Source organism: Dipodomys merriami, unplaced genomic scaffold, assembly GCF_024711535.1.
Source record: "Dipodomys merriami isolate MVZ:Mamm:240054 unplaced genomic scaffold, mDipMer1.0.p SCAF_1615, whole genome shotgun sequence".
NCBI lineage: Eukaryota > Metazoa > Chordata > Mammalia > Rodentia > Heteromyidae > Dipodomys > Dipodomys merriami.
In genome coordinates, this window is record NW_027202955.1 from 14,870 (window position 1) to 86,958 (window position 72,089).

At 38.6% G+C, this 72,089-nt stretch overlaps 1 pseudogene; it reads left to right on the forward strand.

Moving 5' to 3' along the window:
* Nucleotides 1-17,540: 17,540 nt before the first annotated feature.
* On the forward strand, nt 17,541-17,640 carry LOC138828696 (U6 spliceosomal RNA; annotated as a pseudogene).
* Nucleotides 17,641-72,089: the final 54,449 nt, after the last annotated feature.

Below are 72,089 nucleotides of genomic sequence, written 5' to 3' on the forward strand. Positions count from 1 at the left end.
CCTTGGCTTTGTTTGCTGAAGGGACATTCACGAGCAAAGTGACCAGGTTGTTTACAATTAAAGCAAGTATGTGAGCTGGGGACTGAACCTTGAAAGGGCTTGGTAAAGGCAGCACCTATGGCGGTAGCCGATCCCTTTTGAGGGAGTGGCTTCCAAGCATAAAGGCCAGCATTTTGAATTTGTGCCAAAAGTCCGGCAGGAAAGCGCGCCTGTTTAACATTGGTATCAAAGGGCACATTACCCAAAAGTTTAGTATAGGTCCAGGTTTTTGAAGATGTTTTAGCCAAATTTTTTTGCGCGGTCTCTCTACATTGTTCCTTAAAGTCCACATTCCATAAAACAAAATCACCCCCACTAAGGGTGGCACGGGCCAGAAACTTCCAATCATTAGGGGTGAGCCAGCACGCACTTTGGTTTTCTAACAAGGCTAACGTATAAGGGGCAGTCAGGCCATATTGGGCACATGCATTTTTAAGCTTTTCAACAAACGGAAGCCTAAGCCTCTTATACTCTTGTTGGCCTTTTCCCTGGGTGGGTTGTTCCCCTTCATCCCCAGTATCCTGTTCCTCATCCTCCTTTTCCTCTTCTTCTGATTCATCCTCCCCACCCTCTGAGGTCCTATCTGTCTGGCTCCAAGTTACTGGAAAGGCGAGAACTGATTGATGGCCTGATCTAGCCTTAATTTTATCAGGCGTTTTTGCCTTATCGGCCAAGGCCAGTATGCGGAGTTCATAATCAAGGGACCACAGTTCTTTTAAAAGTTGAAGGTGTTCTCACTTATGTTGAAGAGTCTCGCATAAAGGTGCCAGGTTAGCTAAAGGACTGGAAGAAAAAAATCTGGATCTGGAGGGGCAGTGGGCCCTTGAAAGGCCAGGTCACAAAAGGGAGGGATTTTCAATAAATTGACCAGCAGTCATATCTAATACAACTGATGGGCAAGCCGTGGGGGGCCGAGAGGCATTTTGGAGAACCTCCTCTCCTGCTTTTACAAGTTTTAAAATTCCACTATCAAATAGAGACCATTTCAAAACTTCATTAATCAAATTCCAATAGGAAAAGGGGTAGCAGGAACCTTTTCCGGACCAAAGGTTTCATAATAATCTTTTAAACAATCTCCTACTCTTTGCCATCTTTTTGCATCTATGATTCCTACAAGTCCTCTATGAATGAGAAAAATAATTCTAAATCCTTTTTCTTAACCCACGTTTCCCATGTCTTGAGGGCCTCCTTGAGGTCTGACAGAAATAGATCATGTGATGATGTTGCTTGTCCCATAGTGGGTCACTCACCATGGGGCATCCCCACTCTCCTCCTGGATCTGTCTCTCGGCGGGGTCTGTCGCGATCTCATGATCTCGGACTGTACTTGGCCAAGTTTTCCCGGAGGATGGCGTTCCTTCCTTAGTCAGAGGCTCATGCCCCACGTTGGGCGCCAGTTGTCCCTACCTGCAGGACTTCAACCAGGGCAATGAACCTAAGTGAGAAGGAGTGAAGGGACAAGAGACACGAAGAAGGACAGCAAGACAAGGATTCTGATCAAGCTGCCAAATTTTATTTTTCACACAGGGGTATTTATATGCTTAGAATAAGGAAGCTTTTTCATTGGCCGTAGCAGCTGCAAGATGTTTGCTTAGGGCAATGTGAAAAGGTGGTCCATAGCAGCTACCTGGTCTTTGTTTGGGGCAGGATGCAAAGACCAGATTCTGTAAATAACCTTGAGAGATGTTCCAGCGAGATAGTCAAGCTTATCATGCAGAGAGACTCCCTGCAGGGCTCTCAACATCTTTCTACTTGTACATCCTGACAGTGCTCAGGTGAGTGATCAATTGGCAAATTTCAGGTGCTGCATGGATAAGTCTTCTGTCACCAGTCTGGATTTGTGTGTGTGTAGAAGTGGGTTACAACAAAGATGGTCGAACCTTTTGGTAACTTTTCCTGCTATCTTCGCGAGGGGAGGGGGGGGTGCATGGGCTTCATGGCTGAGGTCCAGGGACCTGGAAGGGTAAGGTGCTTGAAGGGGACTGATCACCTTTAAATTACAAGACCAAGGGATTTGTGTGCCCTGGAGCTCTCTACTCCCTTGGGCCTGGTTGGTGGCAGTGGCAGTTTGGTAGGACCTGGGGGTGCGTCTCACAGGGGGTGGTTTCCCAGGGGGACAGAGTGTGTGGCCAGCACTTAGTAAGGATATGCACCCTGCGAGTATGGAGTGCACCAGCATAAGTCAGACTCCGGGTCTTCTCATCATGATGTCTGATGGTTGAGGCCAACCCTATTTTAAATCTTGACCTATGATCTTCAGATCTCAGACTCCTGAGTAGCTGGGATTACAGGCATGATCCTCTGGCACTGGGCCTCTGATTCTTTTTGGTATATTAGGGTTTGAACTCAAGGCCTTAGGCTTGCCAGTCAGGTATTCCACCATGTGAGCCAAGCCTTTCTGTCTTGGGCATTTCCAAAATAGAGACTAAATATATGGTCAGGCTGGGCTGGATCATGGTACTCCTATCTGTGACAGGCATGCTCCACCAGGCCTGGTCCTCTGTAGTTGGGATAGTAGACATGTAGCACCATGTTCAGTCATCAGTTTAGATGGATTATCTCAAACTCTTAGTGCACAGCAGTCAATTCTTGACCACAGGGTAAGCCCTGGGTTAGGTTTCAACTCTTGGACCTCAGTCTCCTCTTGGAACAGTTGTGAGGAAACAAGGGATTTATACAGAGGGATCTCTCGCACAGGGCACAGAGGGAGCGGCCATTAGATACGGTTCCTGGCAATTCTGTGAGCAAATGAAAGGAAGATACCTGGAAAAGGCTCACGTGGAGCTTATTAATCGTGGAACAGGTGAGGGATTATGAAACAAAACATGTCTCTCTTTCATCCTTACCTTGTCCCCATGAGGAAGGGGATCCTTCACTGTGTTTAGTTTTGCAGCTGGGGATACTGAGGCAAGGAGAAGCCAGGTGACATACTCATGACCTCCAGTTCACAGGAAGCTCTGCCTGACTTCTCTGCCATACTCCCTAGGACAATGGGTGCTATTCAGTCCACTTCTTGTGGTGAGAAGTCCAATTCTTGTCAGTCGTGGGGCTTGAACTCTGGTCCTGGGCACTGTCCCCGAGCTCCTCAGATCAAGGCTAGCACTCTACTACTTAAGCCACAGCGCCGCTTACAGTTTTTTGTGCTTCTTTGGAGATAAGAGTCTCACAGACGTTCCTGCCCGGGCTGGCTGTGAACCATGATCCTCATATCTCAGCCCCCTGTGTAGTTAGGATTAGAGGTCTGAGCCATGGGCACCCGGCTTAAGTTTAATTCTGACTTTTTTTCTCTCTCTCACAGGAACTGGATGAATGTGTGCTGGAGGAGGTCTCCCAGCGTCCCCATGTGGTTGGAACCCAAGGTGGCCCTCTCATTCTGGAGGTAAACTGTGGGTTAGGAGCTGTCTTGCTCAGCCTGTTGAACCAGCTTCATGAGGTAAGCCCCTCTGTGCCCTGGCTAAACTATAACAGTTATTCATTGTCCATCCAGCCTTACTGGACTTAGTATTTTTTGTATGTTATTTTCTAGCACCTGGCCAAAATTATGATACATAGTTATGGAATGAAAATATAATGCCATCTTAAGAAAGTCATTTAGGGCTTTGGAAATGTGACTTCATGGTGTGGTGATTGCCTAGCCTGCCTGAATGCCTGGGTTCAATTCCTCACAGAAAAACACTGAAAGAGATGCTGTGCCCCAAGTGGTAGAGTGGTAGCCTTGAGGAAAAAAAAGCAAGCTCAGGAATAATTCCCTAGTCCTGAGTTTAAGCCCCCTGGACTGTCAAAAACAAAAGAAAACAGTTAGTAAATGCAAAATAAAGAACACATACTTGGAATATATAATTGCTCCTTCCATACTGATACCTGACAATAGTCCCTAATTCATGCATTTTGCCTATATTAGGATACTGTGTTGAAAAAAAATGTTTTGTTCATTAGATCACTGCAGTTAATGCCAGGAATGTACTTAGATGTCAAGGGAAGATGAATTCTGGAAATTAAAAGATTCCAGGCTTTTGAGTAGTCACTGGTAATCACAGAGAAGGCTAGTCTAAGTGAGATTTGGAAATCTTTTTGGTCAGTCATGGCACTAAAAAGGCAGAGACTAATAGTTGTGATAGAAGAGAAGGAATAACTCCAGATGGAAGGAATAAATGATAGTAACTAACATATACCAGAAACTGTTCTAGGGAACTATTTTGGGTTATTGAAGAACTAGTTATCAACTAGGTTTATACCTCATTGCCTTTAACATTGTAAATCTCTTAGGCTAGTTTTTAATCTCTGTGTGATAAATGTATCTCCTTCTATGCTGTTCTTTCATACCTGATCTCCTTTGCTTTCTAAAAACCTCAGTCTTTCTATATTACTCTATGAATATTGCCTAGTACTAAATAACACCTACACAGATGGCAGAGGATGCTAATGTAAGAGTCCCATAGCTCATGAGTCATTAATATAACAACATGGAAAAATGAGGACATATTTATTCCTACCCCAATTTTTCTGAAAAGCTGCAATGTCATCATTTGGTTCAAATTTCCATTCTTTGTCTACATAGTGTCATTAAGTACACATAAATGCAAATATGAGCCAGGTGCTGGTAGCTCAAGCCTGTAATCCTAGCTACTCAGAAGGATGAGACCAGAGGATTGTGGTTCAAAGCAAGCCTTGTCAGGAAAGTCCATGAGACCCTTATCTTCAATTAATCACAGGAAACCCAGAATTGGTGCTGTAGCTAAAGTGGTAGAGTGCTCAACTTGAGATGAAGAGGTGAGGGACAGCGCCCACAAAAAAAGTGCAAATATGACTTTCAGTTTCCCCAAAAGGAATGACAAGGTCAATAGTAATCTTTCCAAGCATAAAAAATAATTACAAAATGATTCAGTGCACCTACTTTCACTGAGTTATTTAAGTTATGGCTTCTTTGCTGGGCATATTCTCTTCTTTTAAAAATTGTCAAATATTAGCTTTATAATAAACTTCATCTAATATTTTTTTTCAAAGGAGAAGTCCATACTGTCGATATCACTTGGCTTTCTTACTATCCTATTTCAAAGCTAATCCAGGCAGGAAAGTCTGTCAAACTATTATCTCTAAATAAACACTAAAAAAAGCCGGAAGTGGAGTTTTGGCTCAAGCAGTAGAGTACTAGCTTTGAGGATAGGTGGGCAAGAAAGACAACTGTTCAGGGACAGGGTCCAGCCCCTGGGTTCATGTCCCAGAACCAGGACAAACTAAACAAACAAGCAAACAAAAACAACCCCCAGATATTTCTTTGGGACTGTCCTTAAAGGAGTACTGCTCTGAGAAGAGGCTACTTGTGCTGAACATATTCACAAGATCCTGCTTTTTTGGAATCCTTATTGCTATGGAGAACTCAGGACCAGACTAAAGGAATTGATAACTGACTCCTGCCAAAAGAGAATCTTCTTAGGGATGAAATATCCATACATAAGACACTTTTAAACCTCCATGTCTTTGTTTCTTTGCAGTAGAACAACTTTAAAACAATGTTATTAGGGGCTGGGAATGTGGTTCAGTGGTACAGTGCTTGCCTTGCATGCATGAGGCCCTGATTTCTCAGTACCACATAAACAGAAAAAGTCAGAAATGGCGCTGTGGTTCAAGTGGTAGAGCACTATCGTTGAGATGAAGATCTGAGGGAGAGCGCCCAGGCACAGACTTTAGGCCCCACAATTGGCAAAAACAAATACAAACTAACTAAAAAACAACAACGTTAATTCCTTTTATTCTATGCTGGCCTTCACATGGCACATTATTATCTTTTGTAATACTCTCAAGTAGAAGTTTACAGACAAGTTTATATGAATAAAAAATACACTGGAAAAAGTAAGGGACAGAGTTTCCTTCAATCCTTGGGATTCTTTTCTTGTACAGTAAAAAGGAAAGCACAAGTTAATTTGAACTTTATCATTTCTCTGTGTTCAATTCCTCTCCTGGGTTCAGTTTCCACAAAGTCCAGTAACAATCATTGGTGCTTCTTGAGGTCTAATGAATGTTTTCTGTCTTCATTGAAATAACACAAGGACACTTTTGGACATGAGGTAATAGGTGTTTCAGAGAAAACTTAGTAAAAGAGAAAATATAAAATTTATATTGCTTATAAATATGTTATCCATGAGTACATTTAGTTCAAACTTCATAATTGTTCTGCAAATTAAGCCAAATTTTAAATGGGAAGAAGGTCCTCAGATCATTCTTTTTGTGAGTGTATTTGCTGTGTGTTATTTCCCTAGTGCACATGAATTAACAGTAAGAGAAACATTTGCAACAATAGGAGAAAGAGAAGTTCTGTGTTTAAGTATAAGGGTTCAATACAATATAGAAGACTACAAATAAGACAACATCGAAACAATAAAGCCAAGTCCAATATGTAGATTTATGGGAGTGTTCCTAAGTGGAATATGAAGTATGAGGCCTTTCCCTTTCTCAATCATGTTTGCTAATCGCACAAATTTTTAAAAATAGAATGGAAGAATAATTCTGGTTCCAATGAAAGTCAGATATAAGGGCATGGACTTAACTGGAAAAACAAGTCCATCTCGAGAGAGCAGGGATTATACTCGCAATGAACTAGTGGCTAAATCACATTTCTTTTTCTTTCCTTTACTTGCATTTTGTTGTTGTTGTTGGTCTTGGCACTTGAACTTTGGGCCTGGGCACTGTCCATCTGCTATTCAGCTCAAGGCTACTGCTCTACCGCTTGAGCCACAGTGCCACTTCCAGTTTTCTTGTAGTTAATTGGAGAAAAAAGTCTCTGGGACTTTCCTAGCTGGGCTGGCTTTGAACCCCAATCCCCAGATCTCTCCACCACGCAGCTTAAGATCACATTTCTAACAGTGTACACTCAGCATATGCAATGTGTATGTTCATCTATCTTTATATGAATTTTTGAGTTAAAAATGTGGGCTACAGCTTAGACTTTTCACTCACAAAAATGTTCATAGTTTAAAAGTTGATACTTCTGGAGATATAAAACCTAAGAATGTAAAGCAGTCTGGGAAGTTCAGTTTGCATGCAGCCTGGGCAGAACAGTCTTTTCCACACTACCAGCCAAAACCTGAATTGGAAGAATGTCTCAGGTGAGGGAATACCAGGCATGAGCAAGATTGATGAATAAGAGCTTGAGGCGTTTGCATACATACATACAAACATACACATACACACAGAGGCACTTATATGTGCACACACAAATACACAAATGAAACAACTCTTAGAATATGTAGAAAAGTTTAAAAATAGCAATAGAAAATATGTCCTGAGTAAGAATTAAGAGATGAATTTTAATTTTAGAAAGTCCTCATGAACTTTCTTCAAAAAAGTTTGAGACTATTACATAGGTAGGGACGAGAGATAGTAAGAGAGTCACGTAATTACTATTAAAGGGATCGAATGAATCAGAGATCCCAGCAGGTGCATCTGAAAATGATCGTATCCTGTGTCAAATGTTAGAAGATCTTCTAAAATAGTACATAAACACTCTGAGCAGTCTGTCTAGTGGATAATATCATTGGAGAAGTTCAGAATTGCTAGTCTATGTCTAGATTAAATAAACCAACAAACATGGCAGGGCAATGTGATACAAACCTGGAATTCTAGCACTCAGACTAAGGCAGGAGATTAGAGAGTGGAATTAAATGGTGATACATTTCCTGGACCAGGTAGTATAATTTTGTCTAATAAAACAAACCAAACAACAAGAAAGGAATACACAGTTGGAAGTTTGGGCTAATTTTGTTATTATGTTTTGAGAAGTCAAGTTTCCTATTGAAATGCAACTCGTATATAATCTTCAGTTTTGTTTTAAATGCTCTCTTCATTACAGAACATTCCTAGATTCAAAATGGCTCATGATTCCCACCCAAAATTTGAAAAAGTAAGTAAGCATCATTCTGTTGGATTCCAAAGAAATGAGGAAGGATTACAAAATCTTAAGCCTAGAGAAATTTCAAAGTTCATCTAAAGCAGGACTTTGTAGATCTTGCTAAAATAGAATTTATTTTTTTTAAATTTTTTTATTGTAAAGATACTATACAGAGGGTTACAGTTACATGAGTGAGGCAATGAGTACACTTCCGCTTCCTCTTGAACATTGTTACCCCCTCCATTGTTTTCCCCCTACCATCCCCTCCCTCCCTCCCTTCCCCAAGGTTCTTTTTTTTTTTTTTTGATTGTGATTAAGTGATTACATAATTTCCGGAAATTCACAGTATTGTGGAATAATGATGCTCATTTAAAGTCACAAGTTCATTCTAACTTTCCTGGAGCAAATTGTCTATCACAGTCTGTAATATATAACGGTGCTCATATGTTATATACCATATATGTGATCAGCAGCATGGGGATATTTAGTAGTGGTTCAACCAGATGAGTGGGAGTTCTTTGTTTCTTAAGTCCTGTTAGTTTTGTCATATCACCTAACATTTTGGATTCATCATCCACTTATCAGGTAGACCATGTACTGTTTGTCTCTTCGTTCTTGGCTTACCTCGCTCAACATGATTCCTTCTAGCTCCATCCATTTCCCTGCAAATGCCATTATTTTGTCATTTCTAATGGCTGCATAGTATTCCATTGTGTATAGATACCACAATTTTTGGATCCATTCATCTGTGGTGGGGCATCTAGGTTGTTTCCATATCCTAGCTATTGCAAACAGTGCTGCAATAAACATGGAGGTGCACGTGTCCTTGTATATTGGTTCCTGTTGTTCAGGGTAGATGCCTAGAAGTGGTATGACTGGGTCGTAAGGGAGGTCAATCTTTAGCTTTCTAAGGACCCTCCAGACTGCTTTCCAAAGTGGTTGTATGAGTGTACATTCCCACCAGCAGTGTAATAGCATTCCTCGTTCTCCACATCCCCTCCAGCATTTGTCGTTGGCTGATTTGTGGATGTGGGACATTCTGACTGGGGTAAGGTGGGTTGTCTTTATTTGCATTTCCTTCACCACCAGGGATGATGAACATTTCCTCATGTGTTTCTTTGCCATTTTTATTTCTTCATTTGAGAAGTCCCTCTTTAGTTCCCTTGCCCATTTAGTAATTGGTTTGTTGGGTTTGGGAGGGATTAGTTTCTTGAGTTCCCTGTATATACAGGATGTTAACCCCTTGTCTGATATATTGCTGGTAAATATTTTTTCCCAATTAGTTGGTTGTCTTTCTAGCTTGGTTGCGATAGCTTTATCTGTGCAGAAGCTTTTTATTTTAAGGTAGTCCCATTTGTCGAGTCTCTCTCCAATTTGTTGTGACCCTGCGACTCTGTTCAGGAAGTTCCTTCCTGTGCCTATTAGTTCAAGTGTCTCTCCTACTTTGTCCTGCAGTAGTTTCAGAGATTCAGGTTTAATGTTAAGGTCTTTAATCCATTTTGAGTTGATGTTGGTGCATGGTGATAGGGTGGGGTCCACTTTTAGTTTTCTGCATGTGGCTGCCCAGTTTTCCCAGCACCAGCGGTTGAAGAGGCTATGTTTCTTCCATTGTATGTCTTTGGCTCCTTTGTCGAATATCAGCTGGCTGTAGGCCTGTGGATTTATTTCTGGATCTTCTATTCTGTTCCATTGGTCTTTGGGTCTGTTTTTGTGCCAGTACCATGCTGTCTTTGTTATTATAGCTCTGTAGTAGAGTTTGAAGTTCGGCATGGATAGCCCTCCCATATTGTCTTTATCCCCTAGAATTGTTTTGGCTATTCTAGGTCTTTTGTTGTTCCATATGAATTTTTGGACTGTTTTCTGTATTTCAGAGATGTACGTCATTGGGATTTTAATAGGAATTGCGTTGAATTTGTATATTAGTTTTGGAAGTATTACCATCTTTACTATATTAAGTCGGCCTATCCAGGAGCATGGGAGGTCTTTCCATTTCCTAGTGTCTTCTGCAATTTCTTTCTTTAACTTTTTATAGTTCTCATTAAATAGTTCTTTTATATCTTTGGTTAGGTTAATTCCTAAATATTTTATTTTTTGGGAGGTTATTGTGAATGGGGTTGCTCCCTTTATTTCCCTCTCTTCCTGTACATTATCAGTGTATAGGAAGGCAACTGATTTTTGTGGGTTTATTTTGTATCCTGCTATTTTGCCGAAGTGATTTCTGATTTCTAAGAGTTTGGGGATGGAGTTTTTGGGATCGTGGAGGTATAGTATCATGTCGTCTGCAAAAAGTGATAGGTTAACTTCTTCTTTCCCTATGCGGATCCCTTTAATGTCTTTTTCTTGCCTTATTGCCCTGGCTAAAGGTTCTAGGACTATATTGAAGAGGAGTGGAGACAGTGGGCATCCTTGCCTTGTTCCTGATTTTAGGAGAATTGGTTGTAGCTTTTCCCCATTAAGTATAATATTGGCTATTGGTCTGTCATAAATGGCTTTTATTGTTTTTAGAAATGTTCCTTCTATTCCTATTTTCTCCAGAGCTTTTAGCATGAATGAATGTTGAATTTTGTCAAAGGCCTTTTTTGCATCTGTAGCGATAATCATGTGATTCTTGACCTTGGCTCTGTTGATATGTTGGATTACATTTATTGACTTACGTATGTTAAACCATCCCTGTGTCTATGGGATGAAGCCTACCTGGTCATAGTGAATTATTTTTTTATGTGTTTCTGGATTCTGTTAGCTAGAATCTAAAATAGAATTTAGAATTAACATAAATAGTTTAGTTTTGCTTCTAATTTCATATTTTATAGGATACTACAAAATTCTTTTTGAGTAGAGGGTTTAATTGACAAATTCACAAATGATTCTGGCATTTTATTTGCCTAGAATATGCTTTCAAGAGAGTTATAATTAGATCTTAGTTAATAGAAAATTCCAACAATTCATGTATAAAATGATAATGTAAATAATCTAGACAGAGTTGCCAACAAATCGATATTAATTTATAAATATAGAAAAATTGCAATTTTTGAGGGTTTTGTATAACATTGTATGAAGAGAATAATTGTGTGACATCTTCTTTCTTCTACCTATATGTAACACAGGAAGCAATTTCCTTAATTACGTGCCTCTGTATACAGTGAGAAAAATGCTACATTTGGGGTTTGTTTTTATTTTATTGGTTTGTCCTAGGGCTTGAAATCTGGGTCTGGGAACTGTCTCTTAGCCTGTTTATGCTCAAGGCTCGTGTGCTACCACTTCAATCTCAGTGCCACTTGTGTCTGACTTTTTCTGAGTTTATTGGATATTTGAACCATAATCTTCTGACCTTAGCATCCTAAATATCTGTGATAGTTTAAAAAAGTATAAATATAAATAACATTTGCAAGTGTTCTGATCTCAAGAATCTTACTGGGGGAAAAGTGATGCAACCCAGTTAATTGTAGTATTCTTTCCAGAAGAAGGAGAGAATCACATTATCAGAGGTGTAGTATTTTTTTCACAATAGAGATAAGCTATTCATGATGTGAATTAAGGGAATATTAAGGTGCACTTTACAAGTTGGAAATTATTGGACTAGGATGACTTTATGGCATAAATCTTTGGATTGATGGTTCATAGAAATTATAGCTTTCTCTGATAAAATTTGCTTACTCTTGAAGAATTAATTACAGATGCTTCATAATTTTATCCTCTACCAGAATGTGGCTATTTTTCTGTTGACTTCTCAATCTGTAACACTCCACTGGAAACTGCATCTATTGCAAAATTACTTAACATGCAAACAGGTACTGTTTTGAATCGCTCAGGTATGGAATGTTCAGAATTTGAAAATGAGTAGTTATTAGTCATAGGAATTTTGAGGAACACATATATTCTGTCCTCTTAACAACTCATTTACTTTTAAAAGTTATGGGTTTCCATAGAATTAAACTACATTCAGTTTTAGTATGAGAAAGTACAAAATTTTTCCTTTTTTCAAAATATTGTCAAGTTTATTGTGAAAATATTGTCTAATTGTATAACATTCAAGTTGATGACTCTCTGATAAAAAAGGAGTAATCAATTCAAATTAGATGCCAAATAATATTGATTTTTAAAAAGTTACTACATAAAATAATATTTACTATAACAATACAGTGAAATTATTTTTTATGTAGCTTATTTTTTAATTTAATTTTATTGTCAAATTGGTGAACAATGGGTTACAGTAATTGTAAGGTAGTGAAAACATAACTTTTCAAACTTTTTACCCCCTCTTTCATTTTTCTTACAGTTTTCTTTCACCTCAATACTCCTCACAAGTTTTAATATACATTTCCAACATATTGTCTTGTGAGTATTGTTATTGCATTGGCTTGCCCTTTGTCCTTTGTCTTGCCATTTTGTTGTTCTCTTCCCTTCCCTAATTAAGGTAAATGTATACACAATACACAGGGCACAAAATCAAATACAGCCAATGCCAAACCATAGGTGGAAAACCCAAAGAAAATAGAAATCACATAGTACATTAAAAACAACTGCAAAAAAATCTCTGTTTCCATACCTTGGAGTTCATTTTGCTCAGCATCAGCTTATATGTTCATATATACACATAAAGCCACTGGAAAATAATAGTTGCATGGACACTATATCATATAAACAACATGTTACTGTTTTTGATGGAAAAGGTTGAATTAGGATTGGGGAAAACGTGATTCTGATAAAGGAATTTCAAAAGAGTTTAAAAATTATGACAGGTATATTTTAATTGTTCAAATTTTTAACAAATTAGCCTATTAAGAAAATTGCCTGGGAAAATAGGCTTTCATGCAAAGAAAGCTATGGAGACCTAGTTGAGAGGGAGCAATGTGGGTAAAGATAGCTCATTTTCACACTAAACAAACTTCAGAAACCTTACTGTAAATCCTGTAGGTTCCCTTGAGAATTGTCCTTACCCAGGAAATATACTCTCACTGTGTGAAATTCAAAGTTCTTAAGAAAACTAAGACATCAAATTTTGTGAATTGACCTTTAATTACCCAAATTATTCTTTGAAAAAGATAATTTGGGTCAAAATACTTAGGGAGAAAGGGCCCTTCAAAATGAAAGAAGGTATTGGGTTCACACTTTTCTGTTTGTAACACTTTCCACAATGTCTTTGCACGTGAAGCACTGAAACACAGAAAAAAATCTGATTGGTTACGCCAATGATTACACATTTCTAAGTAGCTTACAAAAAATAATATCCTTATTAACATGAGGTAGTGAAGACTTCTCTTATTACATAAGCCAAAATGTTTGGGATCAGAAAAGAATTGAGAAAATTGAAAGGGGAAGAAAACAATGTTCTTAGAAGCCCTATCTAAGCATACTGAGTTCAGCAGTGGAGGGAGGCCAAAAATTTTGATATAGATTGTCTTAATATTTTTGCTACCTAAAGTGATTTTACAGAGCCTATTTGGCTCACTACAATGTAGAACAGTTTGAATGAGGACAGGAAAATAAATTCTACGTCCAAATGAGGCAACTTAAAAGAGTTTTAAAAGAGAAACCATGAAGATGTAGCGGGGTGGGGTAGGGAGGAGATCTTATAGTCTTTCAGCTTCACTGGACTTGAAGTCAAGAAGCTGTGCTTAATTGGAAATCAGGGAAGAGCTAAGAGGAGGACATAGAATTAGGACATAGAAGTATTGTCCTTTGTAATAGACACTGTTACCCAAGGTATGGATGATTTAACTCTATTCTATTCCATACATCTTGCTGAGCAAATGCAAGACTAAGAAAAAATAATCTATTGAAATAATTTTGCAAAGAATAACTTCACTGATCCTGATATGGTATCTAAGGAGAGTCTTAAGAGAGAACATAAAAGTGGAGTATACTTCGGTTTCCTCTAAGCATCTTGTTAGCAAAATATATCTTTGAGGTTAGAAGTGATTGAACCAAAAAGTAGTGGAGTACTTATTTTTGTGGAACTTTAGACAGAAGAAGACTTTCAAGGTAAAAGAAAAAAAGTATAGCTAAATATTTGTGATCACAGCTTCTTGGATCCATTTTTTGGAGACAAAGTTTTACATTAGAGTTTGTCCTCATTAACATAGATGGATTTTCATGGCAACCAAATGCAAGGGTGAAGCTTAATGGACTCCCTTGGACAAGTAAACAGCATGGTAGAAAAAAATGGCAAATAATATTTAGGAAATTAGTTTGGCTAATTACTTTGCCAGAACAAAGAATGAAAGATATAATTCAAAATCACTTGACTTAAAAGTATGAAGAAAGAGTAGTGAAGAGAGATGAGAGAAAACATAGAGGACTCTTCTGTCTCCAGTGGAGTAATGGATTCTTTATCTTGTTTCTTCCATTCTATCTTCACAAGCTATCAAGTGTGGCTGAGGACTGGAGTATCCATTGCAGACAAAGAGAACTCACAGAAGAAAATATTTGCAGCAGATGTAGGTGATTCACAACCTTAGACAATCTACTTAAATCTGTTCAAAATTCTCTGCTACCCCAAACTGCCCTCTTTGAACAGCTTTGTTTTACTAGTCCCAAGACTACCCTTCATGAACTATTTAAAATTTTGAGAGGTCATATACATCCTCTCTAGAGATTGCTGTTTGGTTGTGATTTTTGTGTGTTTTTGTTTTTTGTTGTGTTTTTTAATTAAATTTCAAAAGGTTGTGCAAGTGTATTACAATAAATATGTCCATCTAATTGTCCAATGCTCCTGGATCAGAGTGACTCCTTCTATCATTCTCAACCAACCCCTTCTCCAAGATGTATTTCAGATTTATCACTTCCTTTATCACATGTGTACATTGAGTATTCTAGCTGTACTTGCCCCTTGTTCCATTTTTCATTCATTCTGTCTTTACTATTATTCCCCTCTGGTTTCAACTTCCTGATAGTCATTCTGTTAAACTGTTAATATTTTGAAAGGTTTATATAATATCCATGGAGTTTCAATCCTGCGTACACTTGAACTGATGTCAGCTTATATTTCCATAGTTCATTCATCTGCAATAACAATTTGCAAGACTGGAGATGTGAAGCACCTAGACATGATTTTATTCTCATCCATTTGTAAGATTAATCTTTAGTCAACAAGAAAGTTTAAAAATGGCTTAGAATATATTCCTAACTACCAAATTTTATAAATGGCTTTGAAAAAAGGTTTGTGATTATTTTATTTTACATGGGATAATATTTTCTACTACCTATAAGTTTTGGAAAAAGAAGACGACTACAATTTACTACTATACAGGAATATGGTAGAAATAGAAGACAGATTTTATGTTTGTCACATCTCTGATGAGTACCCATATTCATGACTTTAAGTCATATTTCTTACTATGTTAGACTGATAGGTAAAACATAAAACAACATATGATAAAGCAACTATTTGTGACTTTTTAAAATGTACCTTAGTAAGTGATTAAACTTACTTTATTAGCTAGTGTTTGGGTTTGAATTATGGGAGGTTTTTCTATTTGACACATCTCTGTAAGGCACCTACTGAAAAACACAAATGGTGGGTGGTACTATTTCTACACTTTAATGAATGGTTGAACCTGTTTGGCATTAGTGCTGGGTAAATAAAACAACTCTATTGTAACTTGCACCCTAAACTTGAAAACTTTGTAATGTCAATATTGTCTACTTGTCAAATGTTATTTTGGTGTATGTGATTTTTAAAAAATTATTTGAAAAGGAATCTGTTTTCAGGAGATTAAGTGTAGGTTATCATTGGTTTGAGAATGATAACATTTTTATTCTACAGAAACAAGTTTTACTGAAGTACCAGTATTTTGAAGCATTAACGATCTTCTCAATTAATGTTTTTGTGAATTATATTTGACCTGTAAGTCAAGTTTTCCTAGCCTTGGTAGACCAATTATGGATCTATCGTTCTAGGAACTATTTATTTTTGCCTACTTATCCTGGACTGAAATCTTTGAGTAATCATTAGAAGAGGGGTATTAAAAATAATTTTGTGACATTTGTGATCTTGGTCACTCATATGGGCTGGTCATTTGTAAACTGAAAGTTTGAATTGCTGTACTGTCTCTCAGATTTTGTGATCTCATCTTTCATTTTAAGTTGCATTGCATTACACAATTGCTTACCACTAATTCCGGGGTCATAAGGAATTGAGATGGATTTTCAATTACTTTCTGTTAGCATGTTTCATGAGCCTAGGTGAGAAATCTTCCCCTTGTTATCAGATGAAGAGGATAACTAAGACCTGGGATCCTAGGACCCATGGGTCCTGCAGAAGAATAATACCTTTTAGATATCATATCAGCAAAATTTGGGTACAATCAGTAGAAATGCTTCAGAAATATAGAGAAAAACATTTTGCAACCAGTGAGTTAAAACAATAAACAGAGCAGCAGAGTAAAATCCCTTATAGATTAGAGGAAAACAATTGTTTTTTTTTTACAATGTGAATTCAGGAGACCAAGAATACTTAGAACATATCACAAGTTTATACCAAAGACATTGCATTGATACTTTTTATATTCTAATGTACATTCTAAACCTTATTATTTATATTCCAATCTATTTATTGTAATAAATGTCTATTTATTTGTCAAATTATCAATTAATTCTAGTAAGTTTCACTGTGTGAAATAAAATATCAGCACGTATAAATATAAAATATATAACTATAAAATATAAGAAAAAAGGCACATGTTTTGCAATGTTCTGTTGTGGTTAGGGTATCAAAGGCAACTGTGTTTTAAAATATTATTCCATTATTTCTACCTCAGTGTTTGGTAGAGTTGGACCTAAAGCTTTACCATTTGGAGATTTACAGCCTAGAGACAAGAGGAAACACTGTGATTAAAACATTACCAATTTAAGGCCTAATATCGAGGAGAAACATATAGACTTCTCTTGTAACTATGAAAATATTTGATGAAAGAAAGGCAGTAGTGTAAATTCCTGCCTGGATGGATGGTAGACAGGCCAGGACATTTGGTAATCATGCATGTGAAAATTTTTTTCACCTTCTTGGCTTTAGCTACTATTGAAATGTTAGGTATAAAAAACTATTATATTTTGATAAAATACCTTCTAGCCTAAATGATTCTGTCTTAACTGTTTATCTCTCTATGATCCCTTTTAACTAATATTAGTTTTGTTCCAATAAGAAAATTTATGCTGTCAGGGTAAGATATTCTGGTTGGTCTGTTGCTACAGGGAAGAAGAGTAAAGGGTCAGGTAGACATTTGTACCAGTAAGACATCATTTAGGAATTTTTAAGCTGCAGAAGTTTAGAAGTAGCTCTTAAGCAAGACTTACTTTGAATCCATTAGCTCCACAAAGCTAACTCAGTTTATAAATAAGTACTTGAAAAACAATCATCTTTGGACCTAGCTATAAAGGCTTCAAAGTATGATCAAATTTAAAATGAAAAAGACTTAAAATAGTCATAGACAAAAAAAATTGCAAATGTGAGCAATCGACCAAACAATATAAGCTTTTCCCAATATACACAGAATTTTAGAGAAGTAAGATCAATAACTTTTAGGAACAATAAGGTTTCCTAGTTACAAACAGTCAACCAAGGATATATGCCTGTATAAAGATTGCATCAATAACTACTTAAATTTACAGGCTACTACATGCTTCAGCAGGACGTTTACCCAAATTACTACAATATAGAGATTATCATGGCACTTGCACAAGGATGATATGAAAATTTGTGAAATACTCCATATTTTTCATTCTTGAGATGCAAGAAATGAAAAACAGTTATTAAAAATTGATTACAAAAATACAAGTCGTTATGTCGAAAAATGAACTTTACAACTTTGTGCGGGTGGAGGGGTAGCAGGGAGGATTGAGTGGGGGAGCAGGTGAAGGATGGGAATGGAAGGGAAGGGTAAATACAGGAGGAGGCTACAATGCTTGATAAGAAATGTACTCATTATCTTGCCCATGTAATTGTAACCCCTCTGTACAGTATTTTCACAATAAAAAATTTAAAAAGGCAAATGTAACAATATACGTAATTCATTGAACTGAAAGTTAGTTTGACATCAGTGCGTTAAATCCTCACCTTAGAATGGCCTTTACATAGCATAATCTTTACAAAACATTTGAAATTGGATAACATTGTCATTTTATCCCAAAGAAATAAAATACTATAAGGACCTAGGAAAAAAAAGGAATCTTAAACTTTTTCTATATGGAATGCTATCTGAAATAACACATTTATTAATGAACCTATATATTATAAAACAATGTATAATTCAAAGTATTATATCTAGGAGAGAATTAAATAGATTATGGACATTATACAAATAAAATACAGAGTATTTTAAAATATACTTTTTTCATACAAGCACCAGAAATATTTTTAGTTTCTGTACTACTCATTTCAACAGATAAGTTAAAGTGATTTCTGATTTAAAAATCACAAACCCTGCAGAAATCATTATAGATGTATACAAACAACTCTTGAATACATTTTGACATCAGTCAGGCAATTCACTTGAAGAATACTATGGAATCCATGAATTTTTAAAGTAAGATATTGCTGTTGCTTTGTATTGTGAAAATATTTTGTACAGACACAAAGATGGATTGGCATTTTTGAAATTTAAGAATCTTAACCAAACCATTATGAGTTAGGAGAACAATTTTTACAGCCTTCCACAATTTAAAAGAGGTAGTGATACATATTTATCCTTTTGGCAATATTAAATGCAGTTTCTTCCAAGTTGTTCTTCAGACCTGGTTTGATATAATGCTTCAATAGAAGGCGATCCAGCATATCTTCGCTATTTCTATTCCAAGCAGCAAGATGCAAGGGAGTCAAGAGGACTTTAGTTTGGGCATTGGTATCTGCCTCAATGTGAACTAAGAAAGCAGCCACTCTGGTATTATTCAATATATAAGCACTGTGCAGGGGTGTCTAGCCATTCACAGTAATTGCATGAATATCTGCCTTGAGCCACCAACTCATGGACAATGTCTAAGTGCCCACTGGAGGCTTCCCGATGAAGAGAGGTATATTCATCATCATCCCTAGTATTCACATGAGTGGCCTTTTAGGAAAGCAGTGTCTGCACTGTAGTAAGCCAATTATTTTCAGCAGCCCAAACAAAAATTTGCTTTAATACTTCTCCATTTTTTTTTTTGCAAATGATGACATTCCTCACTTTTTCATCTTGTTCCTTGTCTTCATCAGAATTGCCTAACCAGAGACAGTGAGTACCAGTGGGAATGGGGTGCACATGTATTCCCTAATAGTTCACGTTGGTTGAACTGGTCAGAAAAATCCAGTGAATTTTCTACATCTGTTATTTCACCATGATTTTCTTTCTCTTTTTCCAATTTTACTATTGGAAATTATTCTAACTGGAGAGTAGGGAATTCATAGAGAGCAAAGGAAAGGTTTTCCTCCATATTCAAAGGTACAGACTGAAAATGGGACCAGTGGTGTCTTCATGTGCAGCTTATTATAGGAATGAGAAAATATGAAATAATGCCTTCTAAGTAAATAATTTGGGAAATGGCAGAGCAGAAAGTGAAATGATGCAACCAAAAATATAAAAGCAAAATAAATTAGGATAATTATGGAGCAGTCACATTATCTATGAGAACCATGAAAGGGAGAGAGGAAGAGAGAGACAGATGTACAATGACCTAGCTAGCCACAAAATCCATGCCTCTGATCAATTTATAGAGCAAACAATTTTATTTTTTAAAAGAGGTGGAAATGGAATTTATGAATTTACTTGAAATTAGTAAATACATTTTTATTAGCCTACATAAAGAGACATAGCTTTGACCAAATTACAGACAAAAATCTAAATCCTTGATAATTCTAGTAACAGATCTGACTGAAATCAGTTGAATCACACTTTTCCTGTAGAGTGAAGGAATAGGTTCAGGTTAGGAAAACAGCTAGAGAAGGCAGACCGATTGTATCTGTGACAAAACTTTGTGGAAAATGGTATCAAGGATTAATTACTGGTGATCCACTTGCACTGGAAGTGTGAATCTGAACTATTGCTTGCTGATTCTGAACTATTTCTTTAATAATTATAAGTTCCAAGAAGAAAAGGTGAGATTTAATTGATAGCAAAGGATTAGTAATACACTTTGACTTCTCATTAAGCACCTTCAATCATCAAAATCACATGAAGACAATAGAGAGGCCTACTTTTTTGGATGAAAACAAGTATCTTTAAAAACAAGGTAATTAAGTATTCCTACAAAGGACTTCTATTTTACTACTGCATTATATAGTTTTTTCTAATGTTGGGTAACAAATAATGGATCTATTAGAAAGCTCTTAAAGCTCATATGTTCAATAGTGAGTTCTCTTATATTATACCATGGTATTTTTGTTTATGGTTTTAAGAAGAAATTTGCTAGCTTAAATTTCTGACAAGACAATATCATCACTGTACAACTTGCTTCTATACTCTAAGTTTTAAATTACTATCTAATATGTGTATTAGATAGCTATAGAGGAAAAACTAGAAGCCACACTTGTGGCTCATGTGTTTATCCTAGCTAATCAGAAAGATGAAATCTGAGGATTGTGGTTTGAAACCAAACCAAGCAAAAAAAAGTCCATTAAATTCTGATTTGAAAGTAACCAGCAAAAGCTAGAAATGGAGCTGTGGGACAAGCAGTAAAATTCTAGGCTTGAGAAAACTACAACAAAAAAACAACAAATCCTGGGACAGAGCCAGGCCATGAGTTCAAGCCTAGTATTAACACCAAACAAATGAATTAATTAATTAATTAAAATAAATTAAGTGGTCACATGTGGTGAGGCAAGTAAAATGTAACACCCATGGTGACTCTATTGTGTATTATTTTGTAATAAGGCAAATTAACATTTGTCTTAATCACTAAAATTTTATTTGTACTTTTTTGTACTAAACCCTGAATTTAGCATGCAAGTATATGTGTGTACATATGCACACATGTGTGTATGTTTATATGTGTGTGTGTGCTCTTGCAATGTTGCTTGCCAATGTGGACAAGGTGAGGCTCAAAAGAGCTAACTGTGTTGCAATGTTTTTATTTATCAGTGTTCTGTCATGTCATTTCTGTGGAGCCACCCTTCTGTACATTTTATTTGTCAAATAATAACATCATCATAATCAAAGCATATACAACATTAAGTTAGATAAAAGAGACCACTTTCAGCTCTTATTATATGTTAGGTAAGAAGATACAGATATAATTAGGTAGTAAGTTATTGTTGTAAGATGACTGTCAGTACAAAATATGTATTTGACCTCTTAAATTGGTTATGATTTTAAGATATACTCATGGAGTGAGTTTGACTGACTTGACCAAACAGGTATTACTCTCTGGTTATTCCTGTGAAACACAAGGTGAATAAACTCTTTCTGGATTTCTGTTGAAAATAACTTTCTTTGTAACATCATATCTATTCTCACTAAGATAATCAACCCTGTATTTATTAGGTTTGAATATCCCATCATATTGACTGAAAACCAGTATTGTGGATATGCTTGCTAGATATACCTTTCAAAACAAACAAACAAAAAGCATGTGTCACCTCCAGATTGTGGATGCATTTGAAGTTCTTTTGTACATGCAATGGGATCCTCACTAATGGCTCTTTTGTGAAAGTAACTATCACAACTTTAACAAACAAGGCTTTTCAAATATCTTTTCCAATATAAATAACAACCCCGAGAGCGTCTTGCAATTTCTGAAAAGCCTTTGAATATTTTTAGTATTATTTCAGTTCATTGACTATAGAGCTATAGACATTTCTGAAATAAATATTAAGATCTGAAGATGTAAGTGGGTATATAGGCTTTTTATGCAATAGAATATTATGAAATATTATGAAATAGAATAAAAGGATATAAGTGAATTTGGTAAGCTAATTATTAGAATAACTTTGTTTTCTAGTAACAGTTTTTTTTTTCTTTTTTTGGGGTCCAGTCGTGGGTCCTTGAACTCTGGGCCTGGGCACTGTCCCTCAGCTCTTCAGCTCAAGGCTAGTGCTCTACCGCTTGAGCCACAGCGCCACTTCCGGCTTTTTCCTTTTTGCTTATGTGGTGCTGAGGAATTGAACCCAGGGCCTCATGCATGCAAGGCAAGCACTCTACCACTGAGCCACCTTCCCAGCCCCAGTAACAGTTTTTTGAATGTAGATGATGCAGTTAAATTATTTCCTTTGTGGCTCTGTACTTCAGTTAGTTTTATAATCTTGATAATTATAAGAGTGAATTTGTAGAAAAATAAAGGTATTTGAAAATGATGGATTAATCTTGTGTTTTCTGTTCTACTCCCAAGAAAATGAGTTATTTTCAAGTGTTAATATTTTATCATTGAATCTTCAATATCACAAGAAATTTTGAAAAACATGCAGTAGTATTGATGTCTTTTTAAACCAATTGTATTCACAAGTTGGAGAGTCTTTAATTCATGCTTAGGTCTTGGTGTCCATAATTTTTAACCTCTCGTTCCTAACATTAATGATAGGTAAGACTGCATTTTTGGGTATATGAAAGGTAAATATTTATCTGGGGTCAAAGGTGAGTTTTATATCAGTCTTGCTTTAATAACATTTTAAAGTAATACATTTCTCTCAAAATGTTGGGTATAAAAAGCAATCAAAATACCTCTAATGGTAAACAACTTATGTGAGCTACAATGTGGAAATGATTGGTCTATAAGACCTGCAATCTGTTTCCATCAGGAATTGGGGAGATTATTCTTTCAGTATGACTGCGATGCAGTGTTGTCATGGGATAGAATATAATTTCTACAATTTTGAGCTAGAAATCAAGAATGTTATAGTTTAGCAGTTCCTTTCACCAGGGAGGTATAAATTGATTATGAACTTGGAGTTTTCATATTGCAGTTACCTATTTCCTTTTTTTTTTTTTTTTAGTTGGTCTTGGCACTTGAACTCTGGGCTTGGGTACTGTCCCTGCACTCTTCCACTCAAGTCAAGCACTGTACCGCTTGAGCTACAGTGCCACTTCTGGTTTATTAGCGGTTTATTATAGATAAGAATCTCTCGGACTTTCCTGACTGGGCTGGCTTTGAACCGCATTCCTCAGATCTCAGCCTCCTGAGTAGCTACGATTACAGGTGTAGCCACCGACATCCCGCTTAGTTTCCTATTTTCTAACAAAGATAAAGTGAAATATTATTAGAGTGTGGACAATAATTCTGGGAAATTTTCCTAGAATTAGTGGACTAAGTGCTGGTATTTTAGTCACAAAATAGAATGAAGTTATTTGGTACGGTGGGAATGGGCCGCAGGCTAAGATTTACCATTTGTGAAATGTTGTACTAGTAATTCCAACTCTGAAGACTTCAATATCATCATCTGAGAATTAGAAATAGAAGTAGTTCTACTTTATGGGATTATTGTGAGGATTAAATTAGATACCATAGGTAACGTACTTGGAAAAACAATCAGCATTTGATCCTTTCTACCTGTTATTTTATCATGTGATGAATTCTAACATTTTTACTGTGATTTTTATATTGTTTCTCTTTAGGATATGCAATGTGATGTATTGACATTCATTTTGTTGGTCACTTTTCTGTCATTTTGAGGAAAATAACTGCAAAGAAAATTTCTGAGAAGGAAACTATTATTTTGACTCATGATTGAAGAGAACACAGTTTAAGGTTCAGATGTCTCCATTGTTTTTTTTTTGGGGGGGGGTCCGGTCGTGGGGCCTGAACACTGGGCCTGGGTGATGTCCCTCAGCTGTTCAGCTCAAGGCTAGCTCTCTACCACTTGAAACACAGCGCCACTTCCAGCTTTTTATTTTTGCTTATGTGGTGCTGAGGAATCGAACCCAGGGCCTCAGGCCTGCAAGGCAAGTTCTCTACCACTGAGCCACCTTCCCAGCCCCGTCTCCATTGTTTTTAATTATATTTTTATTAGATAGTTGTATGAAGGAATTTCCATTCAACAAATCAGTTTATAAGTACAATGGATCTTTATGTAACTTTCCAATACCCTTCCAAACCTCACCCCACTTTCATTTCTTCTAGTTTCTGCATTGAATATTATACCTTCCCTCTCTTCATCCATAACTCTCTTTATTCCTTCCCTTTGACTTCCGCTCATATCTTCCAAATGATAGTTTCTTGGTATTCATTTTGTTGGAATAAAAGTTCAATTTTATAAGAAATTACACCTTTTAAATACTCGTCTGCAAAGAGCATGCTTTGGTGAATACTGTTGTGTAAACTTGCATAAAGTCCTATGTTCCAAATACGCGACAGAACATGGGTCCTTTGTGTGTCTGGCTCTGACTTAGTTTACTTAACATATTTTTAGATCTATCTATTTCTTTGCAAATTATGTAACAGTCTTCATAATGGATGGGTGCAATCCAATTGTGTATATGTGCCCCACTTTCTCCAACCATCCTTCTACCATAAGACATCTGGGCTGTTTTCATAACATGGCTATGGTAAATAGTGCAGCAGTGAACATGGTTGTGGAAGTGATTTTGCTGTATCTTTTGGAATTATTCGTCACTATCTTTCTGGGAGCAATCCTCTAGACAATTTTCAAGAATAAGCACATCCCTCCTTTCATCTCCATCACAACGTTTTGCAAGGCCTCAAAAACACACTACCCCCTACAGGTCTCAATAAGCTAAAACCACACTGGGCCCATATTCTTTCAATACATTTTTTTTCATGATTATACACATAATTTACTGAGAACCTTCTATATACTTTTCTAATGTGGGAATGAGAGACATGACAATAGAGTAAAAGTAAGAAAATTTCAATTTAATTAGCTATTATAATATTTAAAAACATTTTCAGCTCTAACTCATCTCCTCACTTACTATTGTTTTAATCTTTATTTGAGTACTTCATCAATCCCCTAAATTATAACAGGTGCGTTAAATACAAAAGCAAAAATTGTGGTTTGATTTTGATACTCATGTGTGAGGATGCACAATATGGGCAAATAGATAGATTGGAATTAATACCCATTATCCATTATGTTAAATTAAGATGGTTTTCCCAAACTGATTCTCGCAATTCATATTCCATTCAACAAGAAACTTGTGAGAATTCCCTTTGTTTTGCTCCTTAATAACTTTTGTTTCCATTTTATTTTACAACGAAGGTTGATATTTCATAAATCTACTGTAGATACAAAGATTCGATAAAATATTTCTGTCTGTATGCATTGATATATACATACACACATCTATTACACAGGTTGTAATGATAATTTATAACTTCTGTAACTACATGATTTACTAAACTATTTAAAAAATAGACAGCTTATGCCTGGAATCCTGGTTACTCAGGAGGATTTCCTGCAGGTTTTTAAGTACTGAATTAATTTGTGTTTTCTTGGGTTGTTTTGTTTCATTTGAATGTATGTGTTGAGTTGTTCCAAACTTTCCTTTTGTTTCTTTCACTCACGTTCTTACCTAAGTGCTGAGAAACCAATTCTTCTTTCTCAACATAGTCAAGGTGAACATTATTTATTCCAAAGCAATTTCAGTAATATTTAAATACCTTCATACATATGAATGTTATACGAATGCTAAGTGCTGAGAATGGTCTTTTTATTTTCACAGCAGTCTTTGGCATACACAGACAGATCATGAAATATATGAAGATAATAAAACTATACATGCTTGCCAGGAGGAGAAAATCCTATTATTAATTGTTTGACAAAGGCTTCCCTTCTCGTGAAAGAAATACTTTGTTTGATGCAGGATTTCACAAAATCATATAGCTAGGAAGAACCTAAACAATCATCTAATACTACAGAGTTGAGGGAGATGAATTGCCCTCCTGAATAATTTACTTTTGGGTCATATAAAAGCAGGCTTGCAAAAAGAGAATAGACTTTAGAGAAACATGATCAGTTATATGTAAATAGCTGCTTAGCTGATTTTGTTAATTTGTGAACCAATACATGGCAATAGGGTACAACAAGGTAAAAAAAAATTAAAGAAGGTAGCATTGAAATACTCATTGGTGTGTTTGTGTGTTCATGCACACGTGTGTATGCACATGCACATTTGCAGGAGCTCATGCATGTATTCATCATTCCTGAAGCTTGTTAGTGCCTGGGCACTATCCCTAAGCTTCTGTGCCCAAGGATAGTAGTCTACCACTCGAGCCACTGCTGCACTTCTGATTTTTTGGAAATAATCACATGTATTTTCGTGATTGGACTGGCTTTGAACAGTGGTCTTCAGATCTCAGCCTCCTGAGTAGCTAGCTAAGCTGATTCAGCCTCTGAGTAGCTAGTTAAAGTTCTGACTGTCCTTTATGCTTCACTGCTCTTTTATTCTTTTCCTGAGGTAATCACAAGCCTAACTCATATATATGTCAAGTTTTTTAAAAATACTGCTACTGCTTGGCACCAGGGGCTCCCATCTTTACTCTTAACTACTTAGGAGGCTTGAGTACAGAACCCAAGCCAAAAGTTTAGTGGACTTCCTTCTCACTCTATAGCTGGGTGAACTGGATCATTTCCACGATCCTGCACTATCTAGAGGCAAAGATTGGAAGGACTGCAGAATCCAGGCCAGCCAAGGTAGGCAGCTAGACAAGTTGGTGTGCAACTCTGATGCCATTGATGATGGGAAGGCTAAAAGGACAGATCAGGTGCATGTTCTTGTGGAAAGGGAACCCCTATCCTATAATTAACCACTGATATGACGCCAGCCTAGCAAGAACAATACTCCAAGTTGAAATCCCCACAGTTACCCACAACCAAAATAGGTAAATACATTAACATCCCACAACTTAGTACAATCTGTTCTTTGTTTTAATATCATCTTTATCTGATTATCATATGATGTGACAGAATAGTTTCTTCATTATCTTAATATATATTTTAAAAGACCTAGAAAGTTCTTTCTCACTTATTAAGTGCAAACGAATGGCAATTCGTCTCATTTGTTACATATTTGACTACCACTATAAATTCATCTTATGATTTTTATTAATAGTAATATATTCTGATTTATTACTTTACTTGTAACATTTATAAACTTTTTGCTTCTCTGCTGAAGTTTGAGTATTTAAATAGTATCATCAAAGTATATTTCTTGGGTTCCTAAGACAGTTTTTTACAAAGTTTTTAACCAATGGCTTCTAAGAATTCTTAATTGGTATATTATTTAGTTTATTTTTAATTTCAATTTAATTTTATTGTAAAGATAATGTACAAAGTGGTTACAGTAACATAAGTAAGGTAATGAGTACATTTTTTAATGGAAGGAACATTGTTATCCCCTCCATCGATTTTCTTGTACACTCAAAAAAAGAAATACTGATACTTTAGCTGGTGCTATTGATCAATGGGTACTTTTGCTTTCTTTGGTCATGCATTTTTTATTATAAAATTGATATACAGAGGGTTTACAGTTTCTTCAGTCAACTAAAGAATGCAATTCATTTCATTTTCTAAATTTCAAATTTTGAACTTAATTATTTTCTTTTGTTTCTTTAGAGTAATTCTTTTTTCAGAGTCGAAGGATTAATTTAATTTTGCATGAGTTTTACAATGTAAATTATTTAGACACATATATTTTGCTTTTAAAATATTTAACATGAATATTTAAAAATTATTTTCTTAATTTTTATATGGTTGGTGAATTTAAATAATTTTAATTTCTTATAGTTCTAAACATATTTGTCCTTACTGTGTTTCCAAGAAGCACATACTTTATTAAGAAGGCTTCATTACCTGGTCACTTTTTGGAAATATTTGTACTTGAATTAAAAAAATGTTTGAGCAGGGAATGGTGATTTGTGGCTTCCATTTTCTAGCTATGGTGGGAAATATAAGCAGGGTTTGTGATTCGGGAGAGGCTTTGAAATGATGAGACCTTTATTATAAAAGTATCCAGAGTGAAATGATTAGAAATATAGCCATCTCTAGCGAGATATAGAGCATCTGGTTATCATATTCTAAATCTTGAGTTAAAATACCAGTAACATCAATCTTTTGTCAAAATAAAAGTATACATGTTTCAAAATGTTTATTATTTAAAACTTGTTTGCAAAGGTTCTCGTGTCTTCTATTTCTTAATTTTCAATTTAGTTGATCTATAAGAATCTAAGTATATTGTGAGTATTTTATTTCTAGTAAACTTTTAAATAGTATGAGCAATAATATGATTTCATATTAACATATTTTTACTATTTGTGATAATTATCTCTGTTTAATATGATAATATCAATATTCCAAATGTGTGTATGTTGTGTGTGTGTGTGTGTTAATGTGGGTTTTTGTGTGTGTGTGCTTTGGGTGTACTTTGTAATGTTTGGGCGATCACACCATTGCTTCACACATGCTATGGCAATGTTTTACCATTGGGCTATAGTGTTTTAAATTATGACTTTTAAATTTTCATTTCCTATTACTTCAAAATCATATATGATAAAATATGATCCATCTTCTATCCACATTAGCAATTTTTATTGTTATTTTATTGTTATTTACAATATTTCTACTGGCTTTGCACTTCCAAACTCCTGTGTTTGTTATTGATAAAGGTTTATTTTGCTTCTTTTCTCTCTTCATTCTTTTTCCCTTTAGAGTTTACCTGTCCTTTCTTTTATTTCTTTGGAAAATATCATCTTCCTATTACAATTTCTTTACATTGTAACAGGTTTACACAATGCTTTATTTTCTATTTTTCCCATGTTCTCTGATTCTCAGTCAAACTATTAGGTGGATTAAAATGAAACTTGATTCAGGACACCTTATATTCCTGTTTCTCTTCTCTGAAGTGTTTCTGTTTGTTGAAACACAGTACAAATGACATACAGCTCCTATGTGGTCCATCATTCTATCCCCTCTCACTCTCTTCTGCTGTGCATCGTTATCTAAATCTTAACTCATTCCTAAATTAATTTTAGAAAACAAATATAGTCTTAGAGCAAACTAGCCTTGGAATACATTTCTTAATTGTTTTGAAAGTACAAAAGAATTGATAATCCTTTGCATTGGAAATCATTTTAAAATGTTTATCACTTATTATAATTCATATACCAAGCAAGAATAATTTTATATAATCATTACAAATATCATTTTATTACTACTGTAAACTAGAATTAAAGTCCAATCCCAATCTATTACCTAACTATCATTATTCTTAATTCCTAATCATTACCTAAATATCTTAAACAATCTAAATAGTCTTGTCTTTAACATAGACGTAAATATTCTATACTTTTACTTAACATTTTCCAGGGGCATGTATTCATGTTTCTAAGAAATGTTCACAACAGTTAAAATTTGCTTTTGTGAAATTAATGTGATACATTTTGTTGTTGTTGTTGTTTGCAAGACTTTGGCATTGTCCCCAATGTTTTTATGCTCAAGGACAGCACTCCACAACTGGAAGCACAGAGCTAATTCCTGTTTTTAGTGATTAATTGGGGATAAGACTCTAACAAGTACTTTTCTGTCTGGGCTAGTTTCAAACACAATTCTACGATCTCAGCACCCAGAATAGCTCGAATTATAAGCGTGTCACTGGCACTTGGTTTGATGTATTTTTTTAATTTTAATTATGTTTTAAGATGTATCTTTCACTATAATGTACATCATTCTACACAGAAATTTAAATATATGTACATATTTCTGATGACAAATAATCTCTAAAACTCTATATCTTTCTGCACATAACATATATATAGATATATATGTATATGTATTTCTGAAGACAGACTCCCTCTAAAATTTTTATGCTATTATTTTGACCTTTTTCATTTCAAAGATATACAGTCTTTATCTAAAAGTTCCTGAGAATAAAATAACTAATACTTGATTTGAAAGTAGACTTTATTACTTTAAAGGAAATTTTAGATATACACATGATATTGTAGTAACATTTAGAGTATATCACTTGAAAAAAGTTCTGTTCAAACTCTTAAATATTTGTGTGTAGTGACGGAGAGAGAGGAAGTTAATTCATACTGGTTAGGAATTTGTAATGCTTCAAAAATCTATTCCATAATTTGTTAAAAGCACATAGTCAAGCTACCTGATATAGTTTAGTTTTTTTAGTTTCTTTATTTGTTCAAAATTTTAATATGGATGCATGCACAGTGGTAACATTAAAATTATTAATCAAAAGACAAATAATAGCAACGTCATAGACACATACCAGGCTTTCAATAATTAGCACTTATGATGCTAATAATAATTTTGGTGAGGATGATGACCACAGTGTAGCCTGATGATGACTTATTTTTATTTCTGCATGAAAAAAATTGTGATTTTAAACCAACAAACTGAATTTGACTCTTTTCTTATTTGTAAGGTAAGGTGGAAAATGTAAGGACTCTTCACTTTTCTTTTTTCTTGCTCTAGAATTCAACAAATTCATTCTTCAATATTTCTGGTAGACTATATCCATTTACAGATGAGAAGTGTAATGCCAACAGTCAATGTAGTGAGTAATTAATGATACTAGAATTTGTGTCTGAGATATTCACTCTGTGTGCTTACATGGAGCAGTAATTTGGTGATGGAGAAGAACAATATGAAAAGTCTATGGGGAAAAAGCATACTATGTAAGCAGTTGTTTTAGGACAAAGTGACCAATGATGAGTATTTGAAACAGGCCAGTTTCAGTTGCATAAAAAGGAGTACATAGAAATTATATTAGTGACAGAAACAGAAAATCTTGATCATTCATCTTATCTAACAGACGGAAGTAAGAAGGGTAAGAAGAAATCTAAAGTGCTCCCACGTCTCTGGCTGGCAACCATGTTAGTAATATTCTTGGTGATAAGGATTACAGGTGGAAATGATGGATTTAGAGGAAAAAACTCTCTGATAGTTCTAAAATTTATGTTAAACAGATGCATAGATAAGTCTTTTTAGACATCATTAAAATATCCACGACCAAAAACAGATTTGGAGAGGTAAATGAGGGAACAAATTGTCAGGAAGATACTGAAGGAAATATGCTATTTGGATTTGAAAACTAAAAGGACATAGACAAGTTCAATAAGAACAGTGTTTTGGTGAAAGTCATATTAATAAAATTTTGAGATATGAATGTGAAGCCATAAAATTCTGGATCCATGAATTCAACAGATCCTGTTGATTTAAAATATTGAGAACAAATTCTTTTATCCTGACCTTAGAAGAATTATACAGATATAACTGTCATGATCTTTACTTAGAGGAATTCTGTGAATATTTTTGAAGAGTTTGTTTAGCCAGGTGATTATAGATTGATCTATAGCACAGATAAGACTAATTTGTCTACAGTTTCAATGAGTGAGCCATGTATCCATTCAGTTTGGGATTTTATTGAAATATCTTCAGATATGTTTGGATATTTTATCAGCCTATTCATTATAAATGTAGGACAAGTAACACTGATGTTACTGATGTTACTGAACAGTCCTTGAATTGATTCTTCTTTAGAATAGAAAATGCCTGATTGACACATCATAACTGACATATATTCTATTTAAATCTAGTTCTTGTTAGGGATATCTCCATGCTGAAATAACCCTGTCAATCAACATGCCACAACTTCTTATATGTAGGAAGTACTCTTATAAACTTTAAATGTTTATTGAATGGGAGAGTTCAGACATTACCCTCGCCACTAGGATTAAATGCCTAAAAAGATAAGACATTTTGTAATGCCTTTCTTTCATTTTCTCATCCATATTTGCAATAGGGAAGGATTCTGATGTAACAATAATACAATGGTGACTTGTATTAACACAGCATCTAAGATCTAGTGTTAATTCGGATACTTACTAATAAGCTCCAGGTTTTGTGGATATTTATATTTCTCCTGGGTAAACTAATAGCTCCAAGAAAATGTCCCTAAGTAGCCTTTCAATTCTAATATCACTGTTTGTCTCAAAATGCTTTAAATTCTACGCCCTCTAATGTGAGCATAAGGTTATAATGTGGAACTATTCTCCTCAGCATGTACAAAGTACCTTCATACATAGACTGGGCATGTGCAAACAAGAAGTGGTAGTTGAACAATGTTCTTAGCAGTTTTTACAGATGAAATGGAAATAGAGCAACCATGAACTCAAAAGGAATGTGCAAAAAAAGACAAAGGCACAAAGTAGAATGTGCCAAGGAAATGCTGAAGTATAATTTCAAATAATCTGCTCATGTGTGAGGGTGTGTTCAAAGCACAACTTCAGAAAATGTAGTTGGATATCTTGGGAGAAAAAACTACTTTAAACTATTCTGGGATAATTGTACAATTAGAAGCTCCTTAGTCTACCTCTAATCAGCCACAACATCATCAACTTAAGTACTATTTTCCAAGTGCAAAGTGAGAAAAAGAGGGCTCATCACAGTTAGTGTTCAGGTTGAAATAATGGCAATCACATACCTTTTCTTATGTCTTCATTTATTTAGGAGCATTAGAGTAGGAAAAAGCCAAGTAAACATTTTGCATGTACCTAAATTAAGTGCGACGTATTATATTGGTCTCTTTTTAACTTGGAAGTTATAGATTATGTCTTTTATACTCTAATTTGGGACAATGATCTGCTGTCAGTTATTTTCTTCTCTTCCCCTTCTTTTGCCCTTCCACTTACATAATTATTATTTAAAGAGACATACCTGAGCTTGCATTTCTAAATTCTTCAAAATTATCTCAACTACTTCATACTTCTGGCAACCTCCTATGTCTTTCTCAAGGGAATATTTTATCACTACCATTTTTATCCTATATGATATTGGATATCTTCCTGCCTAATTCAGTGCAAGATATAGATAGACTAATTCAGATATCTCAACACCTGCCACCATAAAATCCTGACATAGAAATCATGATTTTAGAATGTCTGGGGAAGTGGCATCTGTCATTTTTGAATGACCCAAAGTGATACTTACATGCAATCATGTTTTAAACCAATATGCCACTCAGTTGATGAACGAATTGACAAAATGTGGTATACACACACACACACACACACACACATACACACGGTGGAATTCTATGCTTCTAAGTCATACGGAAATGGAAAGACTTGGAAATATCCTACTAAGTAAAATAAGCAAGACACAAAGAGATTCCATGGTTTCTCTCATTTGTAATAAGTAGGAAATGTCTAGGATAGTCCTAGCAGATGAGCCGAATGTCTCAATAGTTATGTATATATGACCATATAAGATAATGCTGAGCAAAATAAACTCCTAGATATGGAAACAGAGGTTTTTCTTTGAGGTTGTTGTTTTTGATGTACAATGTAATTTCTTTTTCTTTGTGTTTACCCCTATGGTTTATCCCCTGCTATATTTGATTTTGGGATCCTGTGTATTGTATATACATATATCTTAATTTGGCAAGAGAAGAGGAACAACAAAATGGCGAGACAAAGGGCAAAAGACAAACCAGTGCAGGGCTGGGAAGGTGGCTCAGTGGTAGAGTGCTTGCCTTGCATGCATGAGGCCCTGAGTTCGATTCCTCAGCACCACATAAGCAAAAAGAAAAAAGCCAGAAGTGGTGCTGTGGCTCAAGTGGTAGAGCGCTAGCCTTGAGCTGAAGAGCTGAGGGACAGCGCCCAGGCCCAGAGTTCAGGCCCCACGACTGGACCAAAAAAAAAAAAAAAGACAAACCAGTGCAATAGCAATACGCACAAGACTTGTTGGAAATTTACATTACAACTTGTAAGGGGTATTAGGGTGAAGGAAAAGTATGAGAAAAATGAGGGAGGAGGTAAAAAGTTCAACATGCTATATATTTACTACCTTACAATTACTGCAACCACTTCTATATATCACTTTGACAATAAAATTAAATTAAAAAATAAGCCACATAAAATATAATTTCACTATATTGGTATAGTAAATATTCTATGTGGATTACCTTTTTAAAAAATGAACGCTATTTGTTTTCTAATTTGTATTAATTACCCCTTTCTTTATCAGATGGTCATCAACTTGAATGTTATCAAACTATACAAATTTTTCAGAATATACTTGCCATTATTTTGGAAAAAACACATTATTTTAGTATTGTCATACTAAAACAGAAAACAGTTCAATTCTATGGAAACTCCTAACTTTTAAAACTGACTAATTGTTAAGAGGACAGAATATATGTATTTTTCAACATTCCTGTAACTACTAACTACTCATTTTCAAATTCTGAACATGCCGAACCAGAGACATTCAAAACAGTACCTGTTTGCATTTTATTCTGCAACTGATGCAGTTTCCAGTGGGGGGGGTACATATTTAAAAGTCAACAGAAAAAATAGCCACATTCTGGTAGAAGATAAAACTATGAAGTATCTATAATAAATTCCTCAAGTGTAAACATATGTTCATCAGAGTAAGCTATTATTTCTATGACCATCAATCCTAAGTTTTTATGCTGTAAATTCATCCTAGCCCAACAGTTTCCAACTTGTAAGGTGGACCTTAAAATTCCCTAAATTCACATCAGGACTAGCTTATCATTCTTGTGAAAAAATACTACACTTCTGCTAATGTGATGCTCTTCCTATTGGGGAAAGAACATTACACTAAACTTTGCTGCATCATTTTCCCCCCAGTGGTATTCTTGAGATCAAAACACTTGCAAATATTATTTATAGCTATATTTTTATCTATCACAGATATTCAGGAGATCTGAATACCTGAATATGAAGATCTGAAGCTTATGGTTCAAAGCCCACACAGGCAGGAAGGTTCCTTAGATTCTTATCTCCAATAAACTGCTCACGAAAAGCCAGACACAAGTGGTACTGTTGTTCAATTGAAGAGCAGTAGCCTTGAGCAAAAACAGGCTCAGGGACAGTACCCAAGCCCAGAATTTAAGCCCAAGGATAAAGCAAACAAAAAAACAAAAATAAAAACAAACCCCAAACCTAGCATTTTTCTCATCATATACAGAGGTATGTAATTAAGGAAATTTCTTCCTGTGTTATATATAGGTAGAAGAAAAAGGATGTCACACAATTACTCTATACATACCATGGTGTACCAAAGTCTCACAAAATTCCTCTTTTTCTAAATTTATAAATTAATGTTATAAATTTGTTGGCAACTTTTTCTAGATTATTCACATTATCATGTTACACAGGAACTGTTTCAATTATCTATTAACTAAGTTCTAATTATACCTCACTTGACAGAATATTTTAGGCAAATAGAATGCCAGAATCATTTGTGAATTTGTGAATTAAATCTTCTATCCTATAGAATATGAAATACAATATGAAATAGAATATGAAATTACAAACAAAAATTACAAACAAAAATATTTATTTTAAATCTAAATTCTAATTTAGACAGGTCTACAAAGTCCTACATTAGATGAACTTCGCTATTTCCCTAGGCTTAAGCTTTGGTAATCCATCATTTCTTTGGAATCCAACAGAATGATGCTTACTTTTTCAATTTTTTGTTTGGGAATCTTGAGCTCTTTAGCATCTAGGAATGTTCTGTAATGATGACAGCATTTAAAACACAACTGAGGATTACATATGAGTTGCATTTCAATAGGAAACTTGACTTCTTAAAACATAATGACAAAATTAGCCAAAACTTGCAACTGTATATTCCTTTCTTGTTTTTTTTATTCCTTTCTGGTTTTGTTTTATTGAGACAAAATTATATTACCTAGTCCAGGGAAGGTACCACTATGTAATTCCACTCTCTGATCTCCTGTTTTAGTCTGAGTGCTAGAATTCCAGGCTTGTATCTCATTGTCCTACCATACTTTGTTGGTTTATTTAATCTTGATATAGACTAGCATTTCTGAACTTCTCCGATAATATTTTTCAAAAGACTGATGGCTCAGAATGTTTATGTACTATTTTCTAACATTTGACACAGGATATGAACGTTTTCAGATGCACCTGCAGGGGTCTCTGATTCATTCCTCCATGGATCCAACCCCTTCAATAACGATTACTTGACTTTCTTACTATCTCTGGTCCCTAACTATGTAATATTCTCAAGCATTTTGGGGGGAAATTTCACTTGAGGACTTTCTAAAATTAAAAAATTATCACTTGATTCTAGTCTTAGGACATATTTTTTTTATTATTTTCTAACATTTCTGCACATTCTGAGAGTTGTTTCATATGTGTGTTTGCACATATAAGTGCCTTTGTGTGTATGTGCATGTTTGTATATATATATATATATATATATATATATATATATATATATGATAACCTCAAGCTCTTATTCAGCAATCTTGCTTATAACTAGTATTCCATCACATGAGCCATTCTTCCAGTGCAGCTTTTGGCTGGTAATTATAAATAGTGTCTCAAAGACTGTTCTCCCAGGCTTGATGCAAGCTGAACTTCCCAGACTCCTTTACATTCTTAGGTTCTATTTTTCCAGGAGTATCAACTTTTAAACTAGAAACATTTTTGTGAGTGCAAAAGCTGTAGCCCAGATTTTTAACTCGAGTTCATATAAAGATAGAGAAACATACACATTACATATACTGAGTATACACTGTTAGAAATGTGATGTTAAGAGGGATGCTGGTGGCTCATGCGTATAATGCTAGCTACTCACGAGGCTGAGATCTGAGGATTGCAGTTCAAATCCAGCATGCGTAGGAAAGTTTCTGAGGCCCTTATCTCCAATTACCCAGCAGAAAACTGGAAGTAGCACTGTGTCTCAAGAGGTAGAACCCTAGCTTTGGACTGAAGAGTGGAGGCCCAGACTTCAAGCCCACAACCATCCAAAAAAAAAAAAAAAAAAAGAAAGAAAAATGGAAAAAGAAATGTGATCTTAGCCACCAGTTCATTGCTAATATAATTCCTGCTTTATCAACATGGCCTTTTTTTCCAATTAAGTCCATGCTCTTATATCTGACTTACTTGGAACCAGAATTATTTTTCCATTCTACTTTTTACAAATTTGCATGATTAGCTACCATGATTTAGAGTTAGTAGATGAAAGAGAGTGGCCTTATCCTTCATGTTTCATTAATAGTAATGCTTTCTCTATATCACTCCCATAGATCTAAATACTGGTTTTGGCTTTATTGTTTCAAAGTTGTGTTTTGCAGAGTCTTCTATAGTGTATTGGACCATTATATTTAAACACAGAACTTGTCTTTCTCCTATTATTCTCATTGTATCTCCTACTGTTAACTTACGTACACTAGGGAACTAATGAACACACACACTTACTAAAAAATGTTTCTGAGAATCTTCTTCCCACTTAAAATTGGTCTTAATTTACAGAGCATAGGAAATTTCAACTTAATGTACTCCAGGATAATTTCTGTCATGTTTTTTATTTTGAAAATGATGTACAGAGGGGTTAGAGTTACATAAGTAAGTTAATAAGTGCATTATCTAATGAGCATTGTTACATCCTCTTTGTTTTTCCCCGTCATCTTTTTTTCTCTCCACCATCCAAACTCCCCCTCCCATCCCCAAGTTTTAAAGTTCGTTTTCAACATAGTGTCTTGTTCATCTTGTTGTTACAATGGGTCATACTGTTTCCTTGTTTCAGCGTTTTTTTTTCCCTTCCCCTCCCCACATTAGAAAAATGTATATGTAAGGTGCAGATTAACGACATCAAATACAGTGAAAACAGGGGTTACACCATGGAGGAAGAAAATAGAAGAGAAACAAAAAATCACATAGTACATTTAGTACATTAAAAACAATAACAAAAAAGAAAAAAACAAGTTGTGTTCCTATCTTGAGGTTCATTTTACTTAACATCATCTTATATGGCCATATGTACATGGATAATGTTTTATAAACCATGACAATTCCATATTTTCTCATTACTAAGTTGTCTCTGAAACACGTGTTACCTCATGTCCAAAGATGTACTTGTGCTATTTCAATGAAGCCAGAAAACATTCATTTTATCGGGAGTAGCACCATAGATTGTTCCTGGAAGTAAGTGGAAGGAACTGTTATGGGAAGTGGATACTGATTCCAAGAGAGGAATTGAACATAGGGCAATGACCAAGTTCAAGTTAATTTGTGCTGTCCTTTTTACTGTACAAGAAAATAATCCAAGGCTTGAAGGAAAATCTGTCCCTGACTTGTTCCATTTTGTTCTTTACTCATATAAAACTTTTCTGTAAACTTCTAAAATTGAGAGTATTACAAAAGGAAACAATCTGCCATTTGAAGGCCAGCATAGAAAAAGAAAATAACTTTGTTTTAAAGTATTCTACTTCAAAGAAACAAAGACATGAGGTTTTAAAATGTCTTATGCATGGGTATTTAACTCCTGAGATGATTCTCTTGTTGCAAAAGTCAGTTATCCATTCCTTTAATCTGGTCCTGAGTTCACCATAGCAATGAGGATTCCAAAAAGCAGGTTCCAGTGAATATGATAAGCAAAAGGAGCCTCTTCTCAAACCAGTGCTGTAAGGATGGTCCCAAAGAAATATGTGGGTTTTTTGTTTGCTTCTTCATTTGTTCAGTTTTTTCTGGATATGGGGCTGGAACTCAGAGGCTGGACCCTGTCCCTGAACAGTTGTCTTTCTTGTCTACCTGCCCTCAAATCTAGTATACTACTACTTGAGCTAAAACCCCACGTCTGGCTTTTTTGGTGTTTAATTAGAGATAACAATGTGACAGACTCCCCTGCCTGGGTTGGCTTTGAACTGAGAAAACCAAGTGACATCAACTGTATGGACTTCTCTTTTGAAACAAGAAGTATTAGAAGAAGTTTATTTATAAAGCTAATATTTAGTAATTTTTAAAATAAAAGAATATATCCATCAAAGAAGCCATAACTTAAATAACTCAACTAAAGTAGGTGCACTGAATCATTTTGGAATTATTTTTTATGCATAGGAAGATTAATATTGACTTCGTAGTTCCTTTTGGGGAAACTGAAAGTCATATTTGCACTTGTTTTGTTTGTCGTGGGGCTTGAATTCTGCTCCTGGGCACTGTCCCTCAGCTCTTCAGCTCAAGTTGAGCACTCTACCACTGTAGCTACAGAACCACTTCCGGGTTTCTGGTGGTTAATTGAAGAGAAAAGTTTCATGGACTTTCCTGACTAGTCTGGCTTTGAACCACAATCCTCTGGTCTCAACCTCCAGAGTAGCTAGGATTACTGGCGTGAGCCACCAGCACCTGGCTCATGTTTGAATTTACTGCATTTAATGACACTATGTATGCAAAGAATGGAAATTTGAATCAAATGATGACATTGCAGCTTTTCAGAAAAATTGAGGTAGGAATAACTATGTCCTCGTTTTTCCATGTTGTTATACTAATGACTCATGAACTATGGGACTCTTACATTAGCATCCTCTGCCATCTGTGTAGGTGTTATTTAATATTAGGAATTGTTCATAGAGAAATAGAGAAAGACAGATTTTTAGAAAGCAAAGGATATCAGGAATGAAAGAACAACATAAAAGGAGATACAACTTATCACACAGAGATTAAGAACTAGCCAAAGTGATTTAGAATGCTAAAGGCAATGTGGAATGAGCCTAGTTGATAACTAGTTCTTCAATAACCCAAAATAGTTCCCTAGAACAGTTTCTGGTATAATTTAGTTATTATTATCATTTATTTCTTCGAGCTGGGGTTATTCCTTCACTTCTGTTAAAACTATTAATTAGCCTCTGCCTTTTTGGTGCCATAACTGACCAAAAAAGATTTCCAAATCTCAATTAGACTACCCTTCTCATTGTGATTAGAAGTGACAATTCAAAAGCATGGAATCTTTGAATTTCCAGGATTAATCTTCACCTGATATCTAAGCACATTCCTGGCACTAATTGCTGTGACCTGTTAACAAAAGGGTTTTTTTTTTTTTTAAACACAGTATCCTAATATAGGTTAAAAAAAAAACATGAATTAAGGACTACTGTTACGTAATAGTTGGAAGGAGCAACTATATATTCCAAGTATGGATTCTCTATTCGGCATTTACTAGCTAAGTGACATTTTTGCCAGTCCTGGGGCTTGAACTCAGGGCCAAGGAAATGTTCCTGAGCTTTTCGGTGTTTTTTTTTTTTTTTTTTTTGCTCAAGGCTAGCACTCTACCACTTGAGGCACAGCACCACTTCCAGTGTTTCTTTTTCTGTTCATGTGGTACTGAGGAATTGAGCCTAGGGTTTCATGCATGCTAAGCAATCACTGTACCATGAAGCCAAATTCTCAGAAACCTAAATGACTTTCTTAAGATGGCATTACTTTTTCTTTCCATTACTTTGTATTATAATTTGGGCCAGGTGGTAGAAAAGGAAGTGGAAAACAATACTAAGTCCAGTAAGGTTTACATTCCTATCACATCACTAAGGAAGTACAGTGTTGACCTGCAGGACTCATAGGGCTGTTGCATGTGACATTATTATTGAAAACACTATTAACAGCTCAGACATCCAAAATATTCTGCTTCCACTTTCATGGTCAAGAGCCATATCTAAGCCTTTTTGTTGATTGGGTGTGTTTCCTAGGAAGGAAGAAGAAGGATGTGGAATATGATGGTTGAAAAATGTGTATATTTGTTCCCTGTCCAAATTTTTTGCAATTTAAAAAAATGCTACTGATGAACTCCCACCTACATCTAATTGGCTATGCTGTCTGCACTGGCCCTAAGCCGTGTTGGCTTAGGTTGAAGACACCTTATGTGTATATTCCCTGTGTAGGATATCTTTCTCTCACCATTACCTATAGATAGGTATTCTAGGCAAGGCCGGTGTGTGTGTGTGTGTGTGTGTGTGTGTGTGTGTGTGTGTGTGTGTGTGTGTGTGTGTGTGTGTGTGTGTGTGTGTGTGTGTGTGTGTGTGTGTGTGTGTGTGTGTGTGTGTGTGTGTGTGTGTGTACACCAGAGCCCAGACTCTGGTTCTACAGGCCTGTATAATCCGGCATGTCTTTCTCCCACTTGGCAGGCACTCTTCTGCTCGAGACCTGTGGCTCCGAGTCCAGCTCCTTCCCGAGTCCCTGGTCTCTGCAAGGGGGTCTGAACGTGGATCTTCACATACTGACCCTGATTCTACACAAAGCCTCAGAGCCACCTTCTACCTTGGAACCTACAGAGACCAATGGAAAATGGAAGTCTGGGTGACTTCTTAGAAGGTATCTGACTCAACCTCCTTCCCCCCTCTTTCTACCCCGATCTGTGTACTGGAAGTGTCCCTCTGGATGAGACCCCCCATCCCTGGGCTGTATGGGGCCAGAGCTGCCGATTAGCTGAGCAGGTGGAGCCACATCTCCTTAATTTCGACCACATGCAGCCCCTCTTCACCCCAGCACTCTCCTGTCAAATCCTCCACACCCTTTCCAATTTTACATAATTTTCATGGTCTAATGTCTTTATTTTTGCTTCTTAAATCTTCCTGCTCTTAGAAACCCCTCCTACCCACCCTCCCAGCAGAAATAGCTTTTAGAAGCCCTGCCCACCACATGTGCCAAAGTTGCCCCCCACACAAACAGATCAGATCTGCACCAGAATGCCCCCAGAAGCCCAAGTTCCTGAGTAGGTCCTGCACCACCCCAAAGGGGGCCATCTTCCCTCCTCGTCCCTCCTACCTTGTTCTATCCCTGGCCACTCATGACCACCAAGATCTCTCAGGCTTCTTCACTTCCTGAGTGCGGGTCTCTCCATCTGTTGGGAATAGATTTTAGGAGAACCCCCCCCACATACACAGAGTACCAGATGCCGCATCTGAACCGACCACCCACTCTCCCCCTCCCCCCTGCCAGCCCTTCACTGCTCCACCCACTGTTGAGCCAGAGGGTGCTTCCTGTACACCGTGCATCCTCCAGTGCTCCTTCCTGGACTTGATTCTGCACTGTGCTTTCCCTCTCCACCTTCCCCATGCAGGAAGGACCTCTCCATGTCTGGATAAGGCTTGTGAGACATGCCCCTGCCCCCTGCCCCACCTAGGGAGCCAAAGGAGCAATACCACCACTCCCCCGACTCCAGGGAGACAACTCACTGGGAGAGATGGGCTCCCTGGTGGGGCAGGAGTAGGCCCAAGCACCTGGCTCATGTTTCCCCCTCTTCCTTCCTGGACTGTTTCTGCTGTGGGCTCTGCAGGTGCACACGGCCTCCCCCAACCCCTTTCCTCTGGAGATGCCTTTTCTCACCCCACCTGGAGAGGTCACCAGCTGATTCCCCACCCCCTCACCCCACTCCCATCCCCAGCTCCTTCTTGGATCCCTCTTGGCTGTCCAGCCCTATGCAACCAAGTCTGATCTGTGTGGGAAATCCAGAAGCTGGCCTGCATTCCTGTGGGAGGCTCTCTCCTCCACTGCTCTCGGATGTGTCTTGAGTTCCCTCCCCCATGCTCACCCATTTCCCTGGGAAATGACCTCTCAATGCCACAGCCACACACAGAGCCAAGGCTCTCTGTTGGCACCTGGGCCATGTCAGCCACAGTGGGTCTGAATTAGAGAGGCCTCAGGAGCCAGAGGGGACCCACAGGTTGAGGGCAGCCTTTCCTATCTCCTACATTCCCTCATCCCAGGATATTAGTCTGGGAGGAGGTGCTGGTGCCCCGTGGCCCCACTGGTATGGTCGGATGTGTTGTAGCAAAGCCCAAGGGAGGCCTAGCCCCCCTCCCCCCTGCAGGCATATGGCAGCAGCCCCAAATTCTCCCTTCCTACTTTCTCCCTTCCCTGAAGGCCAACTTCAAGATTTCCCAGATGGAGGCCCACCCCTTCTCCCCTACTGGTCTCTGAGGGCTCTGCCTACTAAGTCCACCCACACTGCTGGGTTGGCCTGCTCCACATTTGCTGCCCCTCCCTGGCAGCCCGGGTTGGTTCTCATTGAGGAAGCCCAGAAATCCTGCCTTCCTCTTCCCCGCTTGGCTGGCCCTTTCCCACTAACTGCTCCTGCCTCTCCTGCCCCTCCAGTCCCTCTCCTGCTTCTCCTAACCATAGGGGCCTAGGGGCCCAGCAGGCACAACACCGAGACCCCATCTCCATCTGCTCCATCCTTGCTCCTCCATTTCCCCCATCAGCCCTACCTCCTCCATTCCTGGCCTGCCACTGTCCTAAGTTTCATGCCACTTCCACTTATCCCACCCCTCCTTGGCAGCCCGGCCCTTTCAGAATGGCATAGGCTCCATGGGCCATTAAGAGTCAGTTACCAGTCTTGGAGCTTGCTCCAACCTCATCCCTTCCAGGCCAGGGCCATTCTCTGCTTTCCAGGAAATGACTTCTGGAGCTGTCCTGATCCCATGGGCTGATGCGGGGCAGAGGAAGAGTTGCTGGGGCCTCAGCCTGAGGGTCTTGCCTGGGGTACCGGGGCTGCAAAAGGCCTACTGGGAACAAGGCACTGGGATCCAAGCAACAGCAGGAAAAATGGGGCAGGACCAGGCTCAGGAAACAGATGCCAGCAAGCCTGAAAGGGCAGGGCCTTGTCGCGAGTCTGTCCCTGTGATGCAGGTGGGAGCAGAAGGAAGTGGGTGGGCCCAGTCAGGCCCCTGCATCTGTTCTGCCCTGAATCCAGGGGATGGAGGGAGACCTAAAGGGCGAGTCCTGCTCAAGGTGCAGGTACTGATGGGCAAACCGCTGGGATGGGGCCCTAATTCGGGTACCGCCCAAGGCGCTCCTGCTAGAGAGCCCCATGGCAGAAACCGCCCCAAGCACCCCACTGGCAGGTGAGCTATGGGGCTGAGCCCTGGGGCTGGTCTTGCCAAAGAATGTGGATGCCAACTATATTTTAGATATGAGACTCTTGTCCGTTGTATGGCTAGTGAAGATTTTCTCCCAATCTGTGGGCTTTCTATTGATCTTGCTAGCTATGTCCTTTGCCATGCAGAAGCTCTGCAACTTCATGCAATCCCATTTCTCCAACCTTTCTTTGATTTGTTGTGTTTCTGGGTCTCTATTAAGAAAATTTCGGCCTGAGCCAAGGAGGCCTAGGGTTTCTCCTATTCCATCCTGTAATGTTTTCAGAGTGTCTGCTTTGACTCCGAGATCTTTGATCCATTTGGAGTTGATTCTGGTGCAGGGTGATATATAAGGATCTAGTTTTAGTTTTCTACAAGTAGTTAACCAATTTTGCCAGCACCATATACTGAAGAGGCTGTCTTTCTTCCATTCTATTATTTTCACTCCCTTATCAAAGATTAGTTGGCTATAGGTCTGTAGGTTCATTTCTGGGTTTTCAATTCTATTCCATTGGTCCTGAGGTCTGTTCTTATGCCAGTACCAAGCTGTTTTGATTACTATGGCTTTATAGTAGAGTTTGAAATTTAGTATTGATATTCCATCAGCAGTGTTCTTTACACACACACACATACACACACACACACACACACACACACACACACACACACACACACACAGAGGAAGGTAGTAATGATGAGCTGAGCTGGAACTGGGGGCAGTCCTGAGGCATAGACATAGTAAACTCTCAAGGTGGATCAAGTAGTTTCTCCCTAAGTCCTTCTTGGGCTGAGGGTTCTGGGTCATGGCAGTTAGTACCATGGAACCTGCCCCTTCATCCGTGTATGGGGCCACAGGACCCAGGGAAGGACACTATGGATGTTCCTTTGTAGTCGGCCCACGATTGCAGACCTTCATATACCCCCACGCACTGGTGAGGAAAACAGGGTTCTGAGCCCTGGGACTCCAGAGATAGCGACTGCTACAAGCAGCAGCCAGCCGGCTTTAGATTCCTGAGCCTACAAGTCTATCATGAGCCCAACTCAACACCTGCTCAAGGTGTGCCTGATGATTAACACTGTTGTGATACTTGTATGAGTGGGTGTTACCTGCTGTGCCATTTTGCAGCCCTTGCCCCTCCTGGCCCAGAACTATGATCTGAGACGTCGATTGCCTGGTCAGATGCACCCATGACAGATGCCATTCTGATGACCCGACCAATGACCTCCATACCCCAGGGCTGGATTCTTCTCTGATACTGTGGCCTGCTCTATAGGAAAAGGCCTCAAAAGAGGCTGCACTCAAGACTTGTAGAAGACCAAGACATTGGGAGATCCTCAGGGGCCCACTGGAAAGTACTCTGCCTAGAGTCACAGAGTGAGGTCCAAGAAGGTCAGGTGTTGTTCATGGGGCTTGAACTCTGGGCCTGGATGCTGTCCCCTAGCTCTTCAGCTTGCCACTTGTGTCACAGGGCCAATTCCAGTATTCAGGAGGTTCCTTTTAGATCAGAGTCTCCTGGAATTCCTGCCTGGGGTTGGTTTTGAACCGTAATCCTCATATCTCAGCTTCCTGAGGAGCTAGGAGGAGAGGTGTGAGTCACTGGCACCTGGCTGATCTGACCTTTCAGTAGCTCCTGAAAGCTTTTCTTTATTTTTTTAGGTGCCAATGCTGGGGCTTGAACTCAGGGTCTGGCCTCTGGTCTCTTAACTTTTTCCCTCAAGGCTGGCACTCTACCACTTGAGCCACAGCTCCATTTCTGGCTTTTGTAGTTAATCTGCAAGAACAGTCTCACTAACTTTTCTCACCTGAGCTGGCTTGACTCATGATCTCTGATCTCAGTCTTCTGAGTAGCTAGGATTTACAGGGGTTGAGCCACTTCTGGCATTGTGCTAGAAGCTTTTCTTAAGCAAGCATTCTTCCCTGTGTTTGCCTTGAATCCTCCATGCAAAGGAGGCCTGAGGGTCAGGAGGTGTGAAAAATAGGCTTCCAGCCACAGGAAATGGCTGGAGTCCATGGTGAAAAGCCAAGCTAATCTTCCCCCTGGGCCCCATTCTGGGAACCCACCATTTGCCCTACCTGTGTCTCAACAAACCTTGATCCAGCCTTGAATGTTCTGCCAGAATGTCTGAAGCCATAGAACCTTCATTCCACCTACACCACTTGCTCCATACGACACATAAGGACCTTTGCCCATGATGGACCTTCTGCCTGAGGCTCTCTGTCCAGTTCCATGCCTTAGAACTCCTGTGGAATTTTGGCACTGGTTATATCACCTCCTGGAGCAAATCTTTCCTTCCCTTCTCCCTTTTTTTTATTATTAAGTTGCTATAGACAAAACGTGCAGGGTGACTGGCAAATGCTCTATCTTGGTGTGTTGTGTGTGCATGTGCATGTGTGCACCCACGCGAGCATGCGCGCGTGTGCGTGTGTGTGTGTGTGTGTGTGTGTGTGTGTGTGTGTGTGTGTGTGTGTGTGTGTGCCAGTCCTAATGTTTGAATTTATGGTCTGGACGTTGTCCTAACCCTGAGCTTTTGTGCTCAAGGCTAGCACTCTACTCTTAGAATCACTGCTCTACTTCTCACTTTTTGGGTGTTTAATTGAAGAAAAATGTCTCATATAGACTTTTTGTTAGTAATTGGGATCCTCAGATCTCAGCCTCCTGAGTAACTAAGATTACAGGGGTGAGCCAGCAGCACCTGCCTTCTACTCTACCTCTTACCTATAACCTTGGCCCTCCTCTGTGTCCCAGAAGAATATGTCTCACCAGACTCACTTTTTTTTTTCTTTTTGCCAGTCTTGGGGCTTGAATTCAGGGTCTGGGTATGTTCATGAGCTTCTTTTGCTCAAGGCTAGCACTCTCTCACTTAAGCCACAGTGCCACTTTTGGCTTTTTCTGTTTCTGTGGTACTAAAGAATGAAACTCTTCATTTGTGCTATGTAAGCACTCTATCACTAAGCCACATTTGCAGCCCACTTCTAATGGGAATTATGAGAGTGGGATTTATTGAATTACCCCTTTTGGCGCAGAAATAGCTGATTATTTCATGTCTATGCCAAGATTTGGGACTAGCTTTTGACTTGGCAATGAAGAATGATAGATGAGTGATAGCCACCAGGCCCCAGAGGTCTAGGCTCACATCCTACACAGGGATAGAGATGATGCAGAGAGAACCTTGGACAACTCCTCCAACCTAGGGACTGTGGACTCTCTGGAAGCAGTGGCTGGCTGCAAAGTGTCCCAATGGGATGCCTCAGACAGAACATTATGCACCCGTTGCACACACTAGCCCAGGCAAAGCCTTCAGGTCTTCAGTTATTAAATGGCAGAGGGTGCTTTGTTCAAGCTGCTGGCTCACACTTAGTACTCTATGAGGGCTTGTCCCAGTTTGACCAGGTTGGGGTGGCTGGGGACCGGGCAACCTGCTGAATGCCCATCATCCATACAGAGATCCATGTAGTTATTGCCTCCTTTTTGGGGGAGGGCAGGTACTCTATTGCACTATGATCCTAGGCCCTGCTCTTGAGCTCCTTTTGCTCAAGGGTAGCGCTCTGCCATTGAGTCACAGCCCCATTCATGTTTATTTTTCTGGTGATCTCTTGGAAAGAAGAGTGTCCTAGACTTTCCCATCCCATCTGAATTTAAATTGGTATTTTCTACATCACAGCCTCCTGAGGAGCTAGGGTTATAGGCAGGAACCAATGGCACCTTACTTTATTTTCTTCTTGTTATTTTTTTCAATTTTAACAGTCTGAAATTTTCACCGTGTCATTCGAAATAAACTACCGAGGTCTGGAGTTCAAATGCTAGGACTACCACCCACAAATGGAGGGAGATCCTGAAAAACCCATTTCTGTTCATGTGAATGCTAACGGAATGTTATAAAAATGATAAATGTGCCGTTGATTCATGATTCTATTTTAGAATGCCTCTCAAAAAATATTGGATTTATGTCTTCCATTCTAGCACCATGGTATGATTAAGGGTATTGAATGATTTTTAATTAATACTTTTATAAGTATTCAACAGTAATATTTCATTAAATGGAGGCATAATTTAATAACTAATAATTGGTAATAATATATATAATTTAATTACCTCACAGTCCCTCTCTTTGTATATATATATATATATATATATATATATCTACACATGTCTCTATCTATATCTATCTATCTATCTATCTATTTATCTGTCTATCTATCTAAATATCAAGCACTCCTGTGGCTTGATCACAGGTCCTCAGAACTTCCTGGCAGCTCAGTTTCCCAGAGGCTGGTCTGCTAAGACTGTGACCCCATTTATGGACTGGGCATTCTAGGCTGTGAGCTGAAATCCCAGCATGGCCAAAAATTTATTCATGGAATAAGAAGCCAATATTAGCACATTGTTTTCCTTTTCTGTGAAAGTCCATGGTCTCAGTATGATGTATAATCCATATCTACATATATCCTATGTGATATGATGTAATAAAAGAAATGTTATATGTGTAATAATGCTAAATAAATAAGGGTAATAAATGTCATATTTCTGCAAAATTTTGATCAATCAACTTCAACAATTCATCCAAAAAATCATATACCACGATCAAACAAGATTCATTTCAGAGATGCACAGCTGGTTCAATATATGCAAATCAATTAATATAATTCATCACATCAACAGGAGCAAGGATAAGAACCACATGGTTATCTCAATAGATGCACAAAAAGCAATTGCCAAGATCTAACACCGCTTTATGATGAAGGTGTTGGAAAAATTAGGAATCCATGGAACATTCCTCAATACAATAAAGGCAATATATGACAAACCTACAGCCAGCATTATTCTTAATGGTGAAAAATTAATGCCATTTCCTCTTAACTCAGGAATGAGACAAAGAGGTCCACTCTCTCCACTTCTTTTGAATCTAGTATTAGAATACCTAGCTACAGGAATAAGACAAGATGTAAACATAAATGGGATCCAAATAGGGAAAGAAGTAAAACTCTCCCTCTTTGCACATGACATGATCTTGTATTTAAAGAATCCCACAGACTCCACTCCCAAATTACTCAAGCTGATTCAAAACTTTGGCAAAGTAACAAGATATAAAATTAACCCTCAAAAATCATTGACTTTTCTGTATGCCAACAATGAGAAAAGTGTGGCTGAAATTAGGAAATCGACTCCATTTGTAATAGCCCCACAAAAAAATAAAATATCTAGGAATTAACCAAAAAAGTGAAGGAGCTCTATGATGAAAACTTTAAAAAGTTGAAAAAGGAAATCAAAACAGAATTTAGAAAGTGGCAAAAACTCCCATGCTCCTGGATTGGAAAGATCAACCTCATGAAAATGGCAATACTTCCCAAGGCTGTCTATCAATGAGATACCTATCAATATTCCAACCTCAGTCTTCAAGGAAATAGAAGACGCACTCCAAAAATTTATATGGAACAACAAACGATCCCAAATAGCAAAAATGATCCTCAACAGAAAGAACAGTGCTGGAGGAATATAAATACCAAATTTCAAACTCTACTACAAAGCCATAGTAATCTAAACAGCTTGATACTGGCACAAGAACAGACCTCAGGACCAATGCAATAGAATTGAAAACGCAGAAATGAACTTACAGACCTATAGCCATCTAATCTTCGATGAGGGAGCTAAAAAAATAGAATGAAAAAAGACAGCCTTTGCAGTAAATGGTGGTGGCAAAATTGGTTAACTACTTTTAGAAAAATAAGCTAGGTCCCTATATATCACCGTGCACCAGAATCAACTCCAAAAAGATCAAAAACCTCAGAGTCAAAGCAGACACTCTGAAAACATTATAGGGTGTAATAGGAGAAACCCTAGGTCTACTTGGCACAGGCTGAAATTTTCTTAATAAAGAGCCGGAAAAGCAACAAATCAAAGAATGGTTGGACAAATGGGATGGCATGAAATTGCAGAGCTTCTGCATGGCAAAGGACATAGCTAGTAAGATCAATCAAAGCCCACGGATTGGGAGAAAATCTTCACTAGTCATACAATGGACAAGAGTCTCATATCTAAAGTATACCTAGAACTCAAAAAGTTAAATCCTCCAAAAACAAATCTTTAAAGAAACAACTGCCCAATAAATAAGTGGGCTAAAGACTTTAAGAGAAACTTCTCTGAAGAGGAAAGAAGGATGGCCAATAGACACCTGACGAAATGTTCAACCTCCTAGCCATTAAAGAAATGCAAATCAAAAGAACATGAGATACCACCTCACCCCAGTTAGAAAGGCTATAATCAAGAACTACAATAACAACAGGTGCTGGAGCGGATGTGGACAGAAGGGGACCTTACTGCATTGTTGGTGGGAGTGTATACTTCTTCAATGACTTTGGAAAGGAGTATGCAGGTTCCTCGAAAGATTCCACATAGAGCTCCCCTATGACCCAGCAATTTCACTTTTGGGCATTTACCCAAATGTTCACAAACAAGACCACACTAAAGCTACCAGCACGACTATGTTTATTGCAGCATTATTTACCATAGCTAAGATATGGTACCAGCTCAGATGCCACTCAGTAGATGAATGGATCAAGAAAATGTGGTATATATACACAATGGAATTCTATGCCTCCATCAGAAAGAATGACATTGCCCCATTGGTTAGGAAATGGAAAGACTTGGAAAAATTATATTAAGTGAAGTAATCCATGTCCAAAGAAACATAGGTCCCATGGTTTCCCTCATTTGCAATATCTAGTATATGTCTGAGTCAAGCAGAAAAGGTCAAATAAATTGATTTCCCGGAAATGAACCCTAAGATATGTATTCAAATGTGTTTTTTCTTTCATGTGATTGTTTCTAACACATTTATAAGATTATTTCTTTGTTGCTTTCTATGTCCCTCCCCACTTTATAACCTCTGCTTTCACTGTATTTGATGTCGGTATAATTTGTGGAGGGGAAGGGAAAAAACAAATTGTTTAAATAGGGATACAGGTGGACCCATTGCAACAATGAAATGTACAAGTCATTATGTCAAAATATGATCTTTACAACTGTGGTAGAGGGGGTGCTTGGAACGATGATTGTGTGGGGGGGTGAGGGGCGGGGAGAGAATGGGAAAAGATAGGAAGGGGAAACAAAAAGGAAGAGGCTACGATGCTTGATAAGAAATTTACTCATTATCTTGCCCATGTAATTGTAACCCCTCTGTACAGTATTTTCACAATGTAAAATAAAAGAAAATAAGTACCAATTAAAATAGTAGTTAGTGTATGATTATATAAAACTACATTGACTAATTTTCAATTAATACTTTATTATTTATTCAATCATGTTACTTAAAAAAAGAAGGAATAATTTAAATGCCAATAATTTGTAATAATATTTTATATGCAATTTCCTAGTATATATCTCTCTTGCTATATATATATATATATGCATCTATTTATCTATCTATCAATCTACATATTTATGTGTTCATACACTTGTCAGTCATCGTGCTCATTTGTAGATTGCTCACCTACTATGTACAAAGCCCTGAGTTCGATTCTTCACTCCCTTGTGCACAGAAAAATCTAGAAGTCGTGCTGACGCTTAGGCAGTGGAGCACTCGCTTTGAGCATAAAAGCTTCGGGACTGTGTCTAGACCCTTTCTCAAGACCCAGGACTGGCACCAAAAAAATAAAATAAAATAGAATGTTCTGACTGCAACAATATAAGGATAGTTCTGCAAATACCTCATCACAGAACAAGCATGGAGTCTGGTGCTTGCAGCTGCCATCTTACCTGACTTAGCCAGAGATAAATCACTGCAACCCAGCTCCACGGAACCAGAAGTTGCTGGTTCACTCACCACTGTCATCCAAGATACTCGGGGGCTGATCTGTGAAACTCTGAGCTGTGGTTCACAGTAGTAGAGCTCTAGCCTTGAGCAAAAGACCTTAGAACAGTACCCCCAAATTTTCAGTGCATTCCCCATGGCTCTTTGCAACAGAGAGTTATGATCTAGGTGTCTGTAGCTGAGGTCTGTCACCCTGCCTACTCAAGAAACTGAGATGTGAGGATCTGGGTTCTAAACTATACCAGACACAAAAGTTCCCATGAGACTATTATCTCCTATTCACCACTTAGATACTTGAAATGGAAGCTGGGCACCAGTGACTAATGCCTGTCATCCTAACTACTCAGGATCCTGAGAGCTGAGGATCATGGTCCAAAGCCAGCCTGGGCAGGAAATTCCTTGAGATGGACAATTCTCTCCAGTGACCCACCAAAAACCTGAAGGGGTGCTGTAGCTCAAGTGGTAGAGTGCTTGGTTTTAGCTGAAAAGCTCTAGGATAGACAGCACCCAGGCCTAGACTTCAACTCTTCCAACTTACAAGAAAAGAAAAGAAACAAACAAACCAAAAGAGGAGTGGTTAGAGTGCTTTGCATGTATGAATCCCTGGAATTGAATCCTCAGTACCACATCACTAGAAAAAAGCCTGAAGTGGCCCTGTGGCTCAAGTGGTAGAGTGCTACCCTTGTACAGGAGAAACTCAGGAACCATGCTCAGGTCCTGAGGTCAAGTTCCAGGACAAGTGTATGCACACACACACACACACACACACACACACACACACACACAGATACCAGAAGTGAAGCTGTGACACCAAATGGTGGTAAAGCACTGAGCTTCTGTTCTGAGCTCATGGTCAGCACCCAGGTCCTGTGTTCAACCCCAAAAGCTAGCCATCCAGGGCTCAACTAGGATAGGTCAAAGGTTTCAAAATCTGATGCACTTCACCAGCCTTAGATGATAGAAAACTTTGGGATTTTGCACAAGTGCTTAGATTTAGCAAGCTTCTGGAATCCTAGGGAGGCACCATTGCCAATTAGAAATTTTTTCATTAGGTTCAGCTCCCTTATTGTCTGCCAGAAGGACCCATGAATTAATTGGAGCAGGTTATTTCAATACTGGAACATAATCTAACAAAGACAGGATAAGTGCAGGGAACTTGGCCTGCCACAGGAGGTGGCACAAATGAAAGCTTCCTGGGGAGAGAGATAGCTTAGAGTACAAAGAAGCCTTTTTCTCCTGGCCTTCAAATTTTGCCTACACTCATCCTCACTAATTGGCTCAGATGGAATTGTTTGTTACACAGCTCTACAGGAGGGGGGCCTTTTTGTCTGTCTGTCCAGACCTGGAGGCAGACTTCCTCCAGCAGCCTGGAGTGCACAGAAACCCTCAGGCTACACTGGGAACAGTGACGGGAGCCCGGGAACATGCACTGTTTTGAAAGCAGTCTCTGTGCTATGAAATCATTCTATTCAAAGCAAATTTCCTAGCTGAGTGCCTTTCAACATAGCTATTGTGGATCTTTACCAATAGAAATACATGCATACATACATGGGGAGACATGGATTTACTACTTTTTCTTTTTTGGCAGGTCCGGGGCTTGTACTATGAGCCTAGTCACTCTCCCAGAGCTCCTTTTGTTCAAGAGTGGTGCTCTGCCCTTGAGTTTCAGTCCCACTCCTGGGTGTTTATATTCCTGTGATCCCTTAGAAATAAGAGTGTCCTGAACTTTCCTGTCCCGACTGAATTCAAGCTGCCATTCTCTACCTCTCAGCCTCCTGAAGAGCTAGGATTACAAGCATGAGCCTCTGAGACCTGGCTTTCTTTTATTCTTGATGTTCTTTGTTTTATCATGACAATCTGAAATCTTCACAGTGTCATACTAATGGTTTGCATTTCGAAGTAAACTACCGAGGCCTGGAGTTCAAATGCCAGGACTGATACCTACAAATGGAGGGAGATCTTGAAAAAATCATTCCTATTCATGGGAATGCTTAATGGACTGTCATAAAAGTAACAATTAAATTTCACAGTCGTTCATGATTCTCCTAAAGAATGCCACACAAAAAGTATTGGATTATGTCTTTCATTCTAGCACCATGGTATGATTCTCTTAATTAAAGAATACTGACTACTTTTACATTAATGCTTTAATAAGTATTAAACAATGATACTTTATTAAATGGAGGCTTAATTTAATAACTAATAATTCACAATATATATTATTCAATATCCTCATATTGTCTCTCTCTCATATATATATATATAGAGAGAGAGAGAGCAAACTACACATCTATCTATCTATCTATCTATCTATCTATCTATCTATCTATCTATCTATCTATCTATCTATCTATCTATATCTATATCTAAATCTAGGCCACTATGATGGCTTGATCACACATCCTCAGAACTGGCTGGCAGCTCAATTTGCCAAAGGCTTTGTCTACAACTGACACTTTCATGAATTGGGCATTGTGGGTTGCGAGTTCATATCCCAGCATGGCCAAAAATTTATAGGTGGAGTAATAAGCGAATTTTGACATTTTTTTTCCCTTCTCTGTAAAAGTCCTGGGTCTCAGTATGATGTAAAATCCATGTGCAAATATATCCATGTGATAAAGATGTAATTAATGAAATAAATATTATATATGTAATAATAGTAAAATAAAGAATAAATAGATAAGGATAATAAATGTCATATGGGGTAAACCCATGTATGTAAAAAGATTTCATACATGAATATTATTTTTTCCAGTGCTGTGGCTTGAATTTGGTCCTGGAAATTGGTCTGAATTTCTTGTTTTCAATGACGGTGAGCTTCCTGTCCCCCAGAGTGCCACAGAGATACCCAGACGCTGAGTTCAAATCCCAGGCCTGCAAAAAAATGGTGCAAATTCCAAACCAGTGCCTTATTTTTTTTGGCCAGGCCCGGGGCTTGAACTCAACTAGTAGCAACTCTGCCTCAGTTTTGATCATCCTAGGCTGGGGTGCAACCTCTGGACCCACAGCCCATCTTGAGATCCCAGGACCCAAGTTTAAATCTCGGGACTGGCAAAAAAAAAAAGTGAAGGGCTGGGAAGGTGGCTCAATAGGAGAGTGCTTGCCTTGCATGCATAAGGCCTTGGGTTGGATTCCTCAGCACCATATAAGCAGAAAAAAGCCAGAAGTGGTGCTATGGCTCAAGTGGTAGAACGATAGCCTTGAGCTGAAGATTTGAGGGACAGCACCCAGACCCAGACTTCTGGCCCCACAACAGACCAAAAAAAAAAAAAAGACGGGGAAAAAAGGAGAAGTATAAAACTGGGAAGTTCCGGAAGGCAATTTTACATTGTTTTTTTCCTTTGCATTGTGACCATCCTGGGTCTAAATGACAGGACCCGAAAAGTGTACATGACCTTGCATTGTTGAAGTTTGGTGGGCTATCAGGAAAGTCACAGCCTAAACCAGCAACCTAGGTCCGGGGTTCGGATCCCGGGACTGCTACCTACAAATGGCAGGAGATCCTAAGAAACACATTTCAATAGTCATCCATATGAATGGAATGTTGTAAAAGTAACAATTTCATTAGTATTTAGTGTATGATTATATTAAAATTATACACAATAATCATAGTACATTGACTAATTTTCAATAAATATTTCATTATGTATTTAACCATGATACTTAAATAAAGGAAGAAATAATTTATCGATAATTAATAGTAATATAGTATATATAATTTAATAATATACAGACATCTCCCTCTTGTTTTATGCATATATATGTATATATAAAACAATCTACATATCTAAGTCTCCACTTGTCACTCCTGGGGTTCAGTGGTAGAGTGCTCGCCTAGTATGTATGAAGCCCTGGGTTTGTTTCCACACTATCACATGCACAGAAAAGCCAGAAGTGGTGCTGTCACTCCAGCACCAAAAAATCAAGTTAGAACGTGCTGACTGAAAGTATAGAAGGCTAGGACTTCAAATACCTCATAACAGAGCAAGCCGAGGGTCTGAAGCTCATGGCTGCCATCTAACCTGACAGCCAAAGGTCAACTGCTGCAAACCAACTCTATTTAGACAGACATTGCTGGCTCACCCCTAGCTGCTTGGGGGATGAGATCTGACACTGGTGGGTTGAAAACTCAGCCCTGGCAGGAAGTCTGTGAGACTCTGAGCTGTGGCTCAAAGTGGTAGAGCTCTAGCCTTGAGGAAAAGGTCTTAGGACAGTACCCCCAACCTATGAGTGAGATCCCCGAAGCGGACGACCCTCCCCCCAATTAACCACCCATCTGTATTGTTAGATGTGAACTTGTGTGGTTTGTGACGTGTTTCTGAAAGAATGGTGATACTGATGAAAGCACCCGAATTCTAATGACAGCTTGTGGGATACAGCTATGTAATGAGCCCTTCCTGGGATGCTGGGTGCTGAGTCCTTCACGGGTTGCTGTATGCCGAGTCCTTCACAGGGTGCTATGCTATGAGCCCTTCATGGGGTGTATTCTTTCATCTGGACCTTGTTAGAGCTCCACAAGTAAGATGATTGTGCTGATGAGAAAGTTGAAGCTCAGATATGTCCCCAAGGCAGGGTCAAATTTATGTATATACTGAACTCTACTGACTTGTCTCCTGCAGACAATTGTTTGGTTTAGTTTTCTCCATCATGAACATTCAACTTAGAGCCTAGGTACTGACTTTCCTCTTGGGCTCATGGCTAGTGCTCTACCTGTGAGCTAAGGACACCTTTGCAGCAAAGTGTGTCTTTAGCTGAAGTCTGTCATCCTGCCTTCTCAGGAAGCTGAGGTTCTGGGTTCCAAACAATCCCAGACACAAAAGGTCCCATGAGAATATTATCTCCTATTCACCACTTAGAAACTTGAAGTGGAAGCTGGGCATTGGTGACTCATGCCTGTCATCCTAGCTACTCAGGATCCTGAGAGCTGAGAATCACAGTCCAAAGCCAGCCTGGGCAGGAGATTCCTTGAGATGCTTATCTCCAGTGAACCACCAGAAAGCCTGAAGGGGCACTGTAGCTCAAGTGGTAGAGTGCTAGACTTGAGGACCCAGTCCCAGACTTCAACTCCTCCAACTACAAGGAGAGAAAGAAAGAAACCTGAAGTGGAGTGCTGGGGATGTTTCTTAGGGGTAGAGTGCTTTGCATGTATGAAACCCTGGGTTTGAATCCTCGGTACTACATCCCTAGAAAAAAAAAGCCTGAAGTGGTTCTGTGGCTCAAGTGGTAATGCACTATCCTTATACAGGAGAAACTCAGGTACAGAGCTGAGGTACTGAGTTCAAGCTCCAGGACTGGTGTTTACACACACACACACACACACACACACACACACACACATACACACACACACACACACACACACACACACACACACACACACACACACACACACACACACACAAAGATACCGTAAGTGAAGCTGTGACACTAAATGGTAAAGAAAAGAGCTTCTGCTCTGAGCTCATGGTCAGCACTCTGGCCCTGTGTTCAACCCCAAAATATAAACACCCAGAGCCCAACTAAGAGAGGGCAAAGGTTTCAAAACCTGATTAGTTTCACCAGCACTAGATGACAGGAAGCATTGTGATTTTGCACAAATGCTTAGAGTTAGCATCCGGAAAACTAGGGAGGCACCTTTGCCAATTAGGAATCTTTTCATTAGGTTCAGCTCGCTTGTTTTTTGCCAGAAGGACCCTTAAATTAATTGTAGCAGTTTGTTTCAACACTGGAACATAGTCTAACAAAGACAGGAAGAGTGCAGGGAACTTGGACTGCCCCGAGAGGCAGCACAAATGAAGGATTCCTGTCAAAACAAAGCACTAGGGAGAGAGATAGCTTGGGGTACAAATAGGCCTTTTCCTCCTGGCCTTCAGATTCTGCCCTCATCCTCATTCATTGCTCATCCTCAGTAATTGTTCCGGATGAATTGTTTGTTACACAGCTGTTCAAGAGTGAGGCCTTTTGTCTACCTGTTCCAACAATGAGGCAGACTTCCTCCAGCAGCCTGGGGTGCACAGAAGCCCTCAGGCTACTCTGGGAACAGTGAAGGGAGCCCCAGAACATGCACTGTCTTGAAAGCACTCCCTGTGCTGTGAAATCATTCCATTCAAACCTTTCTTCACAGCAACTCTAGATGGTCACTGATAGAAATACATGCATACATACACAGACACATAGAGTTACTGGCTCTATTTTTGTGGCAGGTCCTGAGGCTTGAACTGTGACCCCAGGCACTGTCCCTGAGTTCCTTTTTCTCAAGGAAGCACCATATTGTGTCTTAACCCATGATTACCCTACGCTGGTTTGCAGCATTTACACCCACAGATGATCTAGTCATCCTAGGACCCCAGTTAAACTCCCAGCACTGGCAAAAATATAGATGAGGAAAAAACCAGCAAGTATTACACAACTGTTTTACCTTTGTTTCCTTTGCACTGTGACCACCATGGGTCTCAATGACTCAGCTTGAAAATTGTATGTGACCTTGCATGGCCAAAGGCTCACAGATTGTTGGTAAAGCCTAAGCCCCACCCAGATACCTATGCCGTGAGTTCTATCCTCGGACTGCCACCTACACACAGCTGAAGATCCTAGGAAACTCGTTCCTATCTATAGGAACATTAATAGAATATTTGACATGTACAAATTGAATTACTATTTATCTAGTCTTTCTAGTATAATATTGTACGCATAAATATATAAATATAAATAAAATAAAAAATGATATATAATTATGATTAATTAATGGAGGCATAATATTAGACCAAATAATTGGTAGTAATAGAATATATAATTGGTAGTAATAGAATATATAATTGGTAGTAATAGAATATATAAAAATAAGATGTAGACATCACTTTATATAGAGTTATACACTAGATTCTACATAAATGTCTGTCTCTCTCTGTATACATTTATTTATAGATGTATATTCATATGTAAATACACACACACTGCAATCTACATATCTATCTTTTTATATATTGGCCACTCCTAGGGCTTCATCTCAGGTCCTGAAATTTGCCTGAAAACTTCATTTGCATCAGACTGGTGTGCTAACATTGACCCATTCATGAAGTTGGCCTGCTAGGTTTTGAGTTCAAATCACAGAACTGCCAAAAACTTAATCCTAGTGGAAGAAGCCAATTGTCCCACTTGTTTTCCTTATGGGTGTCAAAATTCCTGGGTCTCAGGAATGATGTATAATACATAGGCAAATTTATGTCCTATGTAATAGGATGTAAAAAATGTTATATGTGTAATCATACTCACTAAAATACATAAGAAATACATAAAAATAAAATAAAATGAATAACTACACTAACTGCAATATAACTAAACATGGGTATGCAAATATAAATCATGTATTTAAAATGTATATGAATATTATTTTTTGAGTGCTAAGACTTGAATTCAGGCCCTGGGAACAGGCCTGACTTTCTTGTCTTCCAGCATGGTGAGCTTCCCCTTCCCCGACAATGCTGCAGATTTTCCCAAAGTCTGAATTCAAATCCCAGGCCTGGCAGAAAAAATGGCGTGAATTCCAAGCTAAGAAGCCTCATTATTTTATAAATATTTTAAATGAATTTATTTATTTATTTATTTTTATTTTGTCAAGCACAGGGCTTGAACTCAGGTTGGGGCAACTCTGCCTCCACTTTGATCGCTCTAGGCTGGGGTGCAACCACTGGACCCACAGCTGAACCTGGGTTCCTGGGCCCCAAAGATTTACAGGAAAAAGATAAATAAAATGACACGGATAAAAATCTGGCAACTTGCAAATGGCTATCTGTTTTACATTTGTTTTTTTTTTTTTTGCAAGGTGACCATCTTAGGTCTGAATAACATTGATGAAAAGTTTTGTAACCTGACATTGCTGAAGGCTGGTGGGCTACCAGGCAAGCCATAGGTCAACACAGCAACATAGGCCCTGTGATCAAGGCCCGGTCCTGACCCCTACCAATGGTGGGAGATCCTAAGAGTCTCATTCCTATTCATAGGAATACTGATAGAAGATTATGAATGTCAAGATTAAATTAGTTGTTCCTGAATGATACTACTATAAAAGTAGTGATTTTAGGAGGCTGATGGATTTTAATGAATATTTTGACACATTAAAAGAATACTATTAATTACATGGATGCAATAGTTCTGTGACAGTGGTTGATTAAATTAATAATTCATTAAGAATGAACACAATAATACTAATGACATGGGGGCATAATAAATACCCAAGAATTGTTAAAAATGTAGTCTATATAACTGAAGAATATATAAACATCTCTGGTACTCTATAAAGATCTATATTTATTTGTGTACTACCATCCGCATGTCAATCTGTCTTATTTTGTCAACCCCTGGGGCTGGATCTCAGGTGCTGGTAACTGCTTGTCAGCTCCATATGGCCCAGGTTGGCCGTGCTGACACTCGCCCATTCATGAATTGGGCTTTGTAGGCTTTGAGTTCAGATGCCAGCACTCACAAAAATTGAATCGTGGAGTAAGAAGCACTGGTGACACATGTTTTCCTTTTCTGTGAGCGTCTGGGTGTCAGGTATGAAGTTTCATACATAGGCAAATCTATATCCCATGTAATAAATGTAATAAATATTCCATGTGTAATAACAGTCAATAAAATAAATGGTAAATAAATGAATAAAACTACAAATAAAATGCATAACTTCACTAAGCACAATATGGGGTCAACATACAGGGCTCATTCTCATTGGCTGGGAACTGCCTAGCAGCTGAATTGGCTAGAGGCTGCTGTGCTGACAGTCACTCATTCATGAGCTGAGCCTTCTAGGCCCTGAGTTTAGATCCCAGCCCAGCCAAAAATGCAATCTTGGAGTAAGAAGTCAAGAGTGACACATATTTTCCTTTTCTATGAAATTTCTCTGTGCCAGGTAGGATGTATAATTCGTATGCAAATCTATATACTATGTAATAGAATGTCATAAAGGTAAAACTGTCATAGGTGGAAAAATGGTCACTACAATAAATGAAAAACAGATTGAATTAGTAGCGAATCATTCTGGGATAATATTAGACAAAATAATTATAGGACATGGATTAAGTTTAATTAATATATTATTAAGCATTAACAGAATGAAAAGTAAATGGAGACATAGTTAAATACCTAATAATTGGTAGTAACACATGATGCATAAATTAATTATAAATAGAGGTCTCATTCTATAAAATATGTAATTATATATATGGATGTGTGTACATATATGATAAACAATAACAGTAAATTGAGTAATAATTAATGTTTTATTAATTGTTCAACTGGGATATATAATTAAATGGAGACATCATTTAATACCTAACATTGGTAGTACTATTAGCTATAATTTAATAATATGCATAAATCTCTCTCTATATTTTTTTTTTGGGTCCAGTCGTGGGCCTGAAGTCTGGGCCTGGGCTCTGTCCCTCAGCTCTTCAGCTCAAGGCTAGCACTCTACCACTTGAGCCACAGCACCACTTCCGGCTTTTTTTTTCCTGCTTATGTGGTGCTGAGGAATTGAACTCAGGTCCTCATGCTTGCAAGGGAAGCACTCTATCACTGAGCCACCTTCCCAGCCCACATCTTTCTTTTTGTATATATAATATTTATATACAGCAATCTCTATTTATACCTCATGCACTCCTGGGACTCGGTGGTTGAGTGCTCGCCTAGTAAGCAGGAAGCCCTGGCTTCCATTCCTCAGTACCATATAAAAAGAAAAACCAGAAGTTCCGCTTTCTTTCAATCAATTGTGTACTAGCCTGGAGCACAAACGCTTGGGGAGAGTGGCTAAGCCCTTACTAAAGGCCCAGGACTGCTGCCAAAAAAGGTAGACTGTTCTATCTGCAACTATAGAAGGTCAAGACTTCAAATACTTCATCACAGAGCAAGCTAGGAGTCTGGTGCTGACAGCTGCCACCTAACCCAGCCCTAGCAGGAAGTCTGTGAGACTCTTCCAAGTGGTAGAGCTGTAGCCTTGAGCAAATGTTATTAGAACAGTATCCCATTTCAATTCAAGCCCCATAGGTAACCTCCCCCCCAAAAAAACACTCCACTAAACCATTAGATGTGAACTTGTGTGGTTTGTGAAATGTTCCTCAAAGAATGGTGATACTGAAGAAAACACGTTGATTCTAATGACAGCTTGTGGAATACAGCTATGTGCTGAGTCCTTCATAAGGTGCTCTATGCTGAGTACTGCACAGGGTGCTATGTGCTTAGTCTTTCACAGGTTGCAGTGTGCTGAGTCCTGAATTGGGTTCTGGGTGCTGTGTCTTTTACATGATGCTGTGTATTGAGTCCTTCAAACAGTGTCATGTGCTATGTCCTTCACAGGGTGCATTCTTTCATCTGGTCCTTGTAAGAGCTCCACAACTGAGATGCTTAAGCAGATAAGAATATTGAGGCTCAGATATATCTCCATGGAAGGAAAAAAAATTAAGTATAACTGAAGACTAGTGAGTTGTCTCCTGCAGACCATTGTTTTGTTTGTTTGTTTTTTCAGTCATGAACCTTGATCTCAGGACCTAGATTTTGACCCTTACCTCTTGGGCTCAAGGCTAGCACTCCACCACGTGGAGCCAAGGATCCCCTTGCAGCAGACTACCATGGCCTAGGGGTCGATAGATGAGGTTTGTCATCCTGCCTTCTCAGCAAGCTGAGATCTGAGGATCTGAGTTCTAAATTATCCCAGACACAAAAAGTCCCATGAGACTATTATCTCCAATTCACCACTAAGAAACATTAAGTGGAAGCTTGATGCTTGCAGCTCATGACTATCATCCTAGGTTCTCAGGAGGATGAGAACTAAGGATCATGGTTCAAAGCTAGCCTGGGCAGGAATGTCTTTGAGACACTTAGCTCCAATGGACCACCAGAAAACCTGAAGTGGTGCTGTGGCTCAAGAGATAGAGCACAAGACTTGAGCTGAAAAACTCAGGGACAGCACCCAGTCCCAGACTTCAACTCCTACAACCAACAACATAAAAAAAATCCCAAAACCAGAAACAATCTAACAAACCTGAAGTACAGAGCTGGGAATGTGCCTTAGGGGTAGAATGCTTTGCATATATGAAACCCTGGGCTTGATTACTCAGGACAACATCACTAGAAAAAGCATGAAGTGGTTCTGTGGCTCAAGTGAGAGAAGGCTATCCTTGTACAACAGAAATTAGATACAGTGCTGAGTTCAAGCTCCATGACTGTATGCGCGCACACACATGGACATACACACACAGACACACAGACGCACACACACATACACACACACACACACACATAGACCAGAAGTGAAGTTGTGACACAAAATGGTAAAGCACTGGACTTCTCCACTGAACTTATGGTCAGCACCAAGGCCCTGTGTTCAACCTCCAAACCTAGCCATCCAAGGCCCAATTAAGAGAGGTCAAAGGTTTCAGAACCAGATGATCTTCACCAGCCCTAGATGACAGGAAGCTTTGTGATATCCAACATGTTCTTGGATTTCTCAAGCTTCCAGAAAACCAAGGAGAGGTATCATAGGCCCATTATCGCTGGCAATGAAACATTTCATTAAGTTCAGTGCCCTAGTTGTCTGCAAGAAGGACTTCTGAATTATATTGAGCACTGTATCTGAGCACTGGAATATAGTCTCACAAAGGCAGGATAAGTGCAGGGAACTTGGCCTGCCATGGGAGGTGGCACAAATGAAGGCTTCTTGTCAAAACAGAGCACTGGGAAGAGAGATAGCTTGGAGTACAAAGAGGCCTTTTTCTCCTGGCCTTCAGAGCACACACACACTTATCCTCACTAATTGGCCCAGATGTGGAGTTGTTACAAAGCTGTACAGGACTGAGGCCTTTTGTCTGCCTGTCCAGACAATGAGAGAGACTTCTTCCAGCAGGCCTGGGATGCAGAGAAACCCTCAGGCTACACTGGGAACAGTGAAGGGAGCCCTGGAACATACATTGTCATAAAAGTAGTCTCTGTGTTATGAAATCATTGTATTGAAAACAAATTTCCTAACTTGGTGCCATTCATCATATCTACTCTGGAGCTTTGCCTATAGGAATACATCCAGACATACACAAAGACATGGAGGTATAGGCTCTATTGGGGGCAGGCAGGTCCAGGAGTTGAACATTGAGCCTAGACATTGTCCCTGAGCTCCTTTTGCTCAAGGGTAGTGCATTAATCTTGAGTCACAGCTCACTTCTGGATTTTTCTGGGATCTCTTAGAAATAAAAGTGTCATTTCCTTTCCTATGCTGGCTGGATTCAAACTAATATTCTCTACATCTCAGCCTCCTAAGAAGCTGGGATTACACAGACACTGCCTTACTTTTCTTCTTCATTTTTTTAATCTGGACAATCTGACTTCTTAACAGGATCATTCCAATAGTTTGAATTTATGAGTAAACTACCCCAATATTCTTTATAGCTGCTTTCTCTGAGAAGGATTTTCTCTCCTCATCTTCTCTGGTCACAGATTTGAAGGCAAAAGTGAGAAATGAGTGTCACAGGATTTGGGAGCATATGTCCACAGGACATGCCATTTCCATCACTTAGCATTGAGCTGAATTGATGAGAGGACCAAAGCTGGAGTGATCTTCATACTGTCTGCATTGCTCCTTTTGCCTATAAAATGATCTAATAATTATGAGTGTTTTGTGTCTCCAACCTTAAGTATCTGGAGCATACTAGAAACAACTGCATGTTTCTGTTTTCTCTAGTACCTCCTGAGATTTAGATTAAGGGTTTGTATGGAGAGGCTCCTCGGTGAATCCCTGAGAAAAGCCACTGGAAACCCACTCAGGAGATCACCATCCAAAGGCAGCCCAACCAGGAAAGTCTGTGAGACTCTTATCTCCAATAAACCACCAGAAAACCAGAAGTGGAGCAGTGGCCCAGAGGGTAGAGCTCGAGCTTTAAGAGAACAAGCTGAGTGGGAGATACAGTCCCAGACCAGGCAGGAAAGACTGGGAGGTGCTTATGTCCAATTAACAACCAGATGGCTGGAGCTGTGGTGGTGGTAGAGCCACAGCCTTGAGCAAAACAGCTCAGGAACGCATCATGCCCTGAGTTTAAGCCCTGGGATGGCCAAAAAGAAAATTCAAAAAGAGGAGGCCAAGTTTATGAATCAGTGCCCTACCTACTTATGTGTGTAAATTACCTCCCTGAATGCAAACAGAGCACATGTAATGCTTCTGCTTTTATTTACTGATTTATTTTTCAGATATGTTCATTTTGCATACTACATCATTCTCTTCACTTCAGGCCTATCGCTTTTCTCTTCTGGGGTTCCTGGCCTGTGTCTTTATATGATGCATACTTAAGCTTTTAGCAGCCTTTATTTACATTTTATTGTGAGGCCAATGCATGAATGGCCACAAATGAGGCAGGGAAATAGAAGACCAGGTTTCATAGTAGTAACCGGCATTCAGAAAATTAAACGTAAAATTAAACGTGAAATGGAAGCATGCTTAAGTAAAAACTACCATTAAGAAAAGATGAGGGGACTGGGAATGTGGATTAGTGAGAGAGTGCCTAGCATGCAAGAAGCCCTGGGTTTGATTTCTCAACAGCACATACACAGAAAAAGCCAGAATTGATGCTGTGGCTCAAGTAGTAGAGTGCTATAGACAGTGCCCAGGCCTTGAGTTCAACCCAAGAACTGGCAAAAAGATACCTAGCTGGCTAGGTAGGTAGGTAGGTAGATATGGAGATTGATGATAGATTGATAGATAGATAGATAGATAGATAGATAGATAGATAGATAGATAGATAGATAGATAGATAGATAGATAGATAGATAGATGATAAATGAAGCTGGTCTTGGTCGTTAGAAGGAAAGAAGGCAACAATTCTGTCGTGAGGCCTTCTACAGTGTGCCAGGACACCAGCATCACCTTCAAACAACCACAGAGCAAGAAGACTGTCTCTGTCCCACTTCTCAGGCAGCCGAAGGCCCCAGAGCCAAGCGGGCACAGCCAGGTTCTAACTCAGGTGCTTGGAGACAGTAGAGAAAGGGCCCTGCCTCTCCTTGGACTGGGGATTTGAATTAATGATGTGGAGAATGAAGGAAGGAGAATGGACTGGAAGAGGTAGAAGAAGGGCCTTCAAATCTGACAGATGGAGAGTCAAAAACTCACTCCCTAAGACCAGAGAGCATGTTTTTTTTTACTCTGTTCCTGCCCTCTCCCCCACTAAACTGGCTCACTATTATGAACTTAATGATAGCTTGAAGCTCGTTTCACCTGAGAGAGGAAGGTTAATTAGTTGTTGTTTGAAGAGGATGAGAAAAGCCTGACCCTGGTGTAAGTCTACAAATATTTCAGGTTTCCCCCCATTTCTGGCTGTGCCTGGAATGAATGAAGTCGTTTTGCAGCTCACTTCCCTGTTGAGTGTGTACATTCTGCCTCCTAATCCTGCAGTCCTAGGTCTCTTCACCTAGTCCAGCTTTTAAAACTGTTTTCTGTCCTTCAAATATAGCGTTTCATTGGAGTTCTTCCTGCCAACAGGGCTAAGGCTTGGATCCTGAGAACTTCATTTGAACCCAAGATGGGTCAATGATGTTTCTTTCTTGCTTCTATAGCTCAAGAATTCTAAGAATATTTAGAGTGTGAGTAACTTCTCATCACCAAGCGAAACAGAGGAAGCTCTTGAACATCTAACCTTTCAGAAGAGGAAGTCAGAGTGTCATAGACTTTCCTGCTCTGGCTAGCTTCAGCCTGTGATACTGAGACCTCAGCCTCCTATGCTAGGGTGATGGGCGTGAGCTACTGGTGCTCTGCTAGCTTCAGAACTGTAATGAAATTGACAATACAAGTCAACTGCTTATCACAAAGGGCTTGGGGATCATATTAATCCCTTCAATATTGGACCTTTCAGAACCCTGTAGTATGCAAAGTTATAATGCTAGAGTCAGAGAGGCTGGGTATATGGATGTGGACACTTGAGCCTTGAGCTCTGACTCCAATTCTAGTGTACATCTGTGTTCATTTTCCACAGAATGTTCTCATAATTAGAAAGTAGGAAAAGTACTTTAATTAATCCTCACTTTTTTTCCAGTTGTGTGTCTTGTATCAAGCCTGGGCACTGTCCCTGAGCACTTCAGTTCAAGGTGAACACTCTACCACTTGAGCCACAATGCCATGTGAGGTATTTTGGTGGTTCATTGGAGATAAGAGTCTAACAGGCTTTCCTTGCATAGGCTGTCTTTGAACTGTGGTGTTCAAATCTCAGCCTCCTGAGTAGCTAGGTTTCCAGGAGTGAGCCATTGGCATCTGGCCTACTGTTTTTGACAGTCCTGGGGCTTGAACTTAGGGCCTGGGTACTGTCTCTGAGATTCTTTTTCTCAAGCCTAGCGCTATAGCACTTGAGCCACTCCACAGTTTCTGGCTTTTTCTGAGTATGTGGCTCTGAGAATTCAAACCTTGGCATTCATGCATGCTGAGTGAGCTCTTTACCACTAAGCCATATTTTAACCCCACCCTTGCAATTTTATCCCTCAATTTGCCTATCCTCAAGAAAAGGCTTCTGAGTATAAGTCATGTAAAGAAATCCGTATAGGAAGATGGCCATAGATAAATAAGACAAGGCTCATACTGGGAACAGATTCTAAACATGTTAAGACTGTGACAAATATCTCCATTTAATTATGTATTATGTTTCAACACTTAATGTAGTATTAATGAAAAATGAGTCAATGTCCTAATTTATTTTGTATATTTTTATAATACATGTACAACATGTAAAAATATGTGTATAATAACACTAAATACAATAAACAATAAATGAATCAAATAATAAATACAAAATCAATAATAAAAATAATAATATGTAATAAACATACATATGTAAGTATATATCATATATTACACATGTATGGAAGTATTGTTTCCATTGCAGCGTCTTCATTTAGTTCCTGGGAACTCTAGCCTGAATTTCTTTTCCTCAAGTTCAGTGAGCTTCACCTTCACCCTTGTTGCAAAAGAGTTACTGGGCGATGCAATCAAATCCTAGCAATGGCAGAAATACTGGCCCAGTTCCAAGACAGTGACTTGATTTTTTTTAATGGAAGCAGTTATGTTTATTCAGTTTCATACTGAGCATTAAAAGCAAAGCAGTGTAGAATTTTGTACAGCTATTTAGACATCCTTCCCTTACCCCCTAAATGCTTCTCTGATCATTACATTGTTTCTTTTTTTGCACGTTTTTAATTGTAAAAATGTTGTACTGAGAGTTACAGTTACATGAACAAGGTAATGAGTACATTTCCTATTGAGCATTGTTGCCTTCTCCTTTGTTTTCCCCCTACCATCCCTTCCCTCTAATATGGACAACTGCTCCCCCGCCACGGTCAGTGACAATTTTTTATTTTTGGCTTGGCATGGGGTTTGAACTCAAGTATTGGCAACTCTGAACCTTCCCTCACATTGCTACAGATATACCAAGACCCTGAGTTCAAATCCAAGGCTAGGAAAGAAAACTAGCAGATATTTCAAACCAGGGAGATTTATTTTTTTATTTAGTTAAATAATTAATTAATTTTGTATTTATTGTTTTTATTTTTGACAACCATGGGGCTTGAACTCTGGTCGTGGAAACCCTGTCGCAGCTGTGATCACCCTAGGCTGAGGTGTAGCTTCTAGACCCATAGTCGATCCTGGGATCCTAGGACCAGAGGGCTTACAGGACAAAAAAAAAGTGGGACAGCACAAAAAGTCACAAGCTGCAGAAAGCTGGGGGTTTTACGTTTTTTTCTTTGCATGGTGATAATCCTGGGTCTGCAATGACTCGGTTGCAAAGTGGACCTGACCTGCCATTGATGAAGGCTGGTGGACTATCAGGAAAGCTATAGGCCGACCTGTCAACATAGGCCTCATTTTCAAATCCCAGTCCCGACACCTACCAATGGCAGGAGATCACAAGAGACTGGATTGAAAGAGTAGTTTGTGCATCAGTCAAGTCTAAAATTGGATGCAATAATCCTAGGATGCTGATGGATCTTTTTTTGGAAGGTAGGAGGTCATGGGGCCTGAAATCTGGGTCTGGGCACTGTCCTTCAGCTCTTCAGCTCAAGGCTAGTGCTCTACCACTTGTGCCACAGTGCCACTTCCAGCTTTTTTCTTTTATCTGCTTATGTGGTGCTGAGGAATCAAACTCAGGCCTCATGCATGCAAGGCAAACGCTCTACCACTGAGCCACTTTCCCAGCCCCCAATTGATCTTAATTAATAGTTTATTAAGCATGGAAAGAATAATATTCCTTCAATGGCAGTATAATAAATACCAAAGATTTGGTCAGAATGTAGTAAGGGTCATTCAGTAATAGATAGACAGCTCTGGCACTCTTTACCAATATATATTTATTTGTATACCACCATCTGGTGATCCATGTACCGCTGTTTTGGCCAAACATGGGACTCAAGCTCAGTATGTGGGAACCACCTGAAAGCTTCATTGTCTAGAGGCTGCCGTGCTCACATTCACCCATTCATGAATTGGGTCTGCTAGGCCCTGACTTCAGATCCCAGCACTGCCAAAGATTTAATCTTGGAGTAAGAAGCTGAGTGTGACAAATGTTTTCCTTTTCTGGGAGAGTCCTGGGTGTCAGGCGTGATGGAGACCACATCTGCAAATGTAGATGCTATGTGATAGGATGTAAACAATGTAATAAATGGTATAGGTGTCATCAGAGTCAATAAAATATATGGAAAATAAATGAAAAAAACAAAAAAAATACAATGAATAACCACACCAAACATAACATAGAATGAACATCTGTATGGAAGTTCAATCCTATCTTTAAAATGTATATAAGGAGTACGTTTTCCATGGCTGGGGCCTGAATTCAGGCTTAGGGAACAGGCCTGACTTTCTGGTCTTCAAGCACACGGAGCTTCCCGTTTCCCCACAGTGCAACAGAGTTACCCAGACCCCAAGTTCAAATCACAGGTCTTGCAGACAAAAAATGTCACACATTCCAAGCCAGGGAGCTTCATTAGCATTTTTAATATTTTTTTAAAGTTCACTTTGCCTTTATTTGATACATTTTGATTTTAAAACATGAGAGTTTTTTCAAAAAAGGGGTTTAAACTTTTACATTTTAGCATAGCACATTGGTGTTTCTATTTTGGCCATCTGCCATGAAGAGTGAGAATGAAAATAAGGACATCATTTCTCCCTAGAAGGTTGAGACAGTTGATGTTATTTCTTTTTTTGAGGGGGGGAGTTGGTCCTGGGGCTTGAACTCTGGGCTTGGGCACTGTCCCTACGCTCTTCTGTTCAAGGCGAGTACTCTACCTTTTGAGCCACAGCACCACTTCCAGTTTTCTAGTGGTTTATTGGAGATAAGAGCCTCATGGACTTTCTTGCCTGGGCTGGCTTTTAACCGTGACTCTCAGATCTTAGCCTCCTGAGTAGCTAGGATTACAGGCCTGAGTCATCAGCACCTGGCAATTGATGTTGTTTCTATTTAAAGTTATTTCTGTAATTATAAACTGTCTGCAATTGTGTTGTGTGAGTTTTCCTCAGTGCCTACCATGAAATACACTAGGGGTGTCATACCACAAAAGGTTGGGTTTGTGAATAAAATCTCATTTCTGTGAAGAGAGTAGGTACCTGTAAGCATTTTGGGAATAAACTGGATTGTAAAATGAAAAACAAAAACATTGGGACTTTGATGTAGCCCAGCAGTGGAGTAGTTGCCTAAAGAGCATAAGACCCTGGAAGAAAAGTTTCTTAACCTTCGAATGTTAGAAGTTTGTATGAACAAACTTCTTTCTTCAGCTTGGGCATTATTCCTGTGCTCTTCAGATCAAGGAGTGCACTCTACCGCTTGAGCCATAGCGCCACTTCCAGTTTTCTAGTGGTTTAATGGAGATAAGGGTTTCACAGCCTTTCCTGCCAGATCAGGCCTTGAACCACCATCCTCAGATCTCTGCCTCCTGAATAACTAGGATAATAGGGATGGGCCTCCAACGCCTAGCACATGAACAAACGTCTTAAAGATTGATTCTGAAGAAGGAAACTTGGAATATAATTTTAGTACAAATAATTTATAATGCCATGATTAAGACACTAATTCAGAAGTATTTATTCATTGGCTGGTTTCTTAGTTTATTCACATATATATACACATTATTTATATATATATATATATACACATAATATATACATTATTAACAAATACATATATATTACTAAAAACATAGCTTTGAAGTGTACCTAAGAACATATGTGCTCATGTAAAGTTATTCAACTGCACAAGTTGATTTTTTTTTCACTTTGGTTGGTACCCTAAATTAGGTGGGATTTGTGTACTGTTGATTGTTCTCTGTTTTTGGAGGAGTTTTCTCCCCTTTATGCCCCAAACCCCCTTTCCCTGCATTTGAACTCAGCTTGCTCTTTCTTGGCTTGGTTTTTCATAGCTGATTTTCTACCAATTCAGCCATCCCTGTAGCCTGGTTTTTGGCAATTTATTTGGACACGATATCTCTCAGGCTTTTCTGCTTGGATTAGCTTTAAAACTTAATCTTCCACTTCTCACCTCTGAGTAGCTGGGATTACAGATGTGAGCCACTGGGGTACCTAGGGATAAATTAGACTTTGGTTGGTGTATTCATTCTGTTTTTCTATGCATGGGATGATCTACTATAGAATTTCTGTGAATGTCCTGCGTCTGAAGTAAGATATATAATGCATATGTAAATCTGTATAGTTCTCAGAAGATGTAATCAATTTAATACATAAGTATAATAATAGTCAATAAAAATAATGAATGAATGAATAATACAAAAAGTAAAATAAATACACTCAATGCAATATGCAATAAACACATGTAGATATTAATCATTATTTGAAATGTGGATGAATATTACTTTAACACGGCTGGGGATTGAATTCAGGCCTAGGGAACAGGCCTTGTCTTCAAAGCAGGTAAGTTTCTCTGTCCCCAACAGTGCATTAGAGTTACCCAGGCTCCGAGTTTAATTCCCAGGCATGACAGAAAAAAAAAAAAGGCATGAATTCCAAGCCAGGGGGCTTCATTAGTTTTATATATGTATACATATACATATATATATACATATATATGTATGTATGTATGTATATACATTATATATTGTTCATGGGACTTGAACTCTGGCCTTGGGAGCTGTCCTTGGGCTCTTCAGCTCAAGGAGAGCACTCTACCACTTGAACCACAGTGCTACTTTGCTACTTCCCGTTTTCTAGTGGTTTAGTGGAGATAAGAGTCTCAAGGACTTTCCTGCTCCGAATGGCTTTGAACCGCGATTTTCATATGTCAGCCTCCTGAGTAGCTAAGGTTACAGGCATGAGCCTTTGGTGCCCAACTATTTTTAATATTTTTAAATTATTTTATTTATTTATTTATTTATTTATTTATTTATTTATTTATTTATTTATGCCAAGCACGGGGATTGAACTCAGGTCGTGGCAACTCTGCCTCAGCTAATATCACCGTAGGCTGGGAAGGTGGAGTCTCTGGACCCATAGCCCATCCTGGGATCCCAGGCCTCGGGGACTGACAGGAAAACAAAATGAAAATGGCACTGAAAAAAAATTACAAACTGTGGATGGATGGTGGTTTCTTGATTTTCCTTACTTGCATTGTGACCATTCTGGGCCCAAATGACAAGGCTGCAACCTGTAGGTCACCTAGCATTGCTGAAGGCTGGCAGGCTGGTAGCGAAGTCATAGGCCAACCTGGACACCTAGGCCCTGAGTTTGAATCCCGGTCATGCCAGTATAAAGGTCTGGAGAGCCTAAGAAACTATTGT